The sequence below is a fragment of the Protopterus annectens genome, chromosome 4.part1 (genome assembly GCF_019279795.1).
Source record: "Protopterus annectens isolate FY-2018-M chromosome 4.part1, PAN1.0, whole genome shotgun sequence".
Taxonomy (NCBI): Eukaryota; Metazoa; Chordata; order Ceratodontiformes; family Protopteridae; genus Protopterus; species Protopterus annectens.
Window position 1 is genome coordinate 885,209,978 of NC_056734.1, and position 72,089 is coordinate 885,282,066.

The following is a 72,089-nucleotide window of genomic DNA, read 5'->3' on the forward strand; positions in this document are numbered from 1 at the left end:
TTGTCCAGCTGTAGCCCTCATATATATGGACCCTCCCCCACAATTTGTGCGGGAGTCCACAACATCACTGGAATGATAGCAGGAATGTCAGCACTAAACAATGATAGCCCATTACCTATCAACCTCTTAATGCGTGCCATCTGGACAAAGTCTGGCATATAGGTGGAGGACAGAGGCTGAAACATAGGGCTATATTTGAAATGTTGCTGTAATACACTGTAAAAGTTGCTGGTGTTACAGGATTGGTTGCAACATACCCTTAGTCAGAAATATGAAGTCAGAAACACAAATGGATGTTGTCATGTACTAATAGCAATCAGTGGAGAGAATGCCACTGGTATGTCAGGGACTGTGGGGAACAAACAAAACATAACAGCCAATCCTCTGGCCATCATGTGGATAGGCCCACAGTTGAGAGCTACGCAGACAGACTGTATTCCATGCAAAACTAGCTTGTACATGCAAACCCTGTAAAACTATCAGTATTCAATGCATATAACAGCAATACTCACACACTGTCCTTAGGTCTGGAACCTTATACAAACATGTAGTTGGCCTGTGTCCACAAGTTCTGTTGTAAAAGGTATTACTACTTGCTGTCTGTAACACCACTGCCCACACACAGGAAGGATGTCTTCCATACAGGAAAGATAAAGGGACAAAGCCCACATGATGTAGTCATTTATCATAGTGGGTTGCTATGACATTGGCTATTAAAAGAATTACACAGCAGCCTGCATGCAATTAGCAAGTGGGGAAAACCAATTGGTGCAGAGACCATCACCTAATCATGAGCATCACCTACAAAAGCCATGCTACAACCTGTTCATACCAGCTTGATCCCCTGTAGTGGAAAGAGAGAGATATAGAGAGAGAGAGAAAAAGGAAAAACAAAAATAATACTAAAAAAAAAAATAAAAACAAGGAAGACATCAACTGGAACACAAAAGAGAGCATAATAATAAAACAGGTGTGTGAAACATGTCAGCATGCAATTGAATGTAGTACTTGGTGTGTAATAATGGGATAGATGACTTGGAAAGATTTATATGTGCCATCAAGGCTTGCTGTAATGATGTCCTGCTGAACAACTGCTATGGACATAGTATCTGGCCCTGTGGACAGTGGGCCATACCTGTCAACTGTGCAGATCTGCACAGAATGTCAAGATTTAAGCCATCATAGTGTTTGTTCTGTTCCTCCAAACATCTATATTAGTCTGGCAAATAGCTGAAGGTGGAAGTAATGAAGTCATGACAGACATATGAGTTTCAGACCCCACCACCATATGAACAGTCATGGTAATGTGAAATGTTTCATGCATAAACTTCATAGGTTTGTAATAGGTAAATCTGCAATCTGTCCCTATATATCCCCCCCAATGTTAGGCTTTGTCCACATGTGATGCTCTATTTTGTAGCAAGGCAGAACAGTTCAGCTGTGGAGGAAGGAGGTTCAGAGTGTGGATCCGAAGTCCAAATGCACTGTCTCTCTCTCTCTCTCTATATATATATATATATATATATATATATATATACATATATATAGACATGTATGTCTACATATATACATACACACACACACACACACACACACACACACACACACACACACACACACACACATATATATATATATATATATATATATATATATATATATACATTGTCCCTACTCTTGAATGACTGTGCTACATGATATGTTTGAGAAAACATCACCCATAGCTGCAGCTCGGATGGCTTAGTGGTAAATTGCTTTGGCTATAGTGTGCAGATCCTGGGTTCAAGTCTTGCAAGGGCTGATTATTTTGTTGCTGGGCAGAACAAAGGCTGTTGGATACAAAGTGATTAAGGCACTTTTAAGCAGTTGTAAGCTGGTGCAAAATGGACAGTTATGTATGGTGCAAAATTATTTTTGGGAACAGATTGCCCTTTTTTAAGGTGAGAATGGAATATTGGGGAAGGATAGTAGGTATATTTGGGGAGGTAGGTTGGGTCAGAAGACAGACAAGACAGCATATAGGGGTGGTATATGACACATGTGGGGGTAAACAACTTGGACGGGGAGGGGTGTTTGGAAATAGGAAGCCCATGAGCCTCCAAATGGAAACAGTGGGACTGAGGTCCACACTCATGGGCAGTCACCACTGCACCTTCATGGCCCCAAAGGTTGCTGTTCTGTGGGCTGAGCAGGAAGGGCAGGCTGACCCTCTGATTGTGCCACATGGCGCTCAAGCTGGCATAGCAGATCTCCCAATTCTCTGCAGAGCTCCCTATGCACCAAACTTCAGACTTGACTTCCGGTGACTGGATCCTGTCTCTGCCTGCTCCTGGGGGGGAAGGAGACCCATCCCCTGAGGCAGTTCCACCTAAGAGTGTTGCAGGACCAGCAGATGAGGTGTTCCTGGGGTGGGTCCAGATGTGCTGGGGCCTGGTGCCATGGCCAGATGAGTTGGAAGAGGTGGGTCTGCTGGGAACAGCCTTCCCAAACATGCTATGGTGTTGCAGTTTTAGAACATATGTCAGTTAGTAATAGTCAACACAATCCAGGATTAGTTATAACAGCATGCATAGATATTCCCATTAACCCAAAACTTTAGATTTGGAACAGTTGCATAGCAAACAGAACACATGCATATATGGAACCACAGTAGCCATAACAATAACATGCAGGTTACATTGATAACAACAGGCCACAAATGATAGTGTTCCACCATGGAACATGAGTAGAAACACATTTCAATATTTGTTGAACAATAGGACACATGTCCTAACAGTAGATTTGATCTAAACATACCCATTGATTTGTGTGTTTAGATTATTGTTGCAGATATGGTGGGGGAAGAGAGAGATGTCAATTAACAATTTTTATATCCTTGCAGTATGATATCCTCTTACCTTTTATAGGTTCATAGGTAGATTCATAGGTAGGTACCAAGCTATCAGCCCTAGGGCCTATACAGGCCTAGCCAAAAAGGTACCCTGGCTTTCGCCACCCAAGAAAATTATTTTCCTGTGCCCTTGTTGAGTAGAGCCACATAGGTGATTCCCTGGGTGAATTTCCTTTTTCCCATCCAATCATCAAGATTTTTTTCTGAAAGGTGCTAATGAGGAGCTTTATTTGTTATAGATAGGTAGTTTGTTCCAGAGTATGGGAAGTCTCTGGGACAGGAATCTATCCCTCCAGCATGTTATGTTTATTGCAGTGACAAGATTTAGGTCTCTAGAGCTTATAGCTCAGAGGGATTGGGATTTCTTTAAGTGGAGCATGTCCAACAGCTCTGGGTTTGACATAGCTTTGTATGTTAGGCAGAGATCGCCTCTGAGTAGGTGATATGTGATAGAGTAAAGCTGGAGTTTTTTGAGACGTTCTGCGTAGTGCATCTGTTTGAGGCTAGTAATCCTCTTTGTGACATATTTCTGCAGCCTTTCCAGTTGTTGTAGATGTCTTGTGAGGTACACACCAAAATGGGCGTTGTACTCTATAATGGGTCTAATGAGTGACGAGTACAGGGGAACAATAACCTCTTTTTTCCTGGATGAAAAACCTTTTGTGATGAGGTGTGCCATATAGAAGGATTTTCTGACTACTGTGGCAATGTGATTATCAAAGGAGAGACTAATGTCCACCTGTGTCCCAAGGTCTCTTATCACACTTTCAGTGTCAAGTAGACTACCACCTATGTGGTAGCTCATGCGTACAGAGTTTTTACCAAAGGGGATGACAATGCACTTTTTGGCACCATGGTTTTGACACCAGGCATCTGTCTCAGTGAGGCCCTTTTGTAGGATGTCTACATCATTAGGAGTTTCAATTATGGCTCCTAGTTTGCAGTCATCTGCAAACTTTGTTAGCCAAAGACCTTCTGTGTTAGCCTGTACTTCAGAAAAGTAGATACCAAACAGGAGAGGACCCAGGACTGAACCATGTGGTACTCCACTTGTCACTGGCCTGAAGTCAGATTTGAAGTCTGCTACTTTCACAGTGTGAGTTTTGTGGTTGATGGTGCAGTGGTAGCATTGTTGTTTCACAGCTAGAGGTTCTCTGGTTTGATTCTTGGATGGGGTGCCTTCTGTGTGGAGTCTGTATGTTCTACCTGTGTTTGTGTGGGTTTGTTCTGTTGTTCTTCCATGTTGCCAAGACATGTGTCTGCAGTATTTTTTCCTGGGCCTCTGCTGAAAATAGGCTTTTGTTCCAAGTTGGACTTTTCTGGTTAACAAATGTTAAATAAATAAAATTGACAGGCATTTGAATTTCAGACTAATTCTTCAGAAAGTCCATAGTAACACAAAACCTTTTATTCTAGCAATTTTCTAAGTTTATAAGATGAATATTTGAAATTTGTCCCTATTTTTGGGACTGTATTCTCCCATTATTGGCTTCATCCAGGTTTTTTGTGCTAAGGTTGAGAGCTATGGTGAGAACTGAATTCACTGAATATGTTTGAGGGCTGCAGTCCCCCATTACTGGCTTTGTCCAGGTGTTTGTGCTAAGAAGTTGACAGCTATGGTGAGAACTGAATTCACTAAATAGTAGCCATTTAAGTTTCAGTCTTCCCCTCTTTTGCACAACAGCTGATTTGGCATAATGATATGTTACTCTGTTTTGCACAGGGTCCTGGGTGCAAGACTTGACAGTGAAATGCATGGTTGTAGCACAGCATTTTATTATAGCAACTTTCCAAGATTATACAAGAAAAAGTTTTAAATGTGTCCCTGGCTTTTGTCCCTCCCCAATACATTTTGGCTTATTCCAGATTTCTTATGCTGCAAAGTTGAGAGATACAGCTGAGTGCCGAGTAGATATTACAAGGAGCTGAAAGGTGCAAGGGAAGACAAGTTTAGTGCTGCTTATAGGGTGCCTGCTTCCATTGTTAATAGCATGACAGGTAGTGTACTTCTTTTTGATGCAGAAGACTGTGGGTTCTACTCCCACAGTATGTAGATATGTTGCTGATATTGTACTGTGTTGTAAACGGGGTAAATGCTGCCATCTTGAGAATGTCCTCTTTGGTGAAGATACCTAGTAACTATGAATCCATCCGTTATTTGCCATCCATTCCCTATTGCAATATTACTAGCTTATCATTTTTTTATGTAATATAGGCAATTTATTCCTCAAGGGCAACAGGCACTTTATTTGTAGATGAACCAATGAAATATACAGTTGTTTGCTATCAGCAACCTCTTCATTATTTACAGATCTTTTAATGTGGAATTATTTAGATGACTTTTACTTCTGCAGAGATTGTGCATATTTACTGATACTGGTGGATTCTAGAAGTTTGAGTAGACTTTTATGATGGAAATGTTCTCAATTGGGCAGTATTGTCTTTACTGATGCACACCCTCTAACAACTGAACTGTATTATATAAGGGAAATAATTTAATGCAATCAGGAAGGTGCATCACAGAACACATGTATGTTTTGTGTGCAAGGGACCTTTCATTTGAAAATAGCCCAAAGTTAATCTTTATCTGCCACTAGCCAAATGTATTTTCTTTGAATGTGGGTTTCAATGCTGTTTCAATGAATGTGAGTTTCAAGGGCAGAGAAGTTTTAATGCTAAGTCTGTTTTCATTGTGAGACTGCATTGCTTTGGTTAGCAGATTGCTTAGTGTTTGTGCTGTAAAATGCAAAATAAAACTTTCAAATGAAATCCAAATGATTGTAGAAGTAAAGCAGTATGCACATTAGTGTTTATGGTAAATGGGGTGAAATAGCCAAGTAATGGTTCATTGGAATGACTGCAGGGGGGAGGATCCATTCGACCATGATTTTGTGAAAGGGGAGGGTGGCAAACTCAGACAGCTCCGGCTGAACTATACCTCTCAACTGTCCATATTTTCACAGAATTAATAGATTTTTGCTTCTAATTTTTGCTCTGTTCCTCATAAAATGGGTGTTTTTTCTGGCAAATCATTTATGAATTAAGTCACTAAATGACAGAGACTGAGCTTCAGACTTCATAACCTTCAGAAAAATTCATGCTAAAGCAAGACCTGTTATTTTATCACCTGTCTCAGTTTATACAAGAGCAATTTTTAGTCCTGTTTATATGTTCCTCCAATATATTTGGCCTTGTCCAGATTTCCTGCACTAATAGGTTGAGAGGTATGTACAAATAAATTGCCTTATAGAATTAGGCATATCCAAACCTCTCAACTGTCCCCGATTTTGGCTCAAAATATTGTTCTTCCCCTAATAATCCCTCCGCAAAATGGCAATTTTGGAAGAAAACATGGGGGTTTACAATTAATAAATAACTTTAATAATCAGACTTATAGATTACTTTTATTTCAGAAATGCATGTTGATTATTTTTGTCAGCTGCTCAAGTTAGCAGTACTAATATTTAAAAAGTGTCCCTTTTTGACAGGTTCCCAGCTGTATTGTGTGGCTATTTTATATTTTTGAATCACATTTTTGGTCCATTTTTTCATAAAATTGTGTTTTTTGGCAAATTGGTAACAAATCATTAAAGACTTAAGTTAGAAAATAATGACAGACATTTGAGTTTCAGATTTCATACCCTTCAGAAAATTAATACTAATGCAAGACCTACTATTATATTATCTTTCTAAGTTTATAAGAGCAATATTTAAAAATTGTCCTTATTTTTGGGCCTTTGTCCCACTTCTATGTATGGCTTTGTCCAAATTTCTTGCTCTGAGGCTGAAAGGTATGACAAATGTGTCAGGGTCATCACAGTCAGCCAGAGAAATTTCAAATTGTGACATACTTGTTGCACCCCACACCCCCATTAGTGACTCTGGATGTGTCCAAGCAAGGCAAGAAGCAGATATGCAGTGTAAATGTGCAGAGTATCCCCCCATCCAAAGTAGACACAAGTATTACAGTGTCTTTGCATCTGCCCTTGATTTTGCAGAATGTTCTGGTTTCTGTCATATTTTTATACTGTTGATTTATGCTTATTATTATTCAGAAAGTGCCTGTTGCTCTGTGTTTAAGTAGCAATGCTTTAATGACCATCAGGTAAGCTTGTCTGAGATTATAAGATGCAAGTAAGCTTTAATAAGCATTCTGTTAAGGAATTGCTAACATTGAAAGCCTTTCTGTTGTTGCCATGCAGAGAATACTTACATAACTAGATAAAGTATAAGCCTTTGGTATTGAAATGCATATGACAGTATTTGTAATAAAGGACAGGATTACATTATTTTAAGAAGCTCATTACATTTGTTGGAGATTTGCAGTCATCTTTACAGGCTTTACCTGTAAACTAAACAGAATTCCAATTTATCATGTGTGGTCCATAACCTGTGCAGTAATCCTTTTAGCAATGTATCTTGAGCTTGTTTCTTGTTTGCTTTATATTTTTTGCTTTGATCATGTTTTCCCTTTAACAGGTAGATAGTTGTTGTCAGGCAGCAGGTCTTCTTTTGGATAAGAAACATTTTTACAAGTGGGGGTATTGCAGAGATTGCTACTTTCAGCATTTTAGTTGGTACTTTAATAAAGCTGAATATAAATTATAATTAGAACTGCAGTGCAAGGAGAAGTGATTTGAGTTGAGTGCTGCTTGTTTTTCTTATACTTGATTTTGACTGGCATTCCAGTAATGAATTTAAAAAGTAATTTATTTTTTCATGCCTCACAACCTTTTTGTTTCCATCTAGATATTAAGAAATCTGTCATGCAGCCAATGCATTGAAATATTCTTTTTCTTCTATACTTCATTTTGTCTTGATTGGACACTCATAATGATGGTTTGGCACCCAGGGCAGCATATTTAATTAAAGTTACAGTTTTTGTGGTTTTCAGCATAGCTCCTCTCCTTTCTAGTTGGCCACACCCCCTCCCATTGACCCCCACCCATTCAGCTGTCTCCTGCAGCCCCCCTTTGATTTGAAGTCACCAGCTGCCACTGCTTCCAGGTACAATGTACCGGGAATGGCTCCCTGCATATACACCCCAGGAAAATAATGTCATTATAAACTACATCATACTACATCATGGAACCCTATTTGGCCACAGGGCCCATGATTTGCAGGAGAGGACCACCTTGTGGAATGAGCTCATCCACAGGGTAAATTATGTCAGCCTGCATAACAGCAGTTATGAGCAGGTGTGGCATTGGTGCACCATTCTAATCTACCACACCCATCAGCATGCTGCTCCAGTTAGGAGGGACCAGCTAGCCACAGGTGGGGGTCATGCCATCCAGTCCCCACTGACACATGCTGAGGAGCTCCTCACCAGCCTTGGTGCACCCACCCACCAGCCAAGCCAGGAACCTGAAGATAGCATTGTGGAGGTGGGTGCCACCCACACAATGGACGAGGAGCACACAGGTAAGACCCCAGGGCACATTAGTAGGCCACTATTGCTTATCCATCTTCATCTGTAAAGTATCTACATGCATATGTCAGATAACATAGTCTGTTGCTGTAGTGTAGTAATGAAGACATATGCATAATCTGTAGAATTGTGGGTTTGTACTATTGATGTACTGAAATGTTGCTCCCACCCTGTACCAATGCCACAGGTGTGGCTACTGACATTACATCTCTCCCACAACTATGTAGGTCCCTCTGGTATACAACTGGCACAGCAGCCTGTAGCTGGTGAGTATGGAGTTGTTTTGTTCAGGTTTGCCAATACACCGGCCATGTTATGGCCATGGTATTTGCCATTAACACATTTAACACACCTACCCATAATGCATACTGTACATGTTCACTTATCATTGCTGTTAACTGTACTGCATCACAGTGGTCACCATGGTGGCATATCAGAAGGGTATGTAAGAGTCCTGCAGTATACCTAACAACCTGTCAGTGCAAGATATGTGGACAGAGATTAACATAATTGTGAGACAAATGACCTACAGTAGGGACATGTCTGAAACATTACCCTTATACATTGGCTACAACAGTGTATACACCACTATTACAATGGCAACTGTTCCTGATCTAAACAATGTCAAATCACAATACCACATTTCACACCTTTAACAACCTCTAATGTTATCCTAACATGAGCAATGAATGTGTAATATGGAATCCTATGTTAGGACAACAAATATGGGGAATACATACCTTAACAAAAACTGGAAGCATATGTGTGCACACACTCCACATAATGTATTGTGGAAGCAGCTTTTGAGGTACTGACAGCATTCACTCTTCTTGAATAAACAACTTCCATCAAGTACAGGGCCTCAATGTCACACCAAGTAATGGTCTGCTGTCCAAGAAGTATGTCCATGACATTTGCCCACTCACCTGCAACAAAGGCAGCCGTGGCTTGCACACATCTTACAAACCATGGAATGGATCCCATATCCAAAAGGTAGCACTTGGGACTGGGAGAAGTAGCCTTGCCTCACCATTGCATATACCATGGCAAACAATGCAGACAGTCATGTATGTGTGTATGAAGTATAGGACAACATTAATGTAGAAAATAAACAGATGCTCATCCAAGATAGATGACAACACATGTTGCAAACTGGTCATTGAAGCTGCCCAGAAATATGCAGCAACACTGTAGGACTTGCAGGAATGTCTAGCAAGTACTGCCTATGCAGGACCTATGTTGACAATTGCCTGGAATCTGCACAAGTGTGGCTAATGGGTTAGGGTATTCAGATGGAAGAGTTGTTCCACAGGAAACATCATCCAGGGCTGCCTACAGGTAGCATATACATAACATCATGTCTCCCAAAGGCATGTGTTGCAATGTGTAATGGTGTACTGAGACCAAGGCTGAAACCTACAGACAGTATTAATAAAGATACATGTGGTGCACAAGCAACACTTCACTCCACCTCAGGCCCACCATCCCCATTTTTACCTTGCTGATGCCAGTGTACACCTTTAGGTTTGCTGTTCATTAGCAGGAACTAGGCTAGTAGATATGGCATTCTGAATTTGGAACACTGCAAAATGACACTCATATGTGGCCCATAGTTGTCAAGCATCTGCAATAAGGCTGAGGATGGGCAGGGGTGTCATTCTGAAACACAACAGTGAACTGAAGCATACATCCAAAGCTCACTAAGAATGGCTGTATCTGAACACAGTCAAGGTCATGAATTGTGCCAGACATAACCCTGACTCTACAGCAATAGTGAAGGCACTGTGTGACCTCCAAGGGCTATGCACTTGAGCTGACCTTGCAATCCGGCACAGTTGGGGAACATTTGTAGGGCGGAGTGACCAAATAATGGCAAGTGAAGATGGGCCATGCTAGTATACCCCTTCCAGGAATGGTGACTGCTGTAGTTCACTTAACAGGTGCTGCAACAATCCATTGTGTTAAGGCTGTGCACACTTATGCAACCCACATATTGTATGCATCTCATTCAGCATCTGTACGACTAACACATTTGTTTGATGCTGCATTGGATTGCACAGGTCATATATCACATATCAGGTGTGTGTGTGATGTTAACATATGCAGTATTGCAGCCCCATTGCATATCATGGAAAAGGCTGGCATGTCAACAAGGGTGTGTACACTCCTCATATCCACATTAAGCTTTGAAGGTTGTCAGCGTAATCGGATGTTATTGCTCATACATGCACTGCTGATGATGAGATCTGCAAATCAGAGGTCAGGCATTAACTATTCACATCAGTCCTCATATCATCCCAGGTATGTGTCAGATAAACACATAGGGGCTGTGAGCAACAAAGCAAACATAACTGCCACACATATACACATTCAGCAATAGTGTGTACACTCATGAGGTATGGTGAACAATACATGCCAGGGTGCTGTACAGATGCACAGCAATACTGTGTACATGGGTGCAGTGTGTTCCAGGGGAAGGAGAATAGGATCATAGGTTCATAGGCTGGTACTGGGCTATCTGCCCGAAGGCATATATTAGCCCAGCCATATTGTGTGGTATTCACTGACCCTTTAGTAGTTCCCTAGACCCTTGTACTAGCAGCTAGTACCCTTGGCCCCTATCTAGTAGTGTTGTTGGTGTGATCCCCGGTGTGAACTTCCTGTTACCCATCCACTCATCAAGGTTCCTCTTGAAGAGTGATAGTGAGCGGCTCTGTCTTATGTAGATTGGGACCCTGTTCCATAGTAAGGGAAGTCTCTGCGAAGGGAATCTATCCCTCCAGCATGTTCTATTCATTGTTGTGTTGAGGTTTATATCCCTAGAGCGTGTAGCTTGAGTAGATTTGGTTTTGCTAAGATGGAGCATGTTCAGCAATTCTGGGTTGGACATGGCTCTGTACGTTAGACAGAGATCGCCTCTGAGAAAGCGGTATGCAACAGAGAACAGTCATAGCTTTTTCAATCATGCTGCATAGGGCAACTGTTTGAGGCCAGTAATCCTCTTGGTTAGGTACCTTTGTGGTCTCTCCAGCTGTTGGAGATGTCTAGCCAGGTACATTCCAATTGGTGCATTGTACTCAATAATGTGTCTGATGAGGGAAGAGTAGAGGGGTACCATTACATCCTTAGATCTTGATGCGAATCTTTTTGTGATCAGATGGGTCACATAGAAGGATTTTCTAACCACTTTGGCAACATGGTTATCAAAGGAAAGCTGACTATCTACTTGGGTCCCTACATCCCTTATTTCTTCTTCAGATTTCAGGGGATTACCTCCTATGTTGTAGTTTGCTGTTACTCTGTTTTTTCCAAAGGGGATTACTACGCATTTTTTTTTGCATTTAGCTTGAGACCATGGCTTTGACACCATGCATCAGTCTCATTTAGGCCCTTCTGGAGGATCTCCATGTCGGCCGGAGACTCTATTATAGCACCCAGTTTGCAGTCGTCCACAAACTTAGTCAGCCACAGCCCTTCCGTGCTTGCCTGTACTTCTGAGAAGTATATGCCAAACAGGAGGGGCCCCAGGACAGAGCCCTGAGGCACGCCACACATTACTGGTCTGGATTTGGACATAGATCCCGCTACTCTTACTTTATGGGATCTGTCTGAGAGCCAGTTTGTGATCCATCTTGTGATGTAAGGGTTTATGCCCAGACTGGTGAGCTTATCAATAATACCTGAATGGGGAATGGTGTCAAATGCTTTAGCAAGGTCAAGGTAAGCCGTGTGTACCTCCTTTCCCTTATCTATAGCCTGAGTAACTGCCTCAAAGAAATTCACCAGATTCAGGAGGCATGATCTGCCCTTGACGGAGCCGAACTGTGTGGGGTCCAGCGACTGGAAGTTCCCAATCTCTCCATTTATGAATTCCATAATGATTCGCTCCATAGCCTTACAGAACAGACTAATCAGGCTTATTGGTCGGTAGTTCCCAGGGTCAGTCGTGGCCCCACCCTTGTGTAGCAGGACCACCATTGCCTCACCTACTAATACAACTAATGCGCCACAGAGATGTATAATGTTGGTAACAAGGATTGAGTATAGCTGCAGTGCATGCTGGTGAGTGCCATATGTCATGCATGTTGACTGTTGGGTAGTCAGAGGTCTGTGTAATATCTTTGTGCCACCTCACCTGTAAGTGTGTGTGTGTGTGTGTGTGTGTGTGTGTGTGTGTGTGTGTGAGAGTGTGTGAGTGTGTGTAGATGTAAGCAATAACGTACAGATCTTGAATTACATTTTTTGTTTTCCTGTCACAGGTGGCGAGGTGGGTGAGGGTCCCTCCTGCAGGCAAACTGATGTTAGTGTCCATACAGACTCTGACAATGATGATAGGTATGTGAGGCACAGGCAGGATTATCAGGGGCTGAAGCTGCACCATCGGTTGACATCCCACTTTTATCCACCCCATCCCCACACACAGTCACAATGCCCATACATACCCCATCACCAGTGGCCATAGATGAGGGACAGTTAGTGGGTGGTGGCATGGGACAGGACAGTTTGGGGACTATGGCAAGTGTGTCTGTACACAGCAGCCATAGCTGGATGACCAGCGAGGTACCACACAGGCATATGTATAGGGGTGCTCATCATCATGGCCCTGGCAGAAGTGCCACAGCAGGTGTCACCAGACACATGTTTCAGGCCATCATGGAGGCACAGGCATGTAAAAAATGTTACACCAGAGTCCAAATCCCCAGAGGGCTAGTCATTCTGTTGTACTCGACAACATCTGTGATCTTGCAGATGCCCACCATTATTTTGCAGAAGTCCTGGATAGATGGTGGGGTGAGATGGTCAGAGTCCTCAGCCGGGTAGTGTCGGTGTTAGAGCATATGGTGGGAGTAGGGCATCAGCCACATGGATGTAGGTCAGCAACTCCAACAGGTGGTGGTCAACGTGGATGTGCAACACGTCATAGCCACTCCCATAGGGGCAGTACCAGCACCAGCACTGCAGGGAGAGTGCTGTCCAAACCACAATGCAGCAGGCCATGTGCACGTGGTCCTGGCCAGTCTCAGCAGGGATGCAGATCCAGTGAACAACTGTCATCATCAGGGGAGAGTAACATATCTGGGCTTCTACCTAGTAGTGCCTGTGGAACCCCTGGCAGGCACAGTTCCCATGTCCGTGGTCAGACACAGTTAACTGTACTACCTGCCATGTATGGTCTGCAGCTGTCCAACAAACCCCTGTATAGGGCAGCCACATGGCAGAACTGTGTGCATACACACAGACACACACACACACACACACACACACACACACACACACACACACACACACACACACACACACACCAACACAGCTAGGGCACCTCCATACCTGCACACACCACATCTGCACAGCTCAATTGATAAATAACTCCCTAACACACACACACACACACACACACACACACACACACACACACACACACACACACACACACACACACACACATGATGTCAACCAAATGGCTCAGCCTAGATCTCTGGCAAACCCACAACACACCCTGTGCATATGATGATACCTGTGCCACATCCCTGTCATCCATACCATCAATGCAGATACATTCTAATATGGTTCTGATGCACAGTGTGAATGTACTAAGGTTTATCAATGTAATGTTGTTGAACATGTTTTCAGCTGGAATGTTTAATGCTTACATGTCGGGGTGTGTAGCTGTCCAGCCATGATGCAGTATAGCTGTTATTAACATTGACTGATTGTGATCTCCATAATGTATTCAGTTTGTGTTGTAGGTGTCTATGTGTCAGGAAGATGTTGGCCTGCTGTCCTTTCATACAAGGGGCATGGCACTGTGGTGACACATTGACTGTGTTGTATCCTGGGTACAGCTGAACACAAGTAACAGGTCTGTATAACAGTTACTGCATGTGCCACATGGCTGATCGGTCTAAGGGTGTATACAGGTGAGTGCATGGTGGCTAATGTTAGCAGCTCTTCTACAGTGGACAATGGTAAGTGTACTGGGTGGCACACACCAAATGTTTGTGAATAACACACACACCCAGAGGCTTTGGTGTTGATGCAATGCATAGAAAATACTGTACACATGGATGTACTTAATTTTGCAGTGAACTAATTTTGGCCTATGTAATTCCACCAAGACCAAATAGGCAAAACATCACATCAGTAAATAATCAGTCTGCCAGTTTAATGTCATTGACGATGGAACTGGCAGGGTATATGTCCTCTTCCCCAATGTAGTGCAATACTGGAGTTGATAAGTATAGGTGTGCTGGTGTGGGTGGCACAGCCCCCCACTTTGGAGGGTGTGGGGTGGCGTAGAACCACACATAGTGTGATTAACAACTACTTAACCTGTTAACATAAACTGTACAATATAACAGCAAACAAAGCATTGGGATACACACAATAATAACCCCAATGTGGGTGGCTGTGCCCACAACAACCACACCCAACTATATATACCAACTTGAATATCACTGTACAGCTGTACATTGGGGAAGAGGGCATTTACACATCTACTACTAGTTTTGATGGAATGAATTGCCACAAGATGATGCCTTTTAAATGTTAGCTTTTGCCAGTTAGTTCTCAGACAAATGATCTCCTCGGACATGTATTTTCTGCAAACTGAAGTAGATCCCTACACATACACACACACTTACTTGGTAACACTGAGAGTAGAACCCCTACCTAAGTACTCATTGATTCTAATGTGTTTGGTCTTAACTGCACACACCATGGAGCTTTTAGGATGATTTGTGTCCCGAGTCTTGTTAAGTGGAGAACATAACCAGGTCTTGTACAGTATGGTAATGGGGGATGTACTGAGCGTTAATGAACAATATATAGCATGACATACTGTTATACACATATTGACAAACACATAACAGTCATAGACACATCTGACAGACCTGGGTTTAGCAGTGCTAACTACCTTGTCAGTGAGTTGATTCTGTTACAGAGAATTTGCACACAGCACATGCATCATTGGGCTGGATAGTGTAATTAGTTACCTGTATGGTTGATGGTGACAGCGGTCCTCATACAGTGGACCTTGGGACATGTACTGGGGCACCATGGTGTAAAAACAGTATACCCAACACCTACATACCACATTGAATATTGTACTCACTGAAACCCATGATAATGCTCTGATATACCCACAATCACACATTGACCGGGACTATCTAATCAGTGCTACTACAGGGATATGCATTTATTGCACATGCCACAGGGATAGAAGGGTGAGGGTTTGTCATGGCTCTCCTAATGTCAGCAACATCACTATCCCTTATAATGTATGGCAAGGTTTATTGTATTTAGAGAATGTGGCCTCAGAATGCTGTCTCCTACAAATATACACACTTGTACACATGCACATACTTGCCAGGACTCAGAGTGTAACCCACACCTATCTACTCATTTGTAGAACAGTGTTATGCTGGTACTGCAAGCTCCAGGTAGCCCATAGGGTGAAGAGTGTAACAAGGTACATTTAATGTAAATTACTGCAGCAACCAATTCTAAGTATGGCAAGGGGGTGTAGTGGGTGAGAAGGCCCTCAGGGTATTGTTAACTACAAGTTTACAAACACACAGACACTGTTATTCTCAGTAATACACACTGACACATTTGTCAGTACTGGAGTCCATAGGTGCAGGTGTTCCTAGGTGTGTACCAGGCTAATGTCCATGGAGAGACAAGAAGAGCAGGGCATGTGTGTACACTGGTATCATGCCACCTGACATTTGTCAGCAGGCTATCTATCAACTGATGCCATTTGAGTGATCTCCAAGGTAACAGTTAAATTCAACATCCAATCATCTGGTTTTCTCTTGCAGAGGGCCAGTGAGGTGCTATAATTGACATGCATGCAACATATATTACATAACATGGCCAGTGTCTGCATTAGGGACATGTACCCAAGCATGTTCTGTTGAATGTGGTAGTCTGGTTTAGGTATCCATGGCATGTGGTGCATACAGGGTGGGGTTTCCTAGCTGTGGCATTCATAACACAGCTGGGCAGACATGTCATTGCCAGTCAATCATAGATTGCCTGTAAGCAACCAAGATGAATACCTGACATCTGCACATCTATACAGGGGACAGACAGAAATCAGCTAGCCAACAGGTTATGCATTAGTATGAATATTTTGACAGATAGACGTCTGATACTGATAAGTATGCAGTTACTACATGACAGAAGCCCTCAATGACGTGTCCTAAACACATAGTAGTCTACAGTTAATATCCACATATCAGATCAATATCCAGTATCAGATACTTAATAAGATACAGCTCACACACCAAGAACAAGATAGTCAATACTCAGAGTCCAGCTTTGCATGCAGGAGTCTGCAATCTAATCTTACTTGGAAAAGGACTGTTAAAAGTAGTAACATAATGATACAATACATGCAAGTGTCACTGCATATAACCTTGGATACTACCCATGTATGAAACACATACAAAGAGAATAGATTGTTGTACTAGCCATGTATACTCAGGTGTCCCATATGGTATACACACACCCCTTGCTACTGTAATGACAGCACATAGAAGCATGTTATGTGCATGGAATTAAATACACTTACTAAAGATGTCATTACCCTGCTATTTTATCAGACTGGAATGTGATCACTGGTTACCAGGGCTGAGCTATGCTTAGCAGGTGTAAGCATTAAGGTAGAACCACGAATTGAAAAACGCACAAACTTTTAAACCACAAGCGAGAAAGAAAAACCAATAAGAGCTGGTAACTATATATTTATATACTTACATAGTTACATATTTATATATTTATATATTTATATATTTTTATATATTCACATTTCTTTTTTAAATACACACATATATATATATATATATATATATATATATATATACATATATATATATATATATATATATATATATATATATATATATATATATACTATTTATTTAATATTATCACTTTTACACATAATGAAATATATTTTTTAGCTTACTTTTGTCTGTCTATTTTATAGTTACACTCCTTATGGAGTAATACATAGACGTTTATTATCTATTTATTTTGATAAAGTTATGGTTATTAAAATTTGTAAGAGGAATCAGTTGTTAAGACCTACAGTACTTACAAGTATCAGAGTTATTTATGAATCAAACACCATTGGAAGACCTTAATTTGGTTCATGTTATTCTGGCTTATGACTAGCGTGGTTTAGATTTTAGTTTTCTGATGTTGTCAATATAGTGGTTGTTGGCTAGCCAAGTGTTTTTGTGTATGAGATGTGGGTGGAGAGTGTTCTCTGAGTAATAGAAGGGTTGCCTATATTGTTCACCAATCCATACTGTCACATGTAGGATTATGGAATGTCTACACCAGCCTCTCTGGTGTTTGACATCTGTTGTCCTTGTAAGGTGGACATTGCGACATATACTAGGTCCTCAATATAATAATTTAGCAAAACGCCCCACAATGGATCATGTTATTGCACAATCACAGCAATCTCCACACAGGATACTGATGACCAACACACACTTGCCAGTACTGAGATTCATACCCTTACCTAGATATGTACTACTACTATAGTGTACCACATTTATCACACATGCCACAGAGCTTATAGAATGGATGTTGTCCCAAGGTACTTCAACGGTTCGGAACATCACCAGCCCTTGTAAACACTGGCATTGGGTGATGTAGTAGGTGAGAGATCCCAAATATAATTTGAACCTGCACACACATTTACATTTGCCATTGGTGAGGTTCAAACCTTTATCTAACAATCTTTATGGACCATCATGGTTACACATTTACCACATGCACCACTGACCTGACATGGTTTAGGGTTGGCAACAGGTACTTCTAAGGTGGATGATATCTGCAGGACTGCTAAAATCAGGCTCTGAGATGTGTACTGGGTATAAATGGGGTCAAAATATTTGAGGACAGACATACATATGTACACACACAAACACTTGCTATAGATGAGATTCAAACCTATACCTGTGTACTTACTGCTACACAATTGTTCCGCATTTATAGCATGTGCCATGGAGCTTGCATGTTGGAAAGCTCTCCACAGGTATCTTTGAAGGTGACTAACATCAGCAGCAATGCTAAAGGAGGGGTTAGGGGAGAGTAGTAAATGTGAATGTCCATAAAATTGGGTATCATCAAAGACACACACACTCTCTCACACAATTTTCATCTCAGGGATTAGATCTCCTACCTAACTAATATGCTACACTATAGTATTATGCAGTTATCACAAGCGCCGTGGAGCTTATATGGTGGAGAGCTTTCCACTGGTATCTTTGAAGGTGACTAACATCAGCAGCAGTGCTAAAGGAGGGGTAAGGGGAGAGTAGTAAGTGTGAATGTCCATAAAATCAGGTATCATCAAAAACACACACACTCTCTCATACAAACACACAGTTTCACAGTTGCCATCTTGGGAATTAGAACTCCTACCTAACTAGTATGCTACCCTACAGTATTACACAGTTATCGCAAGCACCATGGAGTTTACATGTTGGAGAGTTCTCCACAGGTATCTTTGAAGGTGACTAACATCAGCAGCAGTGCTAAAGGAGGAGTAAGGGGAGAGTAGTAAGTGTGAATGTCCATAAAATCAGGAATCATCAAAGACACATACACTCTCTCACACAAACACACACAGTTTCACAGTTACCATCTCAGGGATTAGACCTCCTACCTAACTAGTATGGTAGCCTAAAGTATTACGCAGTTATCACAAGCACCACAGAGCTTATGGGGCTGGCACTTGTCCAAGGGGTTATTTCAAGGTGACTGACATCAGCAGGCTTGCTAAAGTAGGGCAATGGAATGTTTAGTGGCTGTGAATGGCCTCAAAATCATTCATCGCCACACACACAAACACATGCACACACACACACACACACACACACACACACACACACACACACACACACACACACACACACACAATTGGCATGTGTGGGATTAGAATTCCTACCTAACTAGTATGTTACACTACAGCATTACACATGTATCGCAAGCACCATGGTGCTTATGTGGCTGACACTTGCCCAAAGGATTATTTCAAGGTGACTGACATCAGCAGGGTTGTTAAAGTAGGGCAATGGGAGGTATAGTGACTGTGAATGGCCTCAAAATCATTCATCTACACACACACACACACACACACACACACACACACACACACACACACACACACACACACACACACACACACACACACACACACACACACACACACACTTTCACATTTGGGATTAGAACTCCTACGTAACTATTTTTCTGCACTACAGTATTACACACATATCACAAGCGCCATGCAGCTTACAGGGCTGAGACTTGGCCAGAGGGTTATTTCAAGGTGACTGACATCAGCAGGAGTGCTAACATGGGCAATGGGAAGTGCAGTGTGTGTGTGAATGGGCCATAAACCATTCCTCTGGAAACACACACACAACATTCAAGTCACACACAACTTTACATTTGATTACTGATTTATACTATTGTGTTACACAGTTATCACAAGCACCACAGACACTATAGAGCTGTGGGCTACCAAAAGTAATGTCTACAGTGATTGACATCAGCACATCATGTGATATTAGCCAATTGGATGTGTGGTGGGTGGGACAGGCCTCATGATGGAAATCTCTCTGTCACTGTCTGTCTCTCTCTTCCCCACATCTCTGCGTAAGTGCACTTCACCGAAAACACCACAGCACAGTGGAGGACATAAAAAACAAGCTATGTCAATCAATGTCCTCTACTATGGTGCGATAGTCACTGACCTTAGGGTTAGGGCATGGGTTAGGGTAAGGGGATAGTTAGTAAAGCTAACCCATGCCCTAACCCTAAGGTCCATGACTATTGCACCATAGTGGAGGACATTGATATGTCCTTCACTGTGCTACAGTCATCATGGACCTTAGGGTTAGGGCATGGGTCATGGTAAGGGGATAGCCCTATGACCCGTGCCCTAACCCTAAGGTCTGTGACTACTGCATGGAAGTTCAGTACAACACCCGTTTGAACTTTGATTAAGTGCACTTTTGATTAAGTGCACTTTCGCTGCAGTGAGCATTCCATGCACTATTTCGAATTAGTGAAAATTCAATCTAGTGTATGGAACCCATACACACATATATATATATATATATATATATATATATATATATATATATATATATATATTTATTTTTTTTTTATCTCGCTGCACCTCTTTACAGTCTTGTAATATTGAAACCTCTTTTTATAGTCTCCTTGGTTGTAGATGAAAAAGGTCAATGCAATGCAATACTGGAGCAGTCCAGCTTCTCAGTCTAAAAATGAATAAATAAATAAATATTTTTCAGCAATATTTTTGGTGAATACGCAGCATCTTCCCACTCAGGAAAAAAATGCTATGCTTGTAGGTAAACCCTTGAGTATACAATGCATTTATACAGAATACTTTAATACGTTTGCTTACACTCTTAGTCAAGCAACTGTGAGAATTGTTATGTCATGCAAATTCTACAATGACTGTCCATTAACATTCAAAAATAAGCCCACTTTTTGGTCAGCCCAACCAACATGCCCATTGTAAATCAAACATATATCAATAGAAAAGTCTGGTTGTCCAGACTTTTTTCTATTAATATATGTTACAGAAATTCTGGATTTCTTTCTTTTTTTTTTTAAAGAGATAAACAGACACATTATGCAAAACTAGACAGACATACCTGATTATCTTATATTTTTCTGTCCCTTTTCTCTAATGTGCTTGAAATCTCTGGATTTTTTTTCTTTTTTTTTTATTAAAAACAAACAAAAAATCAACGCATACGCATGGGAACAGAAGTCCCATACACATAAACATTACATCAAGAAAGGTCCATGATACCAGGGAAAATTTTGAAACATCAGCACAACACCATTATGCAAGGACATTATTTAGGAAAAGTAAGATCTTTTTTCTTAAATAATCTCATTCTATACTAATAATAACCCATAGCTGAGCATGGAGGCATGGTCCACAGGGGGTACTAACTGTTGAATGTTATTGATGAATGCAGCAGTGTGAGAGTGGAGGAAACAAAGGTAAGTAATTGAAAAGAAAAACAAAAAACAAAAATGAATTTGCTGCTACTTTCCTCTAGAACACCCTCTAGATTTGCATTGTTCCCAGTTTACTCGGAGTAGTCCAGGAGAGGTAGGAGGAGCAGGTACACCTGGTGATGGATGGCGACATTGGATTGGCCTGAGAGTAGGAGCAGAAAGACTCAGTGATGTACATGGATGCTGGGATGGATGGAAAGAATGAAGCAGAAAGAGGGAAAGGATGTTTGGAAAGGGACTTGAAAGTGTACTGAATGGCAGGTTTGTATAAGGCATGTGGAAGAATGGAAACAAAAAGAATCATTTGTAAATAAGGTTTATGACTAAATAAGCATTAGGCATGATAGCATGAATGGAAAGTGCACATAGAGACACCATAAAAAATTGCAGAAGAATTTGTATAAAGGCGCAGTTAATAGATGATCTGCTAATTTTTCCAAGCAGCAATCTTGGTTGAGGTATCACAGACTGCACATAAAGTGCATATGTAGTAGTTTAAACAAACAAGAATAGAGCAATGGCTGTGTAATATCATTTAAAGGCAAAACTGAGAGAATAAACAAGTCAAGTAATAATAGGAATAATATGAGAGACTATTGAATATGAGACGTCAAGCATAAACTGAAATGTCCTTTAAAATGGTAGACGGAGGAAGTAAAGAAAATGAGACAACATGGAGGCAAACAAAGAAAATCAACATTATAATAATGAGCCAAACTCACATAGCAAGGTCGGTGTGAGTCAGAAAACATAGTTTCAAAATGTGTCCAGCAGAAATAATAAGGCAGTTTACTACTATAATATGATATATATATATATATATATATATATATATATATATATATATATATATATAGATAGATATGATACAATATAATATGCTAATGATTGCATAATGCAGCACCATATATGATAATGTGGCAGAAAACAAAAACATTGAGTAGTGATTCAGAAAAGTTTAAGTATTGTGCAGCAATGAGCAGATGCTCATGTTCAGGTAATGTATGTCACTGAACAATGTCGGGGGTTGCATTGCCCATTGTAGGCTTGTATCTTCAAGTGGCTTATGTAGCAGAAGCTGCAGGTGACTTTACACAACATCACCCAGGACAGCGGGTTTTCAGATTTCACATAACATTCCATGCCCTGCATGACAATGAGATAGTAGGCCTTTATTGTCTGGACAAGAACACCATGCCACAAATAGTGGACGTGTGTCGGCTTCATCTGCAGAAGCATGAGAATCATGGAGTATCAGTCCAAGTGGATACTAAGATATACGTTGCTTTACAAATACTATCTATAGGGAAATTTCAGTGACCTACAGTGAACATAGGGAGGGTATCACAAACATCTACTTCCAGAATAATCCACCATTTCTTTGATGCCATACTTCACTGTATGGGGGATCACATATGGGTTCTCATGTACCCAAGATGAGAGAACAAGTACCATGTGAAACTATTATACTATAGCTGACGTTGTTAAGGTAATGGTGGTGCCCTGCAGTATAAACCTACCTCATGTGCTAAAGAATTGACCATAGGTGCTATGTTACATAATATAATTCTCAGAAATCGATTACAGCATGATGGACCCCTGCAGGATAGAAGTTCCCAGCACCATAGACAGCAGCAGATATCACAGATGTGGAGTCAGAGGAAGAATAAGCAGCAGGTGATGACCATAAGCAATGGAGGCAGACACAGTATGCTGTGGCACTGGCAAAGAGACAGCAGATTGCACAGACTGCTTTATAATATAACTTTACAAGAGATAACAAGATACATGTGGTGCAACTGATGCATCCATAAACACTAGACTATGCTTGCCCATGCATATGCTGGCCATGCTCTGCGTCAGACTTAAGCAACACAAACATCACTGTACAAAGTGCAGGGCACACACTCTATCATTTTCAGAGGTGGAAAAGCCACTATATAAATATAAAATAGCTAAGCAATTACACAACAGTACAAATGATGCATACAAAAACACCAGACTGTGCTAATCCGTGCATGGCCTGCCCTTGCTGTGCATTAGATATAGGCTACCCAAGTAGCAATGCACATAAGGCAGGGCACAGTTTCTTCATTTGTACAGGTGGGAAAGTGAGCACATGACAATATGTCTTTCATAGAGAAGTGTGTAAGTAGCAGTGAAGTGATGTATTATAATAGCAATTCCTTATAGGGGATTATAGAAACTTTGAGGCGAGGTTTATTGTTGTGAGTGGTCAGGGTCAGTGGGACTGTGGGATGTGCTGTGGACTGTGTGCATGCACGCGCATATGTGTGCGTGCAGGCCCATGTGTGTGTGTGTGTGTGTGTGTGCACGCGTGTGTGTGGGCATGTGAATGGGTGCTTACATATGTGTGTGTGTGTGTGTGTGTGTGTGTGTGTGTGTGTGTGTGTGTGTGTGTGTGTGTATGTGGGCATGTGAATGGGTGCTTGTGTGTGTGTGTGTGTGTGTGTGTGTGTGTGTGTGTGTGTGTGTGTGTGTGGAGGGGACTATGAATGACAGAAGGATCAGCTTCCTTAGATGTCTCTCCCCATGAGAGCCCTCTCTGCCATGTGTTGCACTGGCTGTGTCACAACCTTGGCTTGATGTTGCTATGCTACCTTACCACAACTGACATCTGTTGGAGTATGTGCCAGCATGAACACAGCCATGAGGATGGCCTCTGTTGGGTGTAGATACATCCACGACTGATGTCACAGTGAACATGGTAGCACTACAGGAGCAGAATCCTGCTTGTTTATGGCCAGGGTGTCTAAGATATGAGGATGTCCCAGATGACCACATGCAAGTTTGGTCCCTCGCCCCTCACAGACAAACCAGAGAACATACTGCACATTCCAATGTATGATGCATTTTATGCAATGAAGCTCATATACGGTTCATGCACTCTCATATGTCTGCATCCACAGCCTGTATCACTGCTACACCTCTGCCAAGGCCCTGCTAGAATTCACCTGTGCCTCCATGATGGTCTGGTGCATACACTGACTGGCAGCTAATGATACAATAATCTCAGGTAAAGGCAAAGAAATGTACCTCCTGCAAGCACTGGTATAAACCTCCCTGTGTGAACCATCTTGTCCATGTCAACTAGAGGCAATTTCATGCAAGTCTCTTCTGGAGTCAGCCACACTACCCTGGTCTTCTTTTTCCCCATTAACATCTCTAGCCTGAGATAATAGTTTGTCCTTGGTATGTGCAAGCATAGAGACTGTGTCTGGGCCAGTCCTAGTTTGATCTGAGTGTTATGCTCTTAAGAAAAAAAAAATAGTTTTAACACATGGGCATGTAGCAGTGTTTTTAAGGTTGGAAATCTGAGAATGCAGTATGACCATGACTATTCAGCCTATATAAAGATAAGAAGAGCTGCAGAAGGGCTAAATTGAGATTTTGTCTGCTTTACCCTGCAACCTATGATTTCATCTCCCAGGTGGGCAATAATGTTTGTAACACCCAATTAAGCCTTCTGTAGACTGTAACAAGCAGAAATAACTCAAGGGGACTGCAGTTCCTAGAGGCATTTCAAATCAGAACCCTTATCGTAAGCACCAGCAGACAGGAAGATCATCCCCAACACCATTTCCTCTTTTTTTAGCCAGAAATCCCTTGGTGCAGCCCATTCTTTGTCATAGTGATGTTGATTATCATGAGTTTGATACTAGGCTTGAAGTGCCTTGCCTCCTACAACTCAGGTTCCTCTCCTACAGTCTAAGGAATCAATCCCACAGATGATCAGTACTATTTACTGCTGGAAATAACAATCACAGTGAAAAGTACAGCTTCTCTACCTTAGGACTTACACTCTGAGAATTGAAAACAGCCAACCTCAAACAGGTCTCAACTTAAGTGTACCTTCACAGACAAGTCATCCTCAACTAATTCATTCAGGAGACATTACTTAACTCCTTAAAAACTGTTGCATCATTTTCAGCCAAGTCATATCACCTCTCTCGTTATTTTATTTTTTGAGTTTAACTCTGAAGTCAGCCCCTATCTAGACCTGTCTTCCATACCCTATCCTTATCCTTTCATACTCACCTCAGCTTTGCTACTCCACCGCATCCTCTTCATTATTATAACCTTCCACAATTTATGTTGCTGCAGTTATACTCTCTAAGTGGATTACATTCTATCCATTTCCCCATATGTTTTCCTTTTACTACAATTGTTCTTAACTGCTGCATTTAATTATGTTAACTCTGTCTCTGTGCATGTTCATATCTTTCAGTTCACTGTTTTATATTTATATTTCCCAGGCTACGCTGGAAATGTTTAACTCTGTACATATTTGTATCTCTCAGTTCAGTTTTTTATGCTGTTTGTATTCCTTCTATTTCCCAGGCTGAACCTGAAATTTGACCATGTGGATCATTATTCAGTCTAACAAATGAATTTTAAATAAATAAATGAAATAAATAAAATAAGTATTTGTGCAGACATTTGGCTTTAATGTAATCAGTTCCACTGCAGATCATTTCTGGAATAAGTCAGTCAACTGGAAGAGGACTGTTGCAGATCATTTTGACTTCACATGCTACTTAACGTTTGTATAAGTGTTTTACTGAGTCAGTCATTGTCATTCCCACATAAACATTCCTGGCATCTTATCTCCTTAACTTCTGAATGATAAGCATTTGCCTTACTTGCTGTAAGAAAATGATAGAAAAGGTTCAATCACCTAGAAATCTCAACACATTAGGAGCTATTGTTAATTGCTTCAACACAGTTTTGGACTCAAGTTTTACTACTGGCTTTCTATTCTTTAAAGAGTGTACATGCTCAAGAATAACAACTGGGCAGCTTCAAGCCCTGCCTCTGCTATCATGTTTCTCCATCACTTCTTCATTCATTCATTCATTCATTCATTCATTCATTCATTCATTCATTCATTCCTTCATTCATGCTGAAGTACAATGTAAAATCACTTTCTTAATTTGTCCCACCTCCCCATTCACAAGCCGACAACAGAATGATTATCTGTGTAAGTGCATAAATAAATGTTCTTTATCCGGCCTCACTTCAGAATCCTTACTCTGTTCCCTGTGTGATGCATTCAGTCATGTGACAAAACTCATTCATATCCACAACAGCCAACATCAGAAAGCAAAACATAAGTGATTGACACTATATTACTTGCTGTCAGATAGTATACAGGCACTTAATTCACTCTGCCTTGAAAAGAGCACCAAAGTGATTTTCCAGTGACTAAGGACACTTCTGAAATCAGGATTTTTTCTCTGTAGAAAGGCATTCCATTCTAGACTTGCTTAAACATTTTGTGCCTGTTAGAGTACTTCAGATTAATTATAATCTCCTCTCTCAGTAAAGGTAGTGCCACCATTATAAACCGGGTTCCTCACCATATCCATAATTCTGGTACTGCCTCTTATGTAGATGACTGTGTAGCTCTTTTTGGTAAATTACTTTGGCCCTTGGTTTCCCTGTCCTGCCAGATCATAAGGGCTTACAACACTCTGTGGGGAGCTTCCTCTCTTCAGTGGTGATTTGACTCTCGAAGTCTCCATCTTAAGGCCAGCAGTATGGTACAAGGATAAGAGCAAACTGTCTGTACCCATCAATAAACAACAAATAAAAAATAAAAAAAATCACAGAGAAGACAGAAAACACCAATTGCAGAAGCATAACATCCAAAGTTGATTAATACTCCATCGCCTCAGCTAGCAAGTCTTTCACAGAGTTAACATCACAGTACATGAAGCTACACTTAAATAACAAATCTCACATCATTAGTCAATTAACTAAAACAATTAAACACAAACCAATAATTAACAGTGCAGAAAAGCCTTCCACTCAAGTTCTTTGCTTAAAACATTAGGCACCAAAGTGCCAAACTTTAAAATATAGACTGCTTATATAACAGTTTGTTTTTAAGTGCAACATAAGCCTTAATCAGAACTTGCTCTAAAATACATGCTTTTAAACTGGTACAAGACCCCAAGTGTACTGCATGAAAATGTGATGCCACAGGGCTATCCAAATTTTGATTCTTAATGTCTCTAACATGCTCTTGTACTCTGATTTTAAACATTATTTTGGTTTCTCCTATATTGAAGAAACCACAAGGGCATGAGAAACAATAAACCACTCCCTTAGACACACATGAGAAAATAGCTCTAGGCTGAAAAAAATTCCATTTATTTTATCAAAAGTCCTGACCACATGAATACAAATAAAACATTTACCACAGGGAAATATACCAGAATTTTTTAAAGGAATACTTAAAATTTCAGCAGATATAGAGAACAAATTATGAACAACCATGTCTTTTATATTTCTGGCTCTCTTATAGGAGACAGTAAAGGAGTCAGGTAAATTCTTAATCACAGACTTCCCCTTATGTAAGAATGGCCAGTAGTATCTTAAGATTTTCACTAACTCAACACTATAAAAATTATAAGTAGTGACAAAATATATTGTTTTATCACTAATATTCCCTGTGTGACTCCTATATGTATTCACAGACTGGTTGTACCCACCATCCTTTGCTGGGCCAGGATTTTCTTGGTGTGGCATAACTATCCCTCTGTTATCTAGTCTGTGATCTATTCTTAAGCTATCTGTTGTATTTATTTCATGAAGCTCTGTATGACTTTCCTCTTTGTGTATTTGATTTCCTTCACAACAGAAAAGCATGATGCTAAAGTTCTTTTAACCATAAATAATTTAAAAAACAACAGAAATGCACACTAAGCTAAGTTGATGGACTGCATAACTGTAAGGCTACCCTGAACATTCACTTCTAAGGCTATCCAGTGGGAGAGTAACTTAGTATTAAATTTAATGGTTAGGGCCCAACAGGTACAAAATAGCTACAGCTGACGTAGGTTATGACTAGAGTTCCTCAAGGTACAGGAGTGCTTTAAAGAAAAAGGGGATGAAACATTTATGAAATAGTAGTAAGAATATTTAAAAAGATAAAGACATTCATTTGTAAGTACTAAGCTAGTTGCTCTTGTGGGCCATTTAAACCTTGCCAATTTCCCACAGAGTGAATCAAACCATGTACTTCCTATGTGTAAGGTAACACCTTAACCATTATGTGACATCCTAACCCCCCCCCCTCACTCTGGTGGTCCATTCCCAACACAGTGTGATCAATATACTCATATCTTTTTCCTGCTCTGAGGTTATTAGTTCTCCATCACCTCTGAGACACTTTATACCAGAGTTGCTGTGACCATAATACATACATTTGTCTCATATGTCACTTTCTAACCACTTTACTTTTCCAAGTTTTGTCTTAGATTCTTACCTGCTGTGCATATCTTTATTTCATCAGAGATAACATCCCTTAGATATGTCTGAAACAAAGACTTATGGGTACTGGACCCAGAATGAACTTGTCTAGTACCTCACCATCCCTCCACCTCACAGTAAGTTTCTGGATGCTGTTTGGGCTTCAAGCACTACCCCTACTGATTTTTCTATTTTTAGTGCAGGCATCAGTGACCAGTTATCTTAGGGTTAGACATCTGAACAAACTGCAGCTTATTTTTATGGGTTGTATTCTGGTGTGTTTAAGAGTCAGATGTCTGTCTTCTATATTAGATTACAGACTCTTGAATTTGACTTTGTAAGATTTATGCATACATTTCTTAATTATTTGTATAGGGCTTCAGTGGCTTCTCCAGCCCCAGAAGTTCACCTCAGGCTTGTAAAGGAAACTAGAAAAAGGGCTTCTCTTACGTCTTCATCCACTTTGTGTGAGGATGAAGATGATGACAACTTAGTTTATTTGGAATATAATTTGTCTCTTTTTTGTGTTAATATCATTCTGGGAGTGAAGGTTCTTCTGGGAGATGTGTCTTTAGATACCACATTAATCCTTATGAAATAACATTGTAAATTCACTACAAAGCCATTGCTCTTCCTCGTGATGTAATATGTTAAACTGATGAAGCTGCCAGAATCCTTCCTTTCAGGAAATTTTCTCAGGGCATTTTTTTTTGGAGCCAGTTTCTCACCCACCTGCTCAAAGCAATCCTAGAGAGCTCACAAGATTCTGGAGTCAAGTGCATTTATTCATAGACACAGATTGGCTGTCCCTGCTGTCACATACCCAATTATAAGGAGTCAAAGTAAAAATCTGGTCTGAGTATTCTTTTTAATGACAAACAGAGGAGGTCCTGAAAAGATCTGGGAGGACAGCGTTAAACTTCTACCACATCAGCCATCAACACCGTTAACTAGCAGACTCGCACAGTGCAGTATATGAATGAAATCATTAGTCAAAATATTCAGAATGGTTGTGCTAATGTGAAAAGGATAAGCTTGTCTTAGACTGTAGACAGGATCACTGTAAGACTCTGTAGATGTTAGATTTACATCAGCTGCTATGTATCTGTCCTTCTAGGTCTGCCTGCCGATATTTATTTAACCTTGCAAGTTACTTTCCTGTGATACTTAACTATACTCTCTAAATGTCAACAAAATATATTTACCTTTTGGAAACTTAGCTGTTGAAGTAACATTCTTTGAGACACAGTAGAGCTGCAGAAAAAAAATCTAGAAATAGCATTTCCAAATAACCTTGGCAGAGACTGCATTTTAATGATGGATTTATATATGAGAACTTTCAAAGAGAGAAGTACTGAAAAGAAACAAAAGCAGGTTGAAAACACTTTAAAAAGCCAATATTGTACATCTAACAGCAAAACATCAAGCTATATACAAGACAGAAGTGAAGAAATCAAGAAACTGCTGTTATTGCAAATGGTTAATACACAACTTGACCATGAAGTATACATAGGCGGAATGACATATAATTTGACAGCTGACACCCAATGTACCAGCTAAAGAAAGACAAGACTGGGAGGAAGTGCAAAAGGCTTCTTCAAGTATTTTTATCTTGCTTTTCTACAGATATTCATGGAAACCTGAAAGCATATTTTTTCAAACACCTTTATTGAATTATCACTTGTGACATAGGCAAATTTGCATTCATATAAAAGTAATCAAACCATATTAACACAACAAACATTATACTTCACAGTTATTGCTATATATCATATAAACCAACAACCAGAATACACTCTGAACCAGGAAAATTAGAAAAACAAACCAAAAGACAAGTTGCAGGATGATGGATCCTCTTTATTAAAATACACTTTAGTGATTTCGTCAATGGTATAAATTACTTCTTCAGAATGAAAAAATCACACTACATTCTCTACTTATATGATAAAATAAGAAAGTCACATGTTTTCAATTTTCAATTGATCTATCAGCTTCAACCCAGCCTATCTTAAAAACACAGTACATATATTATTTCTAAACATACAACAAGACATACAATATAGTTAAATTGAAATATTCTGAACAGAAAATATTTTAAAAAGCAAATTCAGCTTTCATCTTTAAAACACAGTTGATAGAAATCACATCATTGAGCCCTGGGGGTACACTGGCATTTCTTGTTTAGAAAATAAGGCATGAATTGAATAAGTTATGTAATGTTGCTTAAGTTATATGATGTATAGGTTGCAGAACGATGGATCCTCTTTATTAAAACACACTTTAGCACTTTCATCAATGGTATAAATAACTTCAGAATGGAAAAAAATCACACTACATTCTTTACTTATATGATAAAATAAGAAAGTCACATGTTTTCAATTGATCTATCAGCTTCAACCCAGCGTGTCTTAAAAACACAGTACATATATTATTTCTAAACATACAACAAGACATACAATATAGTTAAATTGAAATATTCTGAACAGAAAATATTTTAAAAAGCAAATTCAGCTTTCATCTTTAAAACACAGTTGATAGAAATCACATCATTGAGCCCTGGGGGTACACTGGCATTTCTTGTTTAGAAAATAAGGCATGAATTGAATAAGTTATGTAATGTCGCTTAAGTTATATGATGTATAGGTTGCAGAACGATGGATCCTCTTTATTAAAACACACTTTAGCACTTTCATCAATGGTATAAATAACTTCAGAATGGAAAAAAATCACACTACATTCTTTACTTATATGATAAAATAAGAAAGTCACATGTTTTCAATTGATCTATCAGCTTCAACCCAGCCTGTCTTAAAAACACAGTACATATATTATTTCTAAATATACAGTAAGACACACAATATCTAGTTAAATTGAAATACCCTGAACAGAGAATATTTTAAAAAGCAAATTCAGCTTTCATCTTTAAAACACAACTGATAGAAATCAATTCATTGAACCCTGGGGTACAGTGGCATTGTATTTTACTTACCACTTTAGTTCTTTATACTGCAAAAATAAATCTAAGTGTCCCCCTCTTGGACCCATTTCAACTTTTTCCATAGCCTTGTATTTAAAATACTGTTCTGGATGGCTTTTGATATGTTTTGCAAGTGCATTCTTTTTTATCTAGCCTTAAAATGTCATACTAATGTTGGTAAATCCTCTTTCTAAATCCCCCCCTTGGTTTTACCAATACACTGGTGGCATCTTCCACATTTGTACATACCCCTTTCACCCACTCTAACACTATTACTTTCCAACAAATTCTTAAAACAAAGATCTTTCTTATAGACTATGGTAGGTTTTTCCCCTACTTTTGACTTAATATTTTGATCTATTGATAAAATACTCCAGTTATGTCTTATGACCTCTTTTATCCCATAGAAGCAAAGATTATATGGTAAAATCAAGGCTCCTTTGTGGATGGTTGGTCTTTGCACACTGCCAGTGCCACGTTGCTGCACATAGGACAAGGGTGCAGTATTTCCTAACAAGGGTTTAAAAATACCTTTAATTCTTTTATTACTACCTCCCTGATCACCTCACTAAGTAGTTTGTCCAGGTACCCCATCACCAACAACATTTCCTTAAGTATCTGGGATTCCTTAATAAAGACATCATCACAACTCACCATTCTAGCCAATCTAACACACTGTCTTTTAATTAAGGACCTTTTTTGATGCAGTGAATGCCCACAAGTAAAATGTAGAAGGGAGTTGGAATGAGTAAGTTTTCTTTACAATGTAGACTCAAAGCCCTTGTTTCCTTATCCAGTGATAAGGATATATCCAAATAATGTATCACTTCACTATTAACCTCCATTGTAAACCTCAAAAAGCTGGTGATGGTGTTAATAAACTGAAAAAAAATCATCCATTTTCTCTCTGGTCTCCTTCCAAAAAATTATGATGTCATCCAAAAAAACGACTATACATCACCCAACTTTCAGAGTAACCAGAATCAAACACCTTGGTCATTTCCCACTCAGCTAATACCATATTAGCAAATGCTGGGGAACATGCCGCTCCCATTGCCACTCCCTTCTTCTGTTTGAATAGTTGTTCTTCAAAAATCAAAAAGTTGTTCTCCAGAATGGCTTCCATTAATGCCCTAATAGCAAAAACCATTTTTACACAGAAATTCATAAAGCATTTCCAACCCCTCATTATGGGGGATGATGAAAAAAAGGTCAATAACATCTATTGTGACCAAAAAAAGATCATCTGAATATATCTGTGAATTAACTTTAGATAGAAAATCCCACGAATCCTTAAAAATATTTGGGAATTTATCCAAGATACCCTTGACCTGAAAATCTACACATTTTGCCAGTGAGAAGGTCTTTGAGGCTTTGACATCCACAATAGGTCTTAATGGTGGATCACAGACACTCTTATGAATTTTTGGAATACTGAAAATTGCAGGTGTCCTAGGATGGTCTACTTTCAAATATTCATATTCCTGTAAAGTAATCTGTCTGTTTAACAATAGTTCTTCTCACAATATGTCAGTCACCTGGTAGGCAATATTTCTTTTATTAATGGATACTTCCTCATAAGTATGTGTATACAAAACTCCTAGTAGTTTTTTTGCATAATTAATGTGGTCCATAACAACCACCGACCCCCACCTTTGTCAGGTTTCATAATTCTTAGATTTTTCATTTATGCTATATTTTTAAACAGTCCTGATTCCGAAACACTGAGATTACTAAAGCTGGGGGAGTTGTTCGTTTTGATGGAATAAATATCTCTGATGTTCTTTTCACACATTTTCTCAAAAATATTAATAAGGGTGTGAAGTGGGGGGTTAAATGTACTACTTCTTTTTAAAGGCTTTACTCTGTCTGACACTGGGTTTTCAAAAAAGGTGTTTACATTGATTTTCCTAGTAAACAGCTTAAGTTGTACTAGAATTTATTTAATATTTCCAATATTTCCTTTTCTTAAAGGAACATATGAAAAACCTTTTTTCAAACAGTTCTGCCCATTCAGTGGTAACAAGGGTGTTGCTTAAATTAAAGACTTTAAAATCACCACTGTTGTTAGTAACAATGGTACATTTCGTTTTCATCAGTTTGTCACACATATTCATCATTCACTATCTGCTGTAAGCCCCCTGCCCCTCCCGCTGTAACTACCCCTGCTGTTCCATGTTGCTTGTGAATAACTGTTGTTTCTTCTCTCTCCATTGACTCTGGAGTATTTTTTCAATAGGTCAAAATATTAAGTCAAAAGTAGAGGAAAAAACCTGCCATAGTCTATAAGAAAGATATTTGTTTTAAGAATTTGTTGGAAAGCAATAGTGTTAGGGTGGCTGAAAGGGGTATACACAAATGTGGAAGATGCCACCAGTGTAAATTTATTTTAGAGGGTGAAGGTGTAAGAATAGGTACTGGCCAATTTATTAAAACCACTACTAAAGGTTATTGTTTTACTTGTATACACATACTTATTTGTCTAAACAAAAAGCATCTTTAGTAAACCATCACTTACAACCATAGGCAATCATACATTTACATAAATGAAAACAAACCACACCGACACAATCCTAGTTGCAAGCATTTTACATCACAAACCATACTGACACGCTCCCAGCTGCAAACATTATACATCACTTATAATCTACCCAATCTTTCTAACTCAAACATTACACAGCTCATTTATGTCTTCCCACCTTTTAAGCATCATTCCTTCCTTGTATGTATTGTTTCCACAGATTTCAATTCCAGTTTTTTATTCTAAATGGAAGCTTTTTAATGCAAGCTTGCTTAGATGTATCTTTGATGAATTAACAATGTAAGTAATACTTTAGTGTATTTCTCATCCTGTTGTTGTGTTTAATGATGTAAATGTGCTTTTGGAGCTTTTCTCTCTGGGTCTCTATTGAAAATGGGCTTATGGCCCAGTCTGTCACTACCCAGTAATCAAATGTACAGAAATAAATAAATAAATGAATAAAATAATGCAAATGCAAATGTGTTACCAGCTTATACTGTTATTACTTCTACCTATACTAATGGAATTAGCTCAGATCCTCGTTTATATTATCTAAGATTAAGAAAGCAACTATTGGGTTTCTGAATGCTTAGAAAGTGATTAAATGCAGCGTCCTGTTTTAAAATTGTTGATTTTGGAGCCACTGCCAGCAAATATGTTTGGGTCTTAGCTCTGTATTTTGGAGCTTGCTTCTTTTTCAGTTACAGCTGTTTTCTGCCAAGAAGATAATATAATTAAAATAAAACATCTGCACAAATCTGAAACTAAATCTGATAATTAAGACAGAGAAAAATATGTATATAAAAAATAATGACTGTAACTGTTCTAGAGAGCAAAGGATGTCAAATCTAGTGTTTAATTTGTTTACCATGTTTAGCACTAAGTGAACCCTGCATAATACTAACAGTAAATCTGTGTCATACTAGCTGCATTCAGTGCATGTTCTATACAGATGCACACACACACACACACACACACACACACACACACACACACACACACACACACACACATACACACACATTAACATATATATATATATATATATATATATATATATATATATATACGTAGAATTTAAAAAAGTTGGTCTATAATAAATACTAAATGGTATAAAAGGTGTAGATTCTTTATCTCCGAATTTAATGTTGACAAAAATAAGAATATATATGATTATGATTAGTTCTTGAGTCATAATCGCATTAATTGAAAAATGGATGTGAAATAATTCAGCTCGAAAGCAAAGCTTGAAAGTTGTAGCTTGACCTTGATTTTGCCATTGCCTAATGGCAGGTTTAATTGCTTCTGTGTGACCATTTTCATTAAGAAAAAATAAAATGGTTGTGTAGCAGTTCACGGCATTTATTTGCTTTTAAACTATTGTTGTGCAGCATAGCATTTAACATCTGTCTGACATTTGTGTGGAGGAACAAGGTATATTTTAGCTTTAAAAGTTGTTATTTGGGTTCCAGTGCAGTTATGTGATGATGTCCATCTCTGTTGCAGAGCATGAGGTTCACCTTTTTTGATAACAGCCAGGCTTATATATATATATATATATATATATATATATATATATATATATATATATATATATCTATATATATATATCGACCTACTAATTCCACGTACAACCTGGCCATTACAATGGTAGCAAAATTATTTTTCTTTTATTTTAAGTATTTAAACAAAGCACACCATGTATTATACAGATATAATCATTGCCAAATTCCTCTAAGGTAATAGTTAGGGTTCTGAAAAGTAATTGGATGACATTTCCAATACAACCATTTCTTAATCCAAGTAACTCAAACATAAGCACCTGCACCACCCCATATTTGTATCAGGCAGCAAGCAACAGTGTAATGGATGGTTTATTCTGATGTTCTGATTCATAAATAGAGCTTAAAAGTGTAGAAGAGACATGGCATACATAAATGCAGGTATGCCTTTCTTTATATAACACATGGAATATTACAGTATCTTTTTACAAAATAATGTCATGATCCTAAGCTACTACAAAATCTGCTGATTTATTTTTATCTACTTGTTAAACAGTTAAGCCTACTAGATAAAGTGCCTTTTCTGGTGATGAGAGCAGTGTCCAGTTAAATTACATGCTCAGAGTCAAATGGAAACAAGGAGAGTCAAACCCTTGACTAAAGGAAGTAGCTCATTACATTGTCAGTTTGGAGTCTTAATCTTCTAAGCTAACTGCCAGACTGATTCCAAGTATAATGCATCAGACATTGGTTCTTACTATAATGTCCAACAAATCCTTCAGAAAGTTATATATGACTCTTCTTGATCTAGATTTATGCATACAAATAATCTTAATCCTTATTTTCTAAAATTCTCCTACCCCTTCAAAACTAGGCCACTGACACCTTTAACATTTTCACTTTCCACCAAGAACAGACAAAGGTAAACTAACAGGAACAGTTTTTATTTGCCTAAAAAGACCTCTGACACTTTAAATTGCTTACTATTCACAAATCAACTGCACTTATTTGGCATCCCCTTGACATCCTGTCTCAAGACAACTTATTTTGACAACAGAACTTTTATAAGGTCATAGTTTGTGAAACAGCCCTTTCAATCAAATTTCTCAAGGTAATCTCTACAAATGTATTACCAGAAGAAGTTCCTGAAGGCCAGGGCCTTGAACTCTTACTGTTCATTTACTAACTGCCTATCTTCAATGTAAAGCAATAACTTTTGATTTATCTACTTGGTCTTCTTTACAAATGATTCCTCACTCTCCAGCATATATTTTCATAAAGACATACAAAAAGACTTTCACATTTGTATTTCTTAATCTTTCTCCAGCTACTCCAGCAAAATAAATTTAACTATATAAGTAAATTTAAATAAATTAAATTTAGATAAATAACTTTACACCTCCCCCATATGTCCATTAAGATATGCCTGAAATTGGCTCACTTCCAGCTAACACATACGGACAAGTCCTAAAAGTGCTATCAAATGCTAAAAATGCACTGATGGGTCCTGACAATGTCTCTGGACGGGTCTACTACTAATTACCGACACGACGATTCCCCGACGGAAAACTCCCCGACGCCAGATGACCGACATCACACAAACCCGACAGCATAAAACACGAACACCATTACACGAACACCATTACACCGACACGGGCGTAAACAACACGCGACACTACATAGCATACACACTAGCCCTGACCCAAACCCTAACCCTAAGGTCCGACACTATCGCACACTTCACCTACCTGCACCCTAACCCTAACTCACTTAACCCACCCCTAGCCCAAGCTCCGACACTAGCACACATCACCTACCTGCACCCTAACCTAACTCACTTAACCCACCCCTAGCCCAAGCTCCGACACTGCACACTTCACCTACCTGCACCTAACCCTAACTCACTTAACCCACCCCTAGCCCAAGCTCCGACACTAGCACTTCACCTACCTGCACCCTAACCTAACTCACTTAACCCACCCCTAGCCCAAGCTCCGACACTAGCACATCACCTACCTGCACCTAACCCTAACTCACTTAACCCGTCCCTAAACTACAGTCCCTCACTAGCACACACTTACCTTACCGAACCATACCTCCGACCACGAACACACACTCACCTTTCCACAGCCTAACCCGACATCCCACAATCTCGAGCACTTACCTGACCGCTCTAACTCCGTCACCATCGCACACTTACACGTCAGCGTCGCACATTCCCTTGTCGGTCTTTCCGCTGTCGGCAAATCACCCTGTCAGTACACTTACCTGTCGGTCATCTGGCGTCGGTGAGTTTTCCGTCGGGGAATCGTCGTTTCGGGCATTAGTAGTAGACCCCTCTGGACGCATCTTAAATAGCATGAAGCATGATTTGGCCACACCCCTAACAATGCTGTTCAAGCTCAGTCTCCATACAGGATTTGTACCAAAAGAATGGAGAACAGCTACAGTCATTCCACTGAGCAAGGGAGGACTTTCCACAGACCCAGACAATTACAGACCCATAAGTCTGATAAGTCTCATTTATAAAGCCATGGAAAAACTTATCATGGAATTAATCAGACAGACCATAGGGAACTTCCAAACATTAGACTAATCTCAGTTTGGCTTCATCAAGGGCAGGTAATGCTTACTCAACCTTGTGGATTTTTTGAAAAGGTCACCAAAGCAATGGATGTAGGTAAAATGGTACACACTGCATACCTTGGCCTAGCCAAAGCTTTTGACACAATTCCCCACGCAGGCATGGTGAAAGAGCTAAATAAACTGGGAATAAATCCTTATGTTACCCAATGGATTCCCAACTGGCTCACAGACAGGATGCAGGAAATCAAAATAAGGAAAGTTACCACTACAAAAAAAAATACAGTCACCTGTAGAGTCCCCCAAGATTCAGTCATCGGATCACTCCTGTTTGGCGTCTACTTTTCTGAAGAAAATGGCAATACCAAAGGGCTCTGGCTGATTATGTTTGTAGATGACTGCAAGCTAGGAGCATTCACTGAATCACAAAATTACCTAGCCATCATGCAGGCGGTTTGTCCCAAACAAATAAGTGTTGTCAAAATCATGGACTGAAACGAAATGCCATAAAATGCATTACTGTATATTTTTGGAAGACATCAACCACAGGGAATTTCCACATTGACAATATGCCCTTAAGAGAACTTTTGACCAACATATGTCCACTGTTGTAAAAAAGTCCTTCTGTACTGCACCGCTTATAAATAAAGGGACTGTGTCTAAATCTAGGGATGTAATTGCCCCCATTTACTCAGCTGTCATTAGGTCAAGTCATTGAATATAATGCCCCCTTTGACATGCATCTGTCAAGACACAGGCAACAAGTGGAACTCTCACAGAGATATCTTATTAAAGGGTACAAGGCCTAAACAACATGTACTACATGGACTGACTTAAAGCCCTCTCATTATACTCAGTATCCTACAGATTGCAAAAAGATGACCTGTGTCTTACATGCAATTTATCCTCCCACCCAATATTGATGGATTTGCTGCACATGTGCAAGAAAATGTCAACAGAAATATTCAATCTAGTGATCTAAACCTCTTCTGCAACATCAACAGAGCTGTTTGGAGGGACAGGTACTGGAGGGACTGATATTAAAACAAGAAGGATGCTTCATGTTCACCAGATTATCTATAAAATCAGTGTATACTAAGATTATATATTCCCCATTCCGAAGGAGGGATGGGACTCCTTGAAATTGCTTACATGTACAGATCTGCAATCGTGGGATTTCCACATATCTGCTGACTTCAAGAGACCCAAATGTAGTGAAAGTTTTGAAACATGAGGAGAATAAATCTAATATGACTTCTATGCTTAACCTAGCAGAAGCATATCACTGTCAAGCAGGAATGGAAATCAAACCAGAAGTAGATAAAATCAGACAGCAATAGAATGTGCAAAAAAACAAAAGAAAGAATATAAGGTGAAGGACCAGATGAAAAGGTAAGAAATGTTGAAAATTCATAAATATAGTGGCAAGTATAGAAAACTTCTGGAAGAACCTCATGTTGATCAGGAATGAATGCAGGAATGGTTAAGGAGAGGTGAATTTAAACCAAGAGATGAAAGGTTAATATTGGCAGTCCAAGACAGTGGTCTACGTACATGCTGGTTTACAAAGTCCATTGAACATATGGGAGAAACATATAAATTTTGGTTTTGTAAAACGGAACTGGAAACAGTCGCACACCTCATTGTTGGTTGTGACATACTGATGGTAGAGGGCCTGTACACTAAAAGGCACAATAGTGTGGTTAGACTGTTGCACTGGGGATTGTGCAAACATTATGGTTTTGAAGTGACTTAGAAGCACTGGAAACATGAGCCACAAAGCATCACAGAAAATGATCAAGTCTTCATCACATGGGATCATCCATCACCAACAGTTCAAAACATAGATGCTAGAAAACTGGATATAGTAGTCCAAGAAAAGAAGACAAGAACAGCATTGATCACTGAAATCACCACACCCAGTGATTACAGTGTCCTGCATACAGAGAGACACAAGTTTATAAAATATCAGGACCTGCAAGTAGAAACGAGAAAAATGTGGAAGAAGGATACCCAGATAGTTCCAATTGTAGTAGGAGCAACAGGTATAATAAAAAAAGTCTACCATCATATTTAAATAAGCTACCAATATACGTAACTCCATATGAACTACAGAAGGAGTCATTACTGGGCACATTGCGGGTGCTGCGAAGAGCACTTTTGTCTGACATCACAGAGTGAAACAATACTAATTTCATTAACTTTAATCATACTCTGACTTAAGAATGGGGTCCATTCCCATCATGGTATTAGAAACCCAAAATATTTGAGAAATTAAAAAAGGGTCAAGTATATCTCACAGAGGATACCATTGCTCTGGAACAGACTCCCTGTCCAAATAAAACAAAGTTTGACCCTGTCCGTATTCAAACACAACTTGGATCTATGGATTGGAAACTGAATATTTACCCTAGGACTGCTCCCCCCATACTACTAATGGGCAGAGGTAGTTCCTGAATGCTTTATCTCATGCATGAGTTCCCTCAAATTACCTATGGTATGATCTCAGTTATTCTCATTATGGGTAATATTTAATTATAAGCAGTGGGATGAGTATGGTCAATCTCTAATCAAGTGGGATAGGTTAATTCAAGAAAAAAAAGGGAAATTGGCTAGGCTTAAATGGCCCACGAGGGCAGCTAGCCGAATACTTACCTATGAACCTATAAAATACTGTAGGTCACTTATGTATGTAAAATAGAGGTATTCAAGGGTGAAATGACATTAAAACAAGGCACAAATGTGGCTGTTAATGCTGATGCTACATCTAAACTGTACCCACAGTTCAGAGCTGCAACGCTTAAATAAAGTAGGGTTGAGGAGGTAAGGAGGTGAAGAATTCCTGTTTGACAGATATATATATATATATATATATATATATATATATATATATATATATATATACATATGTTTTTTGTATGATATATCTATTTATACCGAAAGATAATTATACTGGTATTACTGGTATTTATACCGCCATCAGGAAGCATATACAATGGGCCAGATTTATGAAAGCTTGCATGGAGTTGTAGAGTAGAGTAAGATGTCAGACAGCCAATATGTCTGCCGAGCGCTCCAGCAACAGCCGGCAGGGGTGTACATGAGAGCATCTGAAGATACTCTTGCACAGACAGCGTCATTGTATGCAAATTATGTCATTTGCTGCTGAAAGCTATGCAAATGAGGTAAATTTGCAATCCAGGAAACACTAACCGGACCGTGGAAGAGTAGTGTTATTTGCAGAAATGTACTCCGTTGGTAATGGAGTACCATTCTGCAAATTGCTAAACGGAGCTATGACAGCTCCAAATAAAGGAGGTCATTCACTCCTTGGATTTTTTGACCCGGATGGATTTATTATTTATTTCATACTTTTAGATGGTTTGCCCATGAGTAAACAGCATCAATGCTGTGTTTCCACTTCCAATAGTTATTTGTGTTGAGTTGAATTAGGTTTATATCTGTTTGATGTTGATCTTGTATACTATTTGTTTTAGGTATTGGAAGTTTGTTTTATTTAGTAGTTAAGAATTTAACAAGTTTAGACATGGTAGCATTCTTGGTAAATATCTTGGTTGCAGTTATATATGGTAGATGCGGAGGTGCTGAGAGCGTCAGAGGTATGAGTATTCAGTATTCAGTTTCGGCTATCAGTACTTCTGATCGTGAACACCTCTGAGTTGGATTGCTCATGTCTTGCCTTATTTTGGTTTGTTTTGTTTATGGGGATTGATCGGATGGCAAGGATGATGCATTGCATGGTGAGCAGCTTTTGTTATTACAGCTTTTTTACTGCTATTAGTCTATAAATGTTGGTTGGTCATCTGGGAAGGTGCCAGATAAGTGATGCTAACGGATGAAGTTTAAACGCCAATTAGTTTTGTAACTGAGGGCGTTTTTAAACCTTTTTAGTTAACTGGTAACAAAACTACGTTTTCTAATAAGTCCAGATATGGTGGTTGTTTATTTGCCAGGCAGTTACTACATAGTTTGCGAGGTAGCTTCATAGGTGATTGATGAATATTTAGAGAGCCTGATATGAATGAATTACTGGTTTTGAGAGTCTGTCGTTCCTGTATATGAACGTTGCTGAACTTGGATGTTTTTGTTTTTGCCTCTAAACAATGTTCGAAAGTAAATGTTTTTGTCTTTGTTTTGTTTTTAAATTTTCTATTCAGTGAGTAATTTTTAATCATAATGGCGTTGGGTGCTAGAGTCATTAAGTGCTAGTGAGATTTATGAATGAGATCTGGTTTTAAATGTCTTAGAGCGGAAGCTTACTTGACAACTGCTTTCAGTTTGTCTGAGGGACTTACTGTTATTCTCTCAGTTTGAATTGTTTTGAGGAGGCACTTTATTTCCTTGAATCATGCAGATGCTATGTGGTCTGGTAATCTAACTTTAAACGATGGTTTCGTTGGTTTTAAATATTAAATAATTTTAATCTGTTATTGTATATTCCATGTCAGAGGAATATAACATTATTGGGATAATGCATGAATGTGTAGAATATTGCATTATATACAAGAGTGTGGTAACTAATTGCAAGCTAGTACTGACTAGCCTCAACTCATTTAAACAACGATGTTTTTGTGTTGCATTTATTTTTAATGATATTGTGATTTATGTGTTACACACTCAATATATTGTATAAAAAGAGCATTTGAAACTTTTGCCATTGAATGGTTTTGACATGTATTCATACCATTCTCCTAATGATAGACCATTGCCCTTTTAAATATAACACAAGTTGTCTTAATTGCTATCTAATTGTGCTTTGATTATCTGGTTTTCCCGCCTAAAAGCCAAGTATAAAGATGGTTCATTTGTTTCTAACATTTACACCTGATGAAGCGTAGTTAACCTACGTGAAAGCGCTTGTGTGGTTTTTATGTAATAATAAAGAAAGTTCTACTTGATTTTTCGTGTGGTGACTCCTGTTTGGATCCATTATTGGCAATATACGTAACTCCATATGAACTACAGAAGGAGTCATTACTGGGCACATTGCGGGTGCTGCGAAGAGCACTTTTGTCTGACATCACAGAGTGAAACAATACTAATTTCATTAACTTTAATCATACTCTGACTTAAGAATGGGGTCCATTCCCATCATGGTATTAGAAACCCAAAATATTTGAGAAATTAAAAAAGGGTCAAGTATATCTCACAGAGGATACCATTGCTCTGGAACAGACTCCCTGTCCAAATAAAACAAAGTTTGACCCTGTCCGTATTCAAACACAACTTGGATCTATGGATTGGAAACTGAATATTTACCCTAGGACTGCTCCCCCCATACTACTAATGGGCAGAGGTAGTTCCTGAATGCTTTATCTCATGCATGAGTTCCCTCAAATTACCTATGGTATGACCTCAGTTATTCTCATTATGGGTAATATTTAATTATAAGCAGTGGGATGAGTATGGTCAATCTCTAATCAAGTGGGATAGGTTAATTCAAGAAAAAAAAGGGAAATTGGCTAGGCTTAAATGGCCCACGAGGGCAGCTAGCTGAATACTTACCTATGAACCTATAAAATACTGTAGGTCACTTATGTATGTAAAATAGAGGTATTCAAGGGTGAAATGACATTAAAACAAGGCACAAATGTGGCTGTTAATGCTGATGCTACATCTAAACTGTACCCACAGTTCAGAGCTGCAACGCTTAAATAAAGTAGGGTTGAAGAGGTAAGGAGGTGAAGAATTCCTGTTTGACAGATATATATATATATATATATATATATATATATATATATATATATATATATATATATATATATATATATATACATATGTTTTTTGTATGATATATCTATTTATACCGAAAGATAATTATACTGGTATTACTGGTATTTATACCGCCATCAGGAAGCATATACAATGGGCCAGATTTATGAAAGCTTGCATGGAGTTGTAGAGTAGAGTAAGATGTCAGACAGCCAATATGTCTGCCGAGCGCTCCAGCAACAGCCGGCAGGGGTGTACATGAGAGCATCTGAAGATACTCTTGCACAGACAGCGTCATTGTATGCAAATTATGTCATTTGCTGCTGAAAGCTATGCAAATGAGGTAAATTTGCAATCCAGGAAACACTAACCGGACCGTGGAAGAGTAGTGTTATTTGCAGAAATGTACTCCGTTGGTAATGGAGTACCATTCTGCAAATTGCTAAACGGAGCTATGACAGATCCAAATAAAGGATGCATCCAGTTGAGGAAGCATGCCAATGGCCAAATATAAGGCCTTTGTCAATTTTAAATTTTTAAAATTATTAAAATATAATTTTTTTCCCCGATCTCCGATGTTTAAACATAGCTCAGCACCGCACAAACGTGCAGCGCTTAAAAAAACAATAAAATAATTTCAAAATAGCCAAAAACAGGCATTTTCACTAAAAAACTTATCCTGCCATGCAGGTGAATGGCAGGCTGAAGACAACATGGCCACTGAGTACTGGTTGCTAAGGGGGGAAGCTCAGTGTGAGAGATGTAACCAAGCATTAGTAGACAATCCTATGCAAATGAGGATAAGGATAGTGAATCCCAATTTCCCCCAGCATGAGAGCTATGTCCCAAGAGTGTAAGTGTAGGAGTAGGTGAGTAGTAGAGTAGAAGATAGGTGACATCATGAGGGGGTAGGTCAGAAAGGTTGTATGCTTATTGGAGCACAGTGTCCTGTGTTTGCCCTGAGATGCTCAAGATTGTAAGAGGCGTGTCTACAGTTGTCCTTTTTGAAAACCAGAAACCAAAGGTGTACGCAGTGAAAATATCTGAAATTTCTTGCAAATGGGCACACAGCGTGTGTGCCCGTGTGAGCGTGTTTGCGCTTGTTTGCACGGCGCTGCCCCAGGCGGAAACAGAAAGGGAAAAGGAAGGAAAATAAGTAGTAGGAAGTTAACCAAGGAAAACTAGCAGAGCTGCCAGGTGAAATATATCAGAATCAGCCAATTACACAGGCAGCAGACTAGCACAGCCCAGCCCAGCACTTTAAACTCTGCAAACAGCATTCTTCCCTGTTTTTCCCAGGAACTCTGCAACACTGCAGTATACAAAGAGGGAAAGATTAAAAACTTTAAAGTCAGACAAAATGTTAGGGGCTGCTGTTGCTATCATAAACCAACATGTGCAAGGTACTGAGGGTGGTGATGTTGTGACTGCTGCTGAGCAACCCACAGTGAGGAGATGGAGAAGAGTGTACAGACCCAGGGTAGCCTACCAGGGGCTACATGAGCTGGAGATAGTGGAGTGCTATAGGGTGGACAGAGACCTCCTGCAGCAAATTGTTGAGCTGTGCCACCCACGCCTCACACACAGAACCTACAGAGGGAAACCCATCCCAGTGGATACCAAGGTATGTGTTGGCCTAAGAATACTAGCTACAAGTACCTTCCAGAGACCAACTGGTGATATGATGGGGATTTTACAGGCATCAACCTCCAAGGTACTGCACCAGTTCCTGGATGCCATGTCAGCACATGTCGGTGAGCACATATATTTCCCCAATTCCCATGAGGCATTGACCAGCAATATGCATCTTTTCCACCAAATAGCAGAATACCCTGAGGTAGTGGGTGCAATAGACTGCACGCACATACACATCAAAGCACCACCCAGTGAACAGGGTAGGGTCTACATCAACCGTAAGAGCTTCCCCTCCATCAACTGCCAGGTCGTGTGCAATGCCCAGGGCATAATAATGAATGTGTGTGCTGGCTGCCCTGGAAGCTATCACGATTCCCACATCTGGCATCTGACGCAGCTGTACCAGAGATTTGCCAATGGGGACATCCCTGATGGTCACCTAGTGGGGGATGCTGGATACGCACTGGAGCCGTGGCTGATGACACCCATCAGAAATGGACACACACCTGAACAAGAACTCCATAATGAGGCACACGCACAAACAAGAAACATTATTCAGCATGTGTTTGAGATGTTCAAGTCATAGTTCCAGTACCTGGACACATCTGGTGGAGCCTTGCAGTACTCACCAACTACATGTACCCAAATTTTTATGGTATGTGCCATGCTACACAATATGATCCTGCAAAAACAACTGCAGCAGAAACAGCATGGGGCAGGGCCAAACAGCTCCCCACCGTTGCCAAGGACTGCACAGGCACAGCATGACTCAGAGGAGGAACAACCTGAGCCTGCCCCAGTAGGCAGAAGGAGGCGTGCCCAGTATGCCCTGACCTTGGCAAAGAGGCAAGGCATAGCACATACATTGACTCAGTACAAACCCTGGAAATCACACCTCTCTCTGACTCACACATACAGTAAAAGGGATGCCTAACTTGACACTACCTGTTTTCAAACATGTATAGGGAGTGTACTATGTGCATCCAACATAGGCAGCCCTGCAGCACAACCTGAGGCATGAGTGCCCTATTTTAAGCAATATAAAGCACTCCTATGCACATTTTACCAGTACTGAGCATATTTAAATACAATTGCATGTAGTTGCTCACTGCGCTAACCAGCGCAACGTTGGGCAATGTTAAACAATGTTGGGTAATGTTGGGCAAAGTCGGGCAAGGTCGGGCAAAGTTGAGAAAAGTCGGGTAAACACACTCACACCTGCTTTACTGTTCCTTAACCAGTCTGGTCTGCCCAGCAGGAAAATAAAACGCAGTGACAGGGCTCGAACTCAGGATACTGTGTGCTATAGTCACAGTAATGAACCACTAAGCCATGACAGCATTTCACTGGCACAGACACAACTTAACTCACTCACACATACCAGTTGGGGGCAGTCACATACCCAACAGTCACCGCCAGCAGGACAAATGTAGACAAATGCAAACACAAACAAATGCTGTATCATGCCCTCTGAAGAGGCATATGAGTAACCTCTCCCCAGGCCTATGCAGACAGATAACAGCAGGCCAGGCAGTGTGATGTGGGTTGGGTAGGCTATGAAGTCACAAATTAATATGCGTGTAATTGGAAGCTAAGGTCTGTAGTGCAGTGGTATGCCTCAAGCCAGTACAATAGGCAACAGTACAGACTGAAATGGAGTACCTGACATAGCAGTGCAGGCCTAGCAAATGTGTATAAGTGCCAGGTGAATCCTTCATCCAATGTATACCCACAGTAACAATCAGGTGTGCCCCCTGGGGTAGAAATGTACAAATAATAGCTATCCACACTGTATGTAGAATGACTCATGGAAGTCCTGCAGGCACACTGTGCTTCCTGTTGATGTACAACACAAAGGTGAGCCCTGAAGTAAAAACCAACTTGATTTTCACACACATATAGTATATATGCTCATACTGGGCATGCTCACACACAAACTAATTTAGCAAATTTCAGTCAGCAACATACTGAAAGGTCATACTAGGCATGCTCACACACTTAGGTCATGTCTGAGTACAGCAGAGGGACAAACATATCTGGCAGTTGCAGTTCTTACTCCAGACACTTGTCACTATTCACCAATCCTGCCTTGTGCACACACTGATATGAAAACAGACCAATATAATATATTGGACACCTGTCATAATCAAATTATGTACTCCAAGTACTTAAGTTGTTCAAAGAAAGTGAAAAACCAAAGAAGATCAATAATACTCCGATCAGTATCATCAAGAAACAATGAGCACTCCTAACATTATCCAAGCCATGGTCAAAGAGTCCACAGAGAACCACAAAGCTGTCTTTTGCTATGTCATAAATATCAATGTAAACTCATATATGTTCTCAGTCATTGCAAACTGTAAATGAATACATGTACATGACTGACATTGCCAACATCTTGTCAGACAGTTTCATACAAATTTACCCCCTTCTCACTGACAAAAGGGCCCATTATCATACCTGTAGATTGTGAAAACCCAGACATCACATATAGAATGGTTAAACAGCTCTTCCCAAACCTAAAAACACGGTGTGTATGAGATAACATGGTTTCCCTGGCTGTGCCATACGTGAACTCCAAAACAAACAGACCCTGCACCTGAACAGTCTGTTGAGACTCACTGTCTGTACAGGATATGAAACTGTTGAATGGGTTACAGCAATGTTTGGCACACTCCACGAGTGTTGGTGCACAACAGACCATGGGAAATATTGTCTTATAAGCCTAATAAGCCTGATGTGCAAGGCCATGGAGTCCATCATTATGGAACTCATAAACAGAGCTATTGAGAGAGAGCCTACAAACACCCAACCCTACCCATTTTGGTTTGGTCAGAGGCAGATCATGGTTCCTAAACCTGCTAGACAGTTTTCAAGGCAGTCACCCAGGACATGCATCAATGAAATGAGCTACACACAGCCTACATAGACCTTGAAAAGCCCTTTTTCAACATCCCACACACATGTATCCACAAAATCAACAACCTGTGCATTAACACGTATGTCATCTGTTGGATTGCCAACTGGGGCACAGATAGATCCCACAATGTAAGAATTGTGGTCTCCTGTTCAAGCTGGTAACAACTGCTGTCCCCCATGGCTCAATCCTGGGACCCCTCCTGTCTGGTGTATACTTTTCAGAAATACAGTCAAACATGAGGGCTATGTTTAGCAAGGTTTGTGGATGACTGAAAAAAAGTTGTCATAATCGATGTTTGGGACAACAGAGACATCCTTAAAAAGGGTCTCAGTCAGACAGATGTGGTGTCAAACTTATGGGCTCCAGCTACAGTCATACAAATACCACATAGGTGCCAACACCCTAAATATGGAGGTAATAATAAGGGATCTATGGACACATGTGGAGAGTCATCACTACTTCCAGAAACACATTCACAATGTGGTTAGAAAATTATGCTATATGTTCCCACAAACTGCCAAGGTCTTTGCATGTAGGTCAAAGGAGGTTCCCTCTACTCATCAGTCATCAGACCCATCATAGAGTACCACAACACACTTGCGTTGAATCTGACTAGGCACCTTCAGCAGCTGGAAAGACCACTGATGTACTTCAACAAGAGCATTACTGGCCTCAAACAGTTGCCCCATGCAACAAGACTGAATTTAATTCAGTCTGTACTCTGTTGCATACTGTCTACTCAGGTGATCTCTGCCCAGCAGACAGGTCCATGTCCAATGCAGAATAGATGTACATGTGCTATCTGAAGTAACCCCAAGCTCACTGTACTACATGCTCTAGGGATATAATCATCACAGCAATAAATAGAACATGTTGGAAAGATACATTAATAACTCACAAACTTCCCTTTCTTTGGAACAGGCTCCCTCCCAACCTACATTAAGCTGAGTCCCTCACTGACACTCTTCCAGAGGAGCCTTGATGAGTGTATGTGAAACTGAACTATCACGCCATGGATCACTTCATCTGCTCTACTACACAGAGGTCTAGGGAACTAACTCTGTGGATGGTGATAGCTACACACTCCGGCCATACTAATATATGCCTTTAGGCATATAGCCTATTACCTACCTATGTACCTATATATATATATATATATATATATATATATATATATATATATATATATATGTAGGGGGAACACAGTATAATAAGCCGAAGATGGATGGGCAGAGTTGAGTGAAAGAGGGTGACCATGACAGGGAGCCATCCAGGACTGTCCCACCCAGCACACATCCCAATGGCACAAAAGACATGAGGTGCACATCTCACCCAGTGTACATAACAGCCACCAGTATCTGTAAGCATTACAGTGTATGTGGTCCATGTGCCTGCTGTACAACATCACGGTACAATGAAGTACATATCTACTATATGTAGAGATGTACCTGTCACATAGTCTACTACATACCTATGAAGCTATCTTCAATAAGGCATATGTTAGCCTAGGCAAGTTGTGCAGCTTTCACCACCCCATTGGGTAGTCTCCCAAGCCCTTGTTCTAATAGTTAGTGCCCTAAGCTCCTTTCTAGTGGGGCTGCTGATGTGATGCCTGGCATGAATTGTCTGTTTCCCATCTACTCATCAAGGTTCCTGTTGAAGAGTGTCAGCGAGGGGCTCTGTCTGATGTACACTGGGACACTGTTCCACAGTAAGGCAAGTGTCTGGGATGGTACTCAATCCCACCACCATGTTGCATTCCTTGTTGTGATGAGGTTCATATCCCTAGAGTCTGTAGGGCAACTCAATTTTGTTATCTGTAGATGGAGCATGCTCAGCAGTTATGTGTTGGACATGGCTCTGTATGTTAAGCAGAGTGTGCCTCCAAGTAGGCGGTACGCAATGAAGAACAGATTTAGTTTTACCAATTGTGTTGCATAACACAACTGTTTGAGGCCAGTAATCCTCTTGGTGAGGTACCTTTGTGGTCTCTACAGCTGCTGGATATGCGTAGTCAAGTACATCCAAAATGGTGCATTGTACTCAATGATGGGTCTGATGACTTAAGAGTAGAGGGCCACCACTACCTCTTCGGATCCTGATGCAAACCCTTTGTTGATTAGGTGGGCCACATATGATTTCCCAATCGCTTTGGCAACATGGTTGTCAAAGGAAAGATGACTATCTACTTGTGTCCCCAGATCCCTTATTACCTTGCCAGTTTTAAGGGGGTAACACCTATGTGGCAGTTTGTGGGTACTTTGTTTTCACCAAAGGGGATCATTATGCATTCCTCCACATTGAGCTTGAGGCCATGATTCTGACATCACACATCTGTCTCATAGACTCCCTTCTGGAAAATATTTGTATCATCTGGGGAATCTGTTATGGCAGACACTTTACAGTTCCCAGTAAACTTAGTCAACCACAACCCTCCTGTGTTGGCATGTACATTTGAGAAGTCTATACCAAACAGGAGGGACTGAACCCTGGGGGCCACCAGTTGTTACTGGTGTAGAGTCTGACATGTAGCCAGCAACTCTTATTTTGTGTAATCTATCTGTGAGCCAGTTTGCAATCCATCTTGTGATGTATGGATTCATGCCCAGGTTGGTGAGTTCATCTATGATACCTAACTGGGGAATGGTGTCAAAGGCTGTAATGAGGTATAGGTAGGTTGTGTTGCGCTCATTTCAATCATCTGTAGCATGGGTAATAGTCTCAAAGAAATCCACCCAGTTCAGGAGGTGTGATCTGCATATGATGAAGCCAAACTGGGTGTGCTCAACTGTGTGAAGGTTCACAATCTCTTTATTGTTGACTTCCATTAAGATTGGCTCCATTGCCTTAAAGAGCAGACTCATCAGGCTCATAGAGCATGAATGCCAAGGGGGATTTGTGGCCCTACCCCTGTGGAGTGTGAAGAATGTTGCTGTGCAACAATCTGTGGGTACACATCCTGTACAGAGCATGTAGAGAGAGGTGTACGTATCCTTGATGAATATGGATACATCCCCACCCTATGTGCTATGATCCATGTCCTGATGCTGGAAGATATGGAATGAGTCGTATCCTGGTAGTGCTTGTGTGCTCTCTGGAGCCTTGAACTAGGTTTCTGTTACTGCACAGATATCAATATTCTCCGTACTGAGATGTGCCTCGAGTGTGTGCATCTGGAGGCTGAGACTTCTGGCAATGAGTAGCATTTAGCTAACTTTGTGGTTATCTGTGTTGGTTATGGGGTTTGGTTTGTCCTGAGTGACCGGTGTTCCACACCTGAAGTCAACGGCTCATTGGTCCCATCTGACCATAAGCTAATTATCCTACATATCCACATTCTGGACCCACCCCCGTTAAGGAAAACATGTTAAAAATTGTCTCCAAAGCCAACTTCATGCTTCTTAAGGTAGAAGTGCTGAACTTCAGGACACCCATGCAGATGGCCAATACTGTTAAGACTACTGAATCCTTTACAATTGCACTTGATAAGCACTTACATGAGTGTATGCATCGTGCTATCCCAAACAGAACCAAGACACTATCCTCCAAGAAAAGGAAGCCAATCTGGTGGTCCCCTGCCATAAACAAACTGCACAACAAAAGGAAGAAACTGTTGCAAAAGAGGGTAAAATTCCATGAGTGGAGGAGCTCCCTGGTCAGCCTCAGGAAGAAGCTGCGATCCCTGATAAAATCCTCCAAAGCTAGTTACGAAAACAAAGTCGGCACTGGTTCTAAAGGCAACCACAAAGCATTCTATAGCTATGTCAAGAATCTCAATGGCAACACTCATATCTGCTCTGAGTTATAGCACAATGGCACTAAATATACAGACCCAACTGATATTGCCAACAGCCTGGCAGATAGGATCAGTGCTAACTTTAGCCCCCTCTCACCCATGAAAGAGCACATCTCTATACCGAAAGAATGCAAAGTTGCTGTCATCATGGCTGCACAGGTAAAAACCACACTCCAAAGCCAGGAACACAGCATCCATGGGACCAGATTACATCCCTGGCTGTGTTCTACATAAACTACAGAATGAACTGGTACCACACCTGCATACCATGTTCAATCATAGCCTCACCTCAGGCTTTGTGCCTGGTGAATGGCGTATGGTTATCCCACTACACAAGGGGGGAGCCACCAAGGACCACGGGAACTAACGCCCTATTAGCCTGATGATCCTGGTCTGCAAGGCCATGGAACGTATCATCATGGAACTTATAAACAAAGACATTGGTAATCTTCAAACTCTGGACTGCAACCATTTTGGGTTTGTAAAAGGCAGATCATGTCTCCTAAACCTGATAGACTTCTTTGAAGCAGTCACCAAAGCTGTAGACAAGGTTAGGGTGGTTCACACAGCCTATCTAGATCTTGCCATGGCTTTCAACACCATCCCCCACTCTGGAATTATGGATAAACCCACTAAACTAGATATAAATCCCTATGTCACAAGATGGGTTGCCAACTGGCTGACTGACACAACCCACACTGTGAAAGTAGCAGACTCCAAGTCCGACTTCGGACCAGTGACAAGTGGAGTACCACAGGGTTCAGTCCTGGGTCCTGTCCTGTTTGGTATCTACTTCTCTGAAGTACAGGCTAACATGGAAGGTCTCTGGCTAATGAAGTTCCCAGATGACTGCAAACTAGGAGCCATAATTGAGACTACTAACGATGTGGACATCCTACAGAAGGGCTTCACTGAGACAGATGCCTAATGTCAAAGCCATGGACTCAAGCTCAATGCCAAAAAGTGCATTGTCATCCCCTTTGGTAAAAACACTGTACCCATGAACTACAACTTAGGTGGTAGTATACTTAACACTGAAAGTGTGTTAAGATACCTTGGGACACAGGTGAACAGTAGACTCTCCTTTGATAATCACATCGCCACAGTAGTCAGGAAATCCTTCTACGTGGCACACTTCATCACAAAAGGTGTCTCATGCAGAATAAAAGAGGTTGTTGTTCCCTTCTGCTCATCACTCATTAGATCCATTATAGAGTACGATGCCCCTTTCGCTATGTACCTCACAAGACATCTACAACAACTGGAAAGCCTGCAGAAATACGTCACAAAGAGGATTAATGGGCTCAAATACATGCCATACACAGACCGTCTCAAAACGCTACAGGTTTACTCTGTCAAATATCACCTACTCAGAGGTGATCTCTGCCTAACATACAAAGTAATGTCAAACACAGAGCTGTTGGACATGTTCCACTTAAAGAAATCCCAATCCCTCTGAGTGTCGGCCCCAAAATACAGACTGAAATACTACAGGAGGGGGTTTATCCATTTTCATAAAGGATACCCACACCTCCAGGTTAGTGACACAGCACAAGGCCTTAGAGACCATGCAAGTGCAGCTAACACTGGGCAAAGCTGCTTATCAGATTGTAGCCTGCTATAGATCACATAACTTGTCTCAGGACCCTCACTCAGTATTCCTGAGAACACTGGGAAATATAAAGGTCCTACCAAACACCATGATATGAGGAGAATTTATCTACACAAACACTGACTGGGAGAATTACTCGAGTACAAAGTCCTTTGTCCAATGCTTCCTAGAGTTTATAAACTCAAACAGCCTGGAAGAGCTGGTCACCACACCCACTAGAGGTGACAACATACTGGACCTGATCATCAACAACATGGGGGATCAGTGTTCCACACTAGAGGTAAACCCCTTACTGGTAATATCAGATCATGAAATAATCGCACTGGGCATCCACATCCCAACCCCCCCAGTCAACAAAACCAATGTGAAATACTTTTCAAAAGCAAACTTCACACTTCTCAAGACCGAAGTAGAAAGTTTCAAAGCCCCCTTGCTACAGGATAATGCTATCCAATCTGCAGAATCCTTTACAAGTGCATTCTATGAGCATCTACAGGGATGCATGGATCGAGCCATCCCAATTAAAACCAAGACTCACTCCTCCAAAAAGAAGAAACCAATCTGGTGGCCCTTGCCCATAAATAAGCTATACAACAACTAACACATGATAGGGCAAAATTCCAAAAAGGAAAGGCATCACTGATCATTATTAGCAAGAAACTACAATCACTCATAAAATAATCTAAAGATAACCACAAAGCCTTCTTTAGGTATATCAAACATTTAGGTGGCAACTCTCAGATATGCTTTCAGCTACTGCAAAATGGCAAAAAATACACTGAACCAACTGACATTGCCAACATCCTGGTGGACAGGTTCAGTGCAAACTTCACCCCTCCTCACCCCCAAAAGGGCCCATGTCCATCCCAGAAGAATGCAGAGCCCCAGACTTCATGGACATGCAGGTAAAAACAGCCCTCTCCAAAGCTAAGAACACAGCATCAATGGGACTGGATGGTGTCCCAGGCTGCATCTTACACAAGCTCCAAAAGGAACTAAACCCTCACCTACATTCACTGTTCAGACTCAACCTTACCACAGGCTATGTACCAAAAGAATGGCGCACAGCAACAGTCATCCCACTCCACAAAGGTGGTTCCACAACAGAACCTGGGAACTATCGCCTTATAAGCCTGACCAGCCTGGTCTGCAAAGCTATGGAGCGAATTATCATGGAACTCATAAACAGAGACATTGGGGACCTCCAGATACTGGACCCTACCCAATTTGGCTTTGTTAAAGGCAGATCCTGCCTCCTAAACCTAGTTGACTTATTTGAAACAGTTACCAAGGCCATAGATGAAGGGAAGGTAGTCCACACAGCCTACCTGGACCTCACTAAGGCCTTTGACACCATTCCTCACTCTGGCATCATAGACAAGCTTACCAGCTTGAACATTAACCCCTATGTCACGAGATGGGTGGCCAACTGGCTCACGGATAGAACACACATGGTCAGAGTTGCAGGTGCCATGTCTGACTCTAAACCAGTCACAAGTGGCATCCCACAGGTCTCGGTCCTGGGGCCCCTCCTGCTCAGTATATATGTCTCTGAGGTACAGGCAAGCATGGGAGGGCTATAGCTGACCAAGTTCCCAGATGACTGTAAACTGGGGGCCATAATCGACTCTCTGGCTGACAAAGACATCCTCCAGAAAGGTCTTACAGAGACAGATACCTGGTGTCAAAACCATGGTCTCAAGCTGAATGGCAAAAAATGCATAGTCATCCCCTTTGGAAAAAACAAAGTGCCCACAAATTATCACATAGGTGGTAATCCACTAGGTATGGAAAATGCAATTAGGGACCTGGGGACCCAGGTAGATAGTAACCTCTCCTTTGATAATCATATTGGCAAAGTGGTTAGTTATTCCTTCTATGTAACCCACCTAATCACAAAAGGTGATCAAGATCAAGAGAGGTCATTGTGCCCCTCTACTCATCACTCATTAGGCCCATAATAGAGTACAATGCCCCATTTGGTATGTACCTTAATTGGCACATGCAACAGCTGGTATGACCACAGAAGTACTTCACCAAGAGGATCATGGTCCTCGAAGAGATTCCCTATGCAGCTCGACTAAAGAAACTCCAGCTCTACTCGGTTGCTTACTGCTTGCTCAGATGTGATCTATGCCTGACGTATAAGGCCATGTCCAACCCGGAATTAATGGACATGCTCCACCTCAAGAAAAACAAACCTCTTAGAGCCACACGCTCCAGTGAATTAAACCTCAGCAAAGCAATAAACAGGATGTGCTGGAAGAATAGATTCCTGTCCCAGAGACTTCCCTCACTCTGGAATAGAATCCCAGTTGATGTTAGGCAGAGCCCCTTGCAGATTCTCTTCAAGAGGAATCTTGATGAGTGGATGGAAAATTGTAAAATTACCCCTGGGATCACTTCAGTGGCCCTGCTAGACAGAGGCCTAGGAAACTAATTTAAAAGGGAAGCAAAAGCCAACATATTCTGGCTAGGCTTATAAATGCCCTTGGGCAGATAGCCTAGTACCTACCTATGAACCTATGAACACACGCGCACTAGGGACCTAAACCTTGTCACCACAATAAACAGAACATGCCGGAGGGATAGATTCCTGTCCCACAGACTTCACATACTCCAGAATAAACTACCTATCTATATCAAACAAAGCTCCTCAGTAGCACTCTTCAAGGAAAATCTTGATTATTGGATGGGAAATAGGAAATTCACCCTGGGGATCACTTCTGTGTCTCTGCACAACAGTGGCACAGGAAAATAAATTTCTTGGGTGGCAAAAGCCAGGGTACCTTTTTGGTTGGCCTTGTATAGGCCCCATGGCCTATAGACTAGTATCTACCTATGAACCTATGAACCTTTGAGCCTTGCCTAAAAAAGGTAATATGGGGACAGCACGAGCCTTGGCCAGTATTCAGAAGCATAGGGTGACAGGTACAGACCATCTGTAGTGAAGCAACAAGGCTTGTCTATCATGTCATCACAGGCAGACAGAGACTGGATCCCCTTTGAATGACACCAGAAGATCAGCCAATTGTTGAAGTTTATCATCTTTCTGTTATATTGCAGTATCATGTAGGTGAAGGTAAGATGCTACTCAAGGTTTGACCCTGTGTGTGCCAACATGTGGTGCATCAACCCATATATGATATGGTCATGGCCTATGCATACAATACACTCACAATACACCTAGTATGATAAGCCTGCTGAGGTTATCAAATGTGAAAAAAACTTTTGTGCAAACTGTCAGCAAGTAATGTCTGTATTGCACCCTGTAACTCCATATTGCTTGCTGAAGTGTAAAGACGTACTTAGTTTGGATTAAGAACATTGCACTTGCCAACTGTGTGTGTCTCCCTGGGGAGAAGCCACCATTTTGGAGACTACTCATCTTTGTCAAGTCCGATGATGTCACCATCCTACAAATATACCTGTGGAAATATGAAATCCCAGTAATGTGTATAGTGTGTCATGTAAGTGCATACTGCTGTAGCATCATAATGTAGTTAAATAGGGGTTTGAATCCTACTTTTACCAATTGTGTGTGTGCATGAGTATCTACCTGGGGAAGAGTAACTTTTATGGAGACTACTTCAAACACCTTAAAAGTGGTATACTCATCTTTGTCTAGTTCAATGATGTCACCATCCTACAAATATACCTGTGGAAAAGAGAAAACCTAGTAATGTGTAAAGCATGTCATGTAAATGTGTACTGCTGTAGTATCATGATGTAGTTAGGTAGGGATTTGAATCCTGAACTTGCCAAATGTATGTGTGCCTCCCTGGAGGAGATCAACCTTTTTGTAGACTACTCAAACACCTTAAAAGTGGTATACTCATCTTTGTCAAGTCCGATGATGTCACCATCCTACAAATATACCTGTGGAAAAATAAAACCCCAGTAATGTGTATAGCGCATCATGTAAATGCATGCTACAGTTGGTTGTATCATAATGTTGTTAGGTAGGAGTTTGAATCTTGCACTTGCCAATTGTGTGTATGTACGCCTCCCTTGAGAAGAGTAACCTTTTTGGAGACTACTTAAAAGTGGTATACTCATCTTTGTCAAGTCTGATGATGTCACCATCCTACAAATATACCTGTGGAAAAATAAAGTTCAGGTAATGTGTATAGTGTGTCATGTAAATGTGTACTGCTGTAGTATCATAATGTAATTAAGTAGGGGGTTGAATCCTGCACATGCCATCAGTGTGTATGTGTGTCTCCCTGGAGAGGTGCAGTGTCTTTGAAGACTACTCAAACACCTTAAAAGTGGTATACTCATCTTTGTCAAGTCCGATGATGTCACCATCCTACAAATATACCTGTGGAAAAATGAAACCCCAGTAATGTGTATAGCACGTCATGTAAATGCATACTGCTGTAATACCATAATGTAGGTAGGGGGTTTGAATTCTCCACTTGCCAACTGTGTGTATGTGTGTCTCCCTGGGGAAAAGCAACCTTTTTGGAGACTACTCAAACACCTTAAAAGTGATATATTCATCTTTGTCAAGTCTGATTATGTCACCATCCTGCAAATATACCTGTGGAAAAGTGAAATCCCAGTAATGTGTATAGCGCATCGTATAAAGGCATACTGCTGTAGTATCATAATGTAGTTAAGAAAGAGCTTGAATCTTGCACTTGCTGACTGTATGTCTGTACTCCAGGTGTGTGACACCGTTGTCCAATGTGGAGTGGGTTTTGATTTTTATAGTGTATGACATATCACAATGTCAACTGTATGTGCATTACACATGTGAGGTAGCTGTGGGGCAAATCCATATACATACATGTGACCTCAAGTATTTCATAGGTGGGTACTCTGCTTTCTCCATGAACGCATGTGTTATCTTTGCCAGAGTGTGCTGGCGCTTTCCAGACCTTAGGTCAGTTCTGTATGCTTGTGACAAACTTAGCCACTGCAGTGATCCCTGGGCTATGTCTTCTGTTTCACATCCACTCATCATGGTTTCTATTGAAGAGTGTGAGTGAGGGTTTATGCTTGAGGTATATTTGAAACCTGTTCCAAAGCAAGCAAAGACTGGCAAAGATGACTAATCATTACAGGTGTGCAACAACCTCTCTGGATCTGCATGCAAACCCTTTATTGCTTATGTGTTCCACAGAGGGATTTCCAAAACCCTTTGGTAATGTGATTATCAAAGGAGAGATGACTTAACACATGGCTCTATGTATACATTAGTACCTATTCCACATTTTGGGGGCTACTATCTATGTGGTGCTCTGGGGATACTTTGTTTTCTAAAAGTGGATAACTATACTTTCTTAGGCTTATAGCTTTACAGCATGAATTTGACACCAGGTATCTATCTGTATGATACCCTTTTGGAGGATGTGGGTGTCATCTGGAGAATAAAGTATAGCCCACAGTATGCATTTTCATCAAACGTGGGCAGACATATCCCTACTGTGTTTGCTTGTACCTAAGAAAGCTATATGCCAAACAGGAGTGGTTCCAGGACTGAGTGCAGGTGAATACCACTTGTTACTGGCATAGAATAGTACATGGAGGCTGCAAATGTTATTGTGTGTCCTACATCTGTGCGTCAGTCATCAAGCCATCATCTAACAATCGTTTATGGTCAGTCTGTTGAGGTTATGTCTAATACCGGTATGTGGGATGGGTATGATTTGCTGGTGAGCTATAGCTTGGCTGTGTTGACCTCCTCTCCCTCACCTATAGCCTTGTTGACTGGCTTGAAGTCTACTAGGTGTAGGAGCCATGATCTGGCCTTTAGAGAACCTAAGTGGGTATGGTGCAGTGTTTGCAGGTTCATAATGTCTCTGTTAATGAGTTCCATAATGCTGTGCTCCATAGCCTTCCAGATAACATTGGTCTGGCTTATAGGGTGAGAGTTTCCAGGACCTGCTGTAGTTCTATCCTTAATCAATTTATGTTAACATTTGCACTGGGTGTGACGAGGGTGGACAGGTTTAAGAATAAGTATATTAGAGGGTCAGGCCAGGTTTAAGGTTAGTAAACCATGCCAGATAGGCAGGATTAAGCTGGTTTGTACATGTGCTGAGGAGGGATGCAAAGTATATTGTGAAATAGATGCTAAGGATGAAGCCGCCAGGTAACAGGAAATGAGGAATGCCTAAGATGAGGTTTATGGCTGTGGTGAGAGACGACATGCAGGTAGATGGTGTGACAGCGCAAGATGCAGAGGGCAAGAAGACATGGAAACAGATGATGTACTGTGGCAACCCCTAATGGGAGCAACCAAAAGGAGAAGAAGATGTTGTAGCTCAACCCTTGTGGACTGTGAACACCATTACTGTACGTCATTCCACATGTATGTAACCTGTATAGATGCTCCATCTGGACAGAGTGTTTAGGTGAGTGGTGACTTCATATGTCAGCTTGTGTATGACACAGCCAGGGACACTGTCCTGTACCATTGCCACTGTGGTGTGGACCTTGTTAAAGAGATATTTTAACTAGAGTGTCTGTGAATCATCAGGTATTACATTCTGCAGGTCTGGAAATGTGGCCCTTGTATAGTGACAGGGTGGTGAAATCCGCATTCAAACTGTCTGACAAGGAATTGGTAATGTCAGTCAGATAAGTGTACTTTGTGACCATTTACATTAACTGTGACCCAATCTGAGACTTTCCCTGTAGATTATGAACAACAGTAAAGACGGCTTTAGTGTTGTCTTTGGAATCGTTGCCATTTTGTATTTTGAAGCTTGCCTTGTATGTTTATTGAGGGATTAAATTTTCCAAATTATACTGACCAGAGAGGTTATCCCTTCTTGGTATCTAACTCTTTTTGGTATAACATCACACCTTCTATTATATATTTAGTTTATGGCAGGGGTCCATGAGACTAATGTACTTTTACTGTATATGTGAGAATTTCTTGTTTTTGTGATAGCACAGTCCATGAAACCCTGTAGGTGAACAGTGTGCATTAATACAGGATTATGCAGCTGGGACACTGTTAACCTTAGTAATGCAAACCAATGACAGATAGGAACAACAGCATCACCCACAGCACAGTGTCAACCCATGTCATACACACACATGCGTACTCAAGTTCCAAAACGTGTGTAGTACAATGCATACTGGCCACCAGTAGCAACTATGGAGTGTTAACACTGGTGAATACAGGGCATGTCACCCTGCCCATGTGTCCAATATGCACGTATATGCAGACAGTGCACCTCCACCATGTTCACAAATGTACACCTGCAAACCTGTGCTACACACACCCCACACTTACTGTCCACTGTATAACACATGCTGACAAAACTACACACATCAGTCAAGTGGCACATGGGCAAACAAAACACAATTGGAATAAACACTGGTGGAAACAATACAACATTGATAATTACAGCTTTAATGCATCATGCCTGCTCAGCTACACCTTCAAGGATATCATTACACTTTACTGCTGACAACATGCTGCACATTCAACCATTGCTATACTTTATCAAAGTCACCCTGTGCATCAGCACCATGTTAGCCTGTTCCTGCATCAATGTTACAGATGACAGGAGGTGGTGCAGGTTTCATCATATGCACAGGGTGTGTTGTTGGTTTGACAGAGGCCTACACTGAGCCACACAAATGACATGTGTGTGTGAGTGTGTGTGTGAAGGCCATGAGTACTGTTATGGGCCAATGTTGATGTAATGTGTGCGAGTATGTGTTTGCCCCAGGTTTCTGGTTTATGTGTGAGTGTCTGCATGCACACAGTTCCACCATGTGGTTGCCATATACAGGCATTTGTGGGAAAACTACAGACTGTACCTGGAAGGTTTTACAGATAACCATTTCTGGCCATGGATACGGAACCTGTGCCTGGCAGGGGTGCTACAGACAGTATCAGGTACTAATCCAGACTGGGTACTATCCTCAGAGGTTGATATATGTCCACTGGATCCAGGTCCCTGCTGGGACTGGCCAGAGCCACGTGCACATTGTCTTCTAGAATGGACTATGGACAGCCCCCCCAACATTGCTGGGGCTGGTACTGGCACTACGGCAGTGGCTGTGACTTGCTGGACATCCACGGTGACCTCCAGCTGCTGATGTTGCTGGCATACATCCACGTCGACATCTCAACCATCCCGCACTGTCCTGACACATGGACATGACATTGTGTAGGACATCCAATGTCTCACCCCAATGTCTATCAATGACCTCAGTGTAATTATGTATGGCACCTGCTAGGTCATGTATACTGTCATTTCCAGAGGTGTTATGAGCCCTCTGTGCCCTTAGTCCCTGTCTGGTATACTGCTCCATTCGTGCCTGTACCTCCATGACAGCTTGGAAGATGCGTGTGGTTGAAAGAGTTGTGACACGTCTGCCAGGGGCATGATGACCAGCAGTGCTCTGACAAGAACCCCTGGGCATCTGCCTATGTGGTACCATTCCAGACATCTGGCTATGGCTGCTGTGTCCTGATACATGTGCCATAGATACCACACTGTCCTGGCCAGTGCCAACCGTACACTGTCCCTCAGCTAAGGGCAATGGTGATGATGGCTGTACGGGCAGTATGACTGTGTGCATGGATGGGGTGGAGACTTGTATACTGTCAATTGGTGGCCCAACAACAGACCCTGACAAACCTGCCTGTGCCTCAACACACTTATCCTCATGATCACTGTCTGTCTCAGTGACATCAGGTTCCCTGCTGTACTGAACCAGCCCCACCTCAGCACATGTGAGAGGAAAACAGGAAACACACTTTAAGACCTGAACATGATGTCAGACCACATGCACACATGCGCACATGCGCACATGCACACATGAACACATGCACATGCACACGTGTGCACATGCACACATGCACACGCACACATGCACATTTGCATGTGCACACAACTCCATATTTAAACATGGCATGCTAAAACACAACTCCATATTTAAACATCACACATACCCAATGTGTGTTATATGACCTAGCCACTCAATAGCATCACAAAACATATATGTGTTAGTTGTGCAAATGGTGATTGGTATGCATATTGTTTAGAGGTGCATATGTTTGCACACACACAACATTGAGGTGTATAGCAATGAAAGCTATGCGTAGTACTGTGGTTACAATAACTGGATGGGGTATAGAACCATAGGCCATCACCATGAAGCATCATGTGGTCACTCAAGGCTACAAATGTTTCCCAGACCAGCTGTACTGGAACTGTACTACCTTGGCTACATTCACCATTTCACAACCAGTTGTTACATGGGTTTGTAAGAAGGCCAATAAGGAGCATTCCCTGACATGAATGTGTAGTGTGTTGCAGAGTGTTTAAATGTCCCATGATAGACCTCTACCCCTCAGGTATATTATGTGTAATGTGTGGATGAGATTTTGGATACTAGAGTGTGTCTTTACTGAGGGTCTGTGAATCCTTTATGTGTAGCATGTTAAAATGCTCTGTGTATGACATAGTTGTGCATGTTATGTGCATATTGAGTATCAACTTTGCCTATCCAATGGTCACTACAGTGTAGCCACATTTGGTTGAGATGATCTGGTATTGCATGTGTTTGAGGCAGCTAATCATATTAGTGGGATGTGCATGGTCTTACACCAAACATGCACAGCATGCATTATGGGTAGGTGTGTTACATGTGTACATGGCCTACACCTTAACTATGACATGCACTTTTTATTTACAGTAATAAATGTAGAACACACTCACCAGCATCTGTCCCCTGCCTTGATGTCACCCCAGAGGGACCTACATAGAGATGAGACAGTTGTCAGTGTTCACAACTGTGGCATTGCTACTGTGTGTTTGCAATCTTACAGTAGAACTACAGTTTACATTCACAGGCCTACATATTATGCTCCAAATGATCAGTATTGCACAACAACAGGCTTCACATATTCTAACTACACACTCCACATCTCACATATGCATGATCTACCAATACAGATAACAGTAGTCTACAGATATGCCATGTTACCTGCATGCTCCATGTGTGGTTGCTGGGTGGCTCCAACCTCCATCATGGTGTATGTCCGCTGCTGTTGTTGTTGGGAAGGTGCCACGAGGCTCAGGAGCAGCTCCTCCACTCTGGTGGGGGGGTGGATATTAACACCACCTCCTGTTGCAAGCTGCTGTCTCTGCACATCAGAAGCACGCTGACGGATATGTCTGAGTAGATCACTGCAGTGGTGGTGTACCTGCTGATATGTCTGGTTATACAGGCCTACCTCATTGACCCTCCGGACAACATCTTGCCACATTGCAGTACCTCCTGCTGGTTCTGGCTGGTTCGTGAGAACATTAGACTGCAGTGCTGAATCATACAGCTAGTAATGATCTAATCTTCAGCACTACTATAGCTGGGATTTCCGTGATGTGCCATGATCCAAGGAAGACATAAAGAAAAAATATGTCTGAGCAAGTCATATTGCACATTTAACATTATACAGTACAGATATCATTGAACTGCCATATATAGCAACCTATTAGCTAAATGAGAGTGAAACACTTTAACCACCACTTTTCACTGCTCTCCACACAACTGCTTGAAAGTGCCTGGCTCACTCTATCTAATGAACCATGTTCTGTACAGCAACAAAATAAAATCACTATATAAGACTATACAAGAGTACCTGGCACACTGTATGCAACACAATGCACCACCTAGCCACAGCAGATATACATCAAGCTGATGTGTAAAGAAATATGTCATCCATCACAAGTGTAAGGTCCAGTAAATGTATTACTATTATACCACACAACTTGTTAATGGCAAACCCTTGGCCAAAATATGTGCACAATTGGGAATATAGGTCACATACAGCTGTAGTCCACTATAAATGTTGCTAGATACGCAGTTATATGTTTTACCACACATATGACAGAGGACATGTTACAGACATACCCACACACACATCAGACATAATTACAGGACACAAAGGTATGGCAACCCAGATAAGCTTTACATGTGTACTATACAGTACTGTGTGTCAGTACTTACAAAACATTAATCTTGAGGAATGTAATCTGTGATGAATACAGGGACCACACAAAACAGTGGATGCAAGCAATGTGGACATACACCATACTTTGCTGTACAGGCCCAGAGCTTCAAGTAGTGCTACAGTATACACAGGATTTGGATTCAACATCAGTACCAATCAATAATCATAGATGAAGTGTTTTAGCCTCCAATGACACACCCCAGTTAAAACCAAGGGACTTAATCACACTGTATGCCATAACACTTTTTCTTCCTAGCAACAGAATACACAGCTTTTGCTGGGATCAAAGCAAGGACCCATAATACCATGACATAAACAGTTTCCCACTAAGCTATCCCACAAATACATATATTTGACGTAATCACAAACTCATTGACCATCACAGTCAGTCAACAGTACAGAGAATCTATTGCAACAAGTAGATGTAGGTGTGTATGAGTATATATGACTCTCTCTCTCTGTATATATATATATATATATATATATATATATATATATATATATATGTATATCTACATAAACACATCCATTGGTGTCCATATACATATAGGCACATATACAGTCCACCTTTCATGGTGGGAATATCAATTATACAAAGGATGTGATGTGTACAGTAATGTAATAATATCGCACAGTCTTGTGATAAATGCATTGAAAGTGTTCACAGCCCAGGTAGCTTTAGCAGGCCTCAGTAGCTTCAACATTGCAAACTGAACAAACCACCCACACAGTTTAACCACCACATGTCATATACCAGCACTGTATGCTGTCTCGTTTGTCACACACTAAAACCTATATACAAATATGTGCATACTAACCTTCACCAACATATATATCTCCACCCTTTACAAACAGTTGCAATATGTCCCCTGCTATATGCAGATATACAGATATGAATATATATGACACATATATATTTCTCTGTATGTGTTTGGCATACACACACACAAGGTCCACACTGTTGTAAGTCCCTGGACCTCACAGCTGAACTGTTGGGCCTTGCTGCAACACAAACAGGTGTCACATGTGAACACACATTAACACTAGAGGGGGTATATATAGCTACAAATGCTAGATAAGCATACTAGACTGCTACAGCAGTTGCCAATGCTAAGCTACACTTTAATATGACTATCATGCATGTGTTGCTCTGTCACACCCATGTTTATATAATGACAGCACTAATCCCCCCAACAGCCATTGGCCACACTACTGTACAGAACACAGATAACATGGATCAGATTTTTGACATTTAATGCTGAACTACACATTTCGTCCCACTGCCCACAGGTACACACTGTATTGTCCATAGCAGTATTTAAGCAGGACATCTGTGCATAGGTAAGTACTGCTGTCACATATGAATGGGTCACGTTATGTAGACTGCTCTTCAAAAACATCTACTACATGCCAGTAAATACATATGTGTCACATACCTTTCCTTTGCATGATTTGGTATTATTTATTTTTCTTTTTCTTTTTCCTTTTCTCTGTCTCTCTCTCTCTCTCTGTCTCTCTCTCTGTCAGTCTCTAGAATAGAGTGATTGAGTTTGTTGGCAGCGAATGCAGCCTGCTTTTGTAGATATTTGCACATGAGCATGTTATGGCCTCTGCACCAATTAATGGCCACCATTTGCTAATTGCATGCAGCCTGCTGTGTAGTAATTGCAGTAATCACTGTCGTAGCAACCCAGTACTATAAATTGCTAACTCAGGTAGGCGTGGCCCTTTCAACTTTCCAAGATGGAGATCATCCTTGTTTGCTGTGGACATCATTGCTTAAGACAGAAGGTTGGTATAGTTCTTATATCAGAAGCCAGGGGTGTAGCTAGTGATTTACATTTTATACTGAGACCTAAATGTTGCTGCTTCCAGTGCACACTTGTCAGTGTAGAAATGAACTTATCCCTCAAAATGCTAACCCAAGATACATGGGAGGATGTACTTTCTTTTCAAATTTTACAATTAGCTGCCATACAAAGCTAGTTATTGAGATGTATTCCTTTGGCACAAGAATTGTTTGAGAACTGCTATACTGTGAATATTCATTTACTCAGTTCTAAACAGTTTGTGCTTTTTTAATGCTGACATTAGCACAAGCTGCTCAAGAAAACTGGACACATTTCAGTACTGTGAGTATGCTTACCTACATCCTTGGTAGACCCTGCACACACAGGTATATTCTACATTTGGGTAGGGGTGCAGAAGTACAGAGAGCGTAAGTAGTACTGTGTGGATTTTATCTTGCTGGAATTACAGGGTGGCTGTGTACATGTTAGTTTATCAAGGCAAGTAGTCTGTCTGCGTAACTCCCAATTGTGGACCTATCCACATGGTAGCCAGATATTAGCCTGTTATTCTTTGTCTATGCACCACACAGATCTTTTCAGCACTAGAGCAATGGCATTGTTACAATTGGTTGCTACCAGTACATGGCTACATCCTTTTGTATTTCAGTGTTGTATTCCTACATAAGGGTATGTTTCCGGAACCCTTCCAAAGCTATTTGCACAGTGTGCAACAGCAGAAAGGCTGCTATGCCTCTGTGTTTCTGCCTCTGCCACACCTCTCAAACACTCAGGTACATATTTGGACAGACTCAGGCAAAAGTAAAGAAAAAGTCAGGGACACCTTTAAAGTATTAGTACCATTAAGTTGAGACTTTGAGAGAACCAGAGCATATGGATTAATACACCTTTTCTGAAGTAAAAGAAGTGTCTAACTCTTAATTATTGTCATTACTCATTATGTGTAATTCACCATCTTCCTGGCCAAAGTCAGTAGTTTTCGGAGGGATTCAGAGGGACAGAGCTAAATTTTGTTTCAAAATCAGGGACAGCCCTGAAAATTAGGGACAGTTGGGAGGTATGGCCTCTGCCCTAAACAGATATGCCAGTGTTTGTCCTGCTGTGATACTGTGTGGGGTTTATAAAGTGATGGTGTAACATTATTTCCTGCTAGAATGGCTGCTTCTCTTATCCCAGTCATGTAGTGTAATCCCATAACAACTGTTGGTAAAGATCCACAGAACAAGTAGTGTGGTATGGCATTCCTAATTTTCCTTTACATTCACTCATTATGATGCATTATATATTTATTTCAGCACCAACTTGTTGTATATCTACCGTGGCTTATTGGTACTTCATGTAGTGTGTACAAGGACCCGGGTTCGAGACTGAGAGAGGTGTTTTATTTTGCTGCTGAGCAGAACAAGGGCCTTTACATACAGAGTGACTAAGGCACTTTTAAGCAGTTGTAAGTGGGTTTGTGCAGGTTTGTGCGATGCTTAGCCATGCTTAGCTAAGCACAAACAAGGGCACACTCGCGCAAACCCGCTAACTACTGCTTAATAGTGCTTACTCCTGCTAACCCCCACACTCATTTCTTTAAAAGAAAAGAAAATGGGGAGATAGGAAAGTGGTGAAAAAGGAGCATAAAGAGGGAAAGACAGTAGGGAAAATAGCTCGGGATGTGCAGGACGGGTGTAGGGAAGGTCCATAGTTGCCCATTTTTTAAACAGCAACAGCTGTGCATATGGAATAAATTTGGAGGTAAATATGAAACCTTCAACCCCAGAAAGAGGGGTGAGGACAACAAAGTATGTTGTAATGCCAATTAAATTACATTTTATGTGTCTAGGGGACATGTGCGCAAAATGGGCAGCTATGTATTGGGCGTAATTTTTTTTTAGGAGCAGATTGCCCTTTTTGTTTTTTCAGGTGAGAGTGGAATGTGGGGTAGGGGAAGTAGGCATATTTGGGGAGGTAGGATGGGGAGGTAAACAGACAAGACAAACAAGATGCATACAGGGGTGGAATATGACACATGTGGTAGGTGAACACCATTGACAGGGAGGGATGTTTGGAAATTGCAAGCCCATGAGCTCACAGATGGCAAAAGTGGAACTGAGGTCCCCACCCATGGGCAGTCACCACTGCATCTTCACAGCCCAGAGGGTGGCTGTGCTGGGAGCTGTGTAAGAGGGGCAGGCTGACCCGGGAGTTGCACCACTTGTGCCTCAAGCTGGTATAGAGGTTCTGCAACAGAATGCTCAATCTCTGTATGCACCACAGCCCAGACTGTTCGAAGGGTGATAGGTGGCCCTCCTCCACCCACACTTGCACAGGGGGGGCCGAGCCCCATCCCCTGTAGTACTTCTACCCGAAGGTGGCACAGGGCCAACGGAGGAGGAGGTCCCAGGCTGTGCACTGGACCTGCTGGTGCCAGCTGCCATGGCCAGCTGAGGTGGGACAGGTGGGTCCACTGGGACCGGCCTTCCCATATGAACTATGTTTTGGAAAATGTAATAAAGATATGGGTTATTAACAGTCAACAGCATTCCCAGTTAGTTATAACAGCATGCAGAAGTATTCCCATTAACCCAACACACCAGAGTTTCAACAGTTGAAAAGCAAGCATAACACATGCATATATAGAACAATAGTGGACATTACAACAGCATGCAGGTTTAATTGATGGCAACAGGCCACCAATATTGTGGTATTTGAACAGGGCACATGCATAGAATTTAATGCAAATATTTATAAACCAATAGGACATATGTCCCAACAAATGTTTTGAGCTTAGACATACACACTGAGGTGTGGAATTGCATTTTTTATGCACATATAGTAGGGTGGAAAAGATAGCTCAATTAACAACTTATATATCCTTCTAGTTTACACTACATTCCTATTAACTGCAGTTATATGTCCCTTACATGTATTATTACACTACCCAATGTCCTTCTATTGTGCAACTGGATATTGCTAGATCATTATATACATGAGCTGTATCTGACATACAAACTGTCCAGGATACGATGTCACTGCTACATATTTTGAGAGTTGCTCACACACACTACTGCTGTGATGGTACACTGACAGCTCTACTTTCATATAATTATCTAGTTATGTTCAGGTGAAATTATCACTTATATGTTAACAGTTCCCTACATTTCTGGCAGCACACTGACATTTCAGGGGAACACAATACCAAGCTACTCATGTGCCAGATTAACCTGTACATGCTGGGCATGAACCAACAGTTAAGGGCTGTATATGCATAAAAGCTACTGGCACTCCCTTCATCCACTTTATATGGGCCTACCCAAGTGTGGGTTAACTAACACTGCTTAATATAACAGTACTATTTCTAAAATGCAACAGTACAACAACATATCAAAAATATAACACAGATGCACTCCAGGAATTATACCTTTATTAAAGAATTATTACACCTTTATTTATTGGGTTAAAACACTTTTTGAAGGCTCTCTCATTTATTTTATATAACATTACATGCAGAATAATTATTAAAGAATTATTATACCTTTATTTATTGGGTTAAAACACTTTTTTGAAGGCTCTCTCATTTATTTTATATAACAGTACATGCAGAATAATTACTAACCTGCCTGGTGATGTAGCCTTTGCAGTCTATCTTCATGGGCTTGCTGATTCATAGCCCAGATACCTGCAGCTGTGAAGTAAATGCAGTGATAATGAGACATACCTATCCATAGTATAGACAAGAATAGCAATCCTTAAATACTTAATACAATGGCTACTTACTCAGTAGTGGGGCATTTGCCATCCCACGGGCCTCCTGGGTCCACTGGTCCAGTTGATCCTCCTTGCATTGCTTCAGGTCAGAGTAATGGTGCTTGACTTGATCACCAGTCCGAGGAACACCAGTGGCACTGGTGAGATCATGAGCTAGACAGTTTTAGGCCTCCGTTTTGTATTGGGTGCCCTGGTACTGGCCCCACAGGAGTCTTTCCTCGTGATTGTGGACAAGAAGCCAAACCATTACTTTGGTCTCCTCAATGCCCCAATGTTTAGCTCAAAATTGAGTGCCTTCTCCAACCCTGGCCATGCTGTCTGCAGAAGGGATCTACAGCCAGTTATGGCAAGTATTCCCACCGGTGGAGCTTAAATATGCCTCATTTCCCACACTTATTTGTGATTGGCCAGTTTGGAAAAAAATCAGCTGTAGGCACACCTGCTTAGCTGATGTTAGCAATGTTTAATATTCATTTGATAGATATGTGTCTGTTGAAAGTGCATGGTTATGAGATGCTGTCATGGCTTAGTGGTTATGTACTGTGACTATAGTGTACAGTATCCCGAGTTCGAGCCCTGTCACTGTTTTTTATTTTCCTACTGGCCAGACCTCAATGGTTAAGGTGCAGTGAAGGAGGTGCGGCCATGTTTAGCCAACTTTGCTCAACTTTGCCCGACGTTGCTCAGCATTGCTCGACGTTGCTAGACCTTGCCCGACATTGCTCGACATTGCCCGACGTTACGCTGGTTAGCGCTGTGCGCAGCTATATACAAACATGTTCTGTTTGTGGTAGTTTGTGCAATGCGCAGTTCCACACAAAGACATTGCGCTTGTTAACGCAGTGCTCAGCTATAAGCAATTAAATATAAATATGCTCAATACTGGTAAAATGTGCTTAGCAGTGCTTTACATTGCTTAAAATAATTTACTCATGCATCAGTATGCATAACCATTTCACCTTCCTATATATATATATATATATATATATATATATATGTAATATATATAAATAATTCATTCACTACTACATATAATATTTCAATGCTTTTTACAAAACTTTAAATAATAAATGTCAAGAAATATTTTTGTATACAGATTTCCAACAGAAAATGAAAAGTGTAGTGGTGGGACTCGAACCGGGAATGCCTCCTCTTTGTGCGAAGGCTCTAACCACTATGTTATCTTGTTTAATTTGCATATATTTTTCTTATTATTCTCTTCGGTGTCTAAACTGCTAACTGTAGCTAAGCAATGGGTAAACCCACGCAAACACGCAAAAATACGGGCAGCTATATCGGAAATGAAAAAAAAAAATAATTTTTTTACTTTTTATATTTTACTTTATATTTGTACGGGGTTTATTGTATGGGGGAGTTTAGTGTTAGAATGTACACGTGAGCAGACTTGCTCATGTAACTAGAAATTTCCCGTGTTTCAAACTTGCAGGGGCGTGGATTTTTGGACTGATCGGCAGTCCAACACGCCCCCTGCACTCGTCCATGCTCCGTGTTAGTTTTAGAGTTGAGGCAGCGCGCCCTCATTAATGTGCATGGTGCACTGCCGT